Raw genomic sequence first — 72,089 nt, 5'->3', positions numbered from 1 at the left:
TTCTTCAAAGTTCCCTGCTTCAAACACAGAAACACATAATGCTTAAGGAAGATACTTCATAAAGTCCTGAAGGTTTTTTGAACTCAGGCTAGCATACTTTTTATTGCCATTAATTTAGAAAATTATTGTTTAACTTTTTTAACAATCATTCTCGACTCAATGCGGAAGATTAAATTTAAATGAGAAAACTAATATCTGTCACCAAACATGATAAAAAATAAACATCAAATTGGGGATTACAAGTTATAGCTGTTTGTGCTATTTACTATTTTTCCAGTCTAAAGTGCTCCTACCTTGCCTTACTCTACTGCTTGCAGCAATGCTTCTGAATATTGTTGGCTCCTGGAATTCACTAACACAGAGAGAGGGGAAGGGGAACTGTCCCATCATTGACAAAAGTCCCTACACAACTTGTTCGACAAGTTTCTCTTACATCTGTGCCTATGTTCTTAATTTTGTTTAAAACTGCCAGATCATGACGAGATCCTAATTTTTATAAGGAGTCATGGCCGTGACTCCATGAAGGATGCAATGAAAAGACACTATTTTCAAGAAACAGTGCAGTCTGGATTCTGAATTGATGGGCACCAGATCAAGTATGCTCTAGAAAATCAAGCCTGACTGTGGAATTTTCATCTGCTTCATTTTGCTCAACCCTTTTAAGGACATTATTGTGTTTCTGAGCTGTTGGAACACTCTTTTCTAGAAATTCAGAATATAGATGCATCAGGTGGCAGCTATTGAAAATTCTTTATATCCTTTTTGTAGAAGTGTCAATTTTACTATATACCTCTTGAGATTTCATCTGAATGTTTTTCTTTGCTCATTCATAGTTGCTTACTGTGGTAGTCTTTATTATATCTGTATGAGAAACATCTAGAACCCTATTCAAGACTATACAGACACAGCACAACTCTAAAGCTACCTCTCGGTGTTGATATGTAGCTTAAACACTGCCTATATTTAGGAACAATATCTGGAAGTCATGCTCTTAGCCAGATCTTTACATAAATAAAACATCAGTGAAGTTATACTGAGGTAGTGATGGTGTGTTGATTTTAAGTGAAATATAAGCTCAGGTGCTAATATAAATAAGAATAAACTTTATTCTTTATCTGCTAAGAGTAAAACTGTATTGTTGTTTTATTTAAGCAAAGTATGAGATTTCCTTAATCTTCTAAAGCAATTTCATGTTCACAGACTGTTAATGATTTACTCACCTTGCCAGACTGTCAAAGCAAGGAAAATCTGCTTTTTGTTATATCACTAAGAGCTATAAGGTTTTACATTATTTCAACTCCCAGGGTGGTACATTTCCAGACTTAAACTCAGCATAAGGCTTGTCTGTGTGTTTTTAGTTTATATGTGTTAAATGAATTGGTAATGATATTATTCAAACCTTTTAAAATTAAAAATTCATTAAAATTTTATAACATCACTGTGTTACTCCATTTTGCTAAGCATAGCGATGGATTCAGTATAAAAATAGTGTAATGTTGTGGTGAATCAGAGGCCTTAGAGGACATTTGTGGCAGAGCAAAATAAATAAGAAACTGAGATAATGAGATACATAGAAGTCAATAGAAACTAGGACTCCTGCAGCACAGCCTTTTTGAAGACATTGCCAAAATAATCTATGCTTAAATGTTGAAGTTAAATATCTACTACTGCTTAACTTGCAGCTATGCAACCTTGGTCTCTAGTCCATGAACACAGCAAAAACTGAGTGACTTTAGCATGGATGATTTCAAAGGCAAAAACTGGCTGCTGCAATATTTCATCTCTGAGGATATGGGACTTCTCCAGGAATGATGCAAAGTAGGATATAAGGACTCTTTTATACTTTGTCTCTTACATAGTGGCTAGGTGTGAGCAGTATATAAGGACAAGGAGTACTTTATTTCAGTAATCTGTATTGCACTGAGATGAGGAATGATTACAGCATGACTGGACAAAGCTGGGTGGCACAATGTACTGTGACTCTTTTACACACGTGACTGCAGAACTAGGTAGAAATAATTTACTTACATTTCCAGTACAGTACAGTAATATTTAGAGATGCAGAATAAGGAGTTAAGGAGTCACAGTTGACAAGGGGTTGTCTGAATACACAGGAAGAAGTATGCCATGCCTTTGGAAGCATTAACGTTGCATTTCTAGTTTAGGGGGTGAAACTTACCCAGAGGCAAAATTCCTGCTGGGGAGTGCTCCCCACAGCACTGCACTGGCCTAATAAAGAATTTTTTTTGGTAAAAAAGAAGAATATCAATCAAAATACTCTTTTACCAAGGCAAAAGAAAGAAGAAAATCCTGCCTGGACTCCTGACTTCTGGCTTGCTGGAGTGTTCAGACTTCCATGGTCAGCATCCCCAAAACTCCTGTAAAAGCTGAGGCAATATAGGAAGCTATTTAAAAATCTGCAGACTGTGGTCCTTGGAAATTCAGTCCAAGGCTTCAGTAAGGAGGCTCAGTATTTCTATTTAACTAACATGGTGTGTAAAGATTTTAGAGGATTCCCACTCCTTTGTCTACTTTTCCCATCATCTACCATTTGTATTCCACAGTTTATTCTGACTGAAGACAGAATGGAGTAACCCACTCTATATTTCTGAATGACACAATCTGCAAGAAACTGTACCTCCTTTTCCTAACTGCCATGCTATGTCATGAAACCCTAAGTAATCTATTCCAGAGATACCTTGGCTCCTGGGATTGAATGATACTGAGTGGGTTTTGACTGCTCTGATTGAGACTAGCCTTTGAAGTGCAGAGGGCCTTGAGCCACACTGTGGATGGCTCCCCCATGCCTGAAGGGTGCCATTTTCTATGTATGCAGTTTCAGTCCAAACTTCCTGAAATAATGTGAAGCTGTTTTCCTCTTCTCCAAGTGTATCTTTAACACATATATTTGCCATGAAGGAATGAAACCTGCTAGGATAGTGCTGAAAGTGCAGTTTCTTCACAATTTCACAAGGTTTTTCCCTGAAGGACGTATTTCAGACACCACTTGGATTTTGTGACAGAAGCAGCTCAGTAGTTTGCTTTGGAAGAGAAACTGTAAACAAACTAAGTGCAGTGGCCAGGGATTTCCCAGTAAATGAGAGAGCTCTTTGGCTCTGTAGTTGTACCCAAAGAGATTGCTTCTGGACCACTGATATTCCCAAACTGAATTTACTTTAATATGACCTTCATATGTTTCCTACTTCACCACACATTTTTCAATGCAATTTTCATATGATACAGAACTACTTATTTCCAAATATTAAACTCTTACCTCAGAATTTTTTAACCATGAGGACTGGACTTTTACTGAAACGGTTAATCTGACTGGTTTCTCATCATCCATAATCTTTTAAAGACCTGATTGCCATTCACTCATTTAACTTTCAATGAGAAGCAAATATTAGCATCTATTTGAACAGGCTGAAAAATGATCACATTGCAACTGCAATGACTATTCAATAGCCAAAACTACCACTTACTTCCCCAATCCTTTTCAGAGAGTATGTTTGCATAAGCAATGGTGGGAGCCACAAGCAACAGAAGGGGTACCTCCCCCAGCAACTGCAGCTCCTAGCTCTATGCAGGAAGGGGTATCACTGAAGTAGCATCCAGTGTGCTGGATATGCTACTCAAGTCTTAATCAAGGCAACGTTTTTTGCGTTAATTTTTGAGTTTGCACTAATTTTTAAGACAGATTAACCAGGTCAACTTGTGGTACAAGTGCAGTAATAAGGATGGATCCAGCATTGCTACTTACGTATGGAATAAATAAATGGTATCCATAATAGAAGTCTTTGGAGTGACACTTATCATAGAAGGACAGGGAACAGAATGTTACATCAACAAAGGGTTGGAATTTCAGTTCTCACCCTATCTTTCCCAGACAAATGATGATTTTCCTGATGTCCAGGATCATTACAAATAAAATTCACATTTCTTCTAAATACATTTTTGCCTTTTGAGGATAAGAAAATTAAAAATGCAACAAGCCTTTTAAACTATTTTTTTAAAAATCAGCAAGTTAAAATTTAAAAACAACAGAATTCTATAAGTTTGTTCCTATCACAGGAAGATGACTTAATACAGTCTATTAACCTCAGGAAGACTAGTAATAAGCAAATTATGATAGATGGAAGGAACAAAAAGGAATATAGCTTTATTGTGTAGAAAGGCTGAGTGAAAAGTCACAGGGTAATGTAATCATGCCTTTTTCACCCAGAGTAAATAGACAAAACAATAACGCTCGGTTGTGAGAGGAGATAGCTGAAACAATGAAAGCCAGCACACTCCAAACATGTGGATAGGTGTAAGCGGAAAATGACTAATGTGGCCTAAACACTAATACAAAAATGTGATAGCTAAGGCACTGTTTAAGGGAGTTTTGGGGCAAAGATATTACCATTCAGTCAGATTAATCTTGTTAGTGTGTCTTTCAAAGGAAGAACTAAGAAAGAGATTCAGGATAAAGTGCTGACCAGAAGCAGCAAGAGATTGTGAGCAGAAGACCAATTCTTTAAATTCTAAGGGAATGGCACATCCATGCAACTTTTGTAGATATGGTCAAGTAATGGCTTTGTAGCAGTCCTGCTTCTGTCTTCAGATTTTTCACACCCTGGAAAACATGACTGAAATAAAAAATAACTCCTGAATCATGAGGATCAGTTAACTGTTCTGTTCAGATTGAAATGAAACAACACTTTTCCAGAGAAAAGAAATAGGAATTGGGTTTAACAATCAAGATTCTCTGCAGTCAGCACTCGGAAGCTGAAGAAATTACAACTGTGAATCAATATGAAAGTTGTCTGTGAGTAACAGTGCAGAGTGCGCTGACATGACCTCAGAGTTTGTAAAGTGTTTTGTGTACTTTATCAGTGTTGCTATCAGCAGCAAATATTTTGGGACATTATGTTTTGGCCTTGTGTTTTCCACACCCATAAAATCATGAATGTGAGGCAAAATTCAGGAAAGGAAAAAGTTTATTTTATTCCTACTACAAAAGATGTATTATAGAAATACAGTTAAATACAAATATGACTGATTTTGCCTGGTGGGTTACAATAATATTTTTACATATAGATACTGTTTAAACTTGCTAAATCAGAGTAGTAGTTGATTGTACTTGCATAATGTAGACGATAAACACTACCAAGGTCTAATGGAAAGTACTTTTAACCTACTATATCAAAGAGCAAGATGGATAACAACTGATCCAAAATATGTAATACATATTTTTATTAATAACTTCAACAGAACGGACAGCCAGAAATGCTCTTCACACTGAACTGGTACTCGGTCCTTACAGTGCAGAATTACCTCAAGAACTCAAGAACTTAATTTTTATTATTACTAATCCAATATAATGGGACTTCCACACTTTCTACAAACAAAAAAATCTCAGTATCATAACAGTGGTTTGGGGATTTTCTCATGATCTGTTTTTCTTCCTGCATCAACACAAGCAGCACATGGGATGTGAGGTTAGCAAAGAAACCGAAACACTGATCAGAAAATAATGCAGCTGTGCTATTGAAAGAACAGGTCACAGTTACCTTAGTTAAGAGCAAAACCCAAGGAATTTTGGCTACGTACTGTTTTCATTTAAGCCCAAAAAGCAAATGTCGAAGAAAAATATCAAATTTAACAGAAGATTAAATGGAATTAAAAGTGTGGTAGGCCAAATGAAAAAAAAAAAGAAAAAAACAAAAAGGCAAAAAAAAAGATCAATTGCACCTCCTTGTGGTGTATAAAAAAAGCGATCAGTCTTTGACACAAGGTTGTTTTTTCCTAAATTAAAACAATGAAGGTAATTCTATTTGAATATACTCTAGAAATTACACAAGGGAAAAAACATCTCTGTAGAGATTTATTTCTTGTTCTGTGTCTGTGTACAGGATCTCGAAGCAGATTACTGCAAAAATGACATTAAATAAAGGTCTATAATTCATTGGGTATTTGCATATGAATTGGGCTACAGGAGGTATGTTTTTTGAGAAGTACGAATGCATCAAAATCAACAATCAAATACTGTCACTGTTACATAAGATTATGATCCACATGCTGGCCACAGCTCTACTCTGCCTACTATTGACCCATTTCAAGGACACCATGTCCGGTTCTTCTTTTTTTCCCTTTCTTTTTCCTGCTTTCAAATGTCTTCTTGTAGTAAATCTTCTGCTAGAGGGTGCTTTCACTATGCTGACAGCCACAGGGGACTGTAGAGCATTTAAGGTTATATTTGGGCTTCATACACATCCACAGGATCTTCAGGGATCAAGTACTTTGGTGTCAGACTCTTCTTTAAGAATATAACTCCATTTGAGATCATCTGTATACACAAACATAGAGAGATTTTAGGATCTAATATATCCCTGGTTTGAGTAATCTCCTTATTGTCTGGGTTTTTTGGCAGTACAGCTGTAAGCCAGTGAAATCTATAGCTCTAACATAATTCATTAAGATTTTCTGAAATTAATTTCTGCATTTATAGAAACTTTATTGCATTAAAGTTAATTCCATGGGCTAAGAAACAAATACAAATTCAGACAGTGGTTCAGGCAGATTACTGCTCTTTCTTTATTTTTAAATATTGTTACTTGGAAAGTAGCTAGAAATGCTGAAATACATTGTGAAATACATACTGTAAAATATATTCAGAGGGATTTTTCCAGTAGAAGTGAATATTATAGCTCCATTTTCAGAAAATGCTTACATAGCTTCTGTGTTGTCTTTAGTCTGGAATGTTTCCTTTGAAAGTGGTCTTTTGTGTCATTTCTCATTCCCTAACCAGAAAATCTGAGGGAAATTTAATTTCCACAAACGGTGTCTTTTGAGAACATGGCACAGCACTGCCTGCTTAACATAGAAGGTGGACAAGGGCTTGAGCTTCCCTGAATTGTCAATTAGCTTATGTGTCTAAACTGGAAGTGAAATGGACTGCTATTAAGAAACATGCAAATAATATTTCATGCTTGTAGTCACACCTTTGCTGTCAAATGACAGCCAGAGGACGCCAGTTTTTGCCACTGGGGACAACGAGATACAGAGAATTACTTGTTCTATGGAGGTAAGAACATAAGTTTGAGAAGTCGTGAAGAATGGGGGATGTCCCAGAGGATGGGAGGAAGTCAAATGTTACCCCTATCTACAAGAACGGCTCGAGAGAGGATCCAGGTAACTATAGGCCCATCAACCTTACTTCAATCCCTGGGAAAGTTATGGAACGAATCCTCCTGGGGGCCATCACAATTCAAATGAAGCACGTGATTGGGAAAAGCCAACATGGCTTCACTAAAGGCAGAGCATTCTTGACAAACCTGGTGGCCTTCTACGACAAAGTGACTTGCCTGGTTGACATGGGGCGGGTGGTGGACATTGTCTACCTGGACTTCTCCAAGGCCCTTGATACGGTCCTCCCCCAGTCTCCTCCTAGAGAAAGTAATGCATTGTGGCCTAGACAGGTGGTCTGTGCAGTGGGTGGGGAATTGGCTGACAGGCCGCACCCAAAGGGTGGTGGTAAATAGCTCCTTTTCAAAGTGGCAACCTGTCACAAGTGGGGTCCCCCAGGGATCAATATTGGGCCCAATGTTATTCAATATCTTCATAAGTGATCTGGATAATGGGATCAAGTGTCACCTGATGAACTTTGCAGATGCCACCAAGTTGAGTGGGGAAGTAGACACTCCAGAAGGGAGAGCTGCTCTGCAGGAAGATCTGGATAGGCTGGAAGAATGGGCTAACAAGAACCTTATGAAGTTCAACAAGGAGAAGTGTAAGATCATGCACCTTGGAAAACATAATCCAGGAGTGCAGCACAGACTGGGATCCACCTGGCTGGAGAGCAGCTCTGTGGAAAGGGACCCGGGAGTCCTGGTGGACAGGAAGCTCAACATGAGCAAACAGTGTGCTGCGGCAGCCAAGAAGGCCAACAGGATGCTGGGTTGCATCAAAAAAGGCATCACCAGCAGAGATAAAGAAGTCATTATCCCACTCTACTCAGTGCTGGTCAGGCCACACCTGGAGTACTGTGTGCAGTTCTGGTCCCCGCTATACAAAAAGGACGTGGACAGGCTTCCCAGTCCAGAGAAGGGCCATGAAGATGATCAAAGGACTGGGAAGCCTGCCATACGAGGATAGGCTGGGAGAGCTGGGTTTGTTCAGCCTTGAGAAAAGGAGGCTTAGAGGGGCTCTCATTACAGTGTACCACTACTTAAGGGGTAGCTACAAAGAAGATGGACACTCCCTTTTTACAAGGAGTCACACGGAGAGGACAAGGGGGAATGGACACAAGTTGCTTTTGGGGGGATCCCAATTGGACACGACAGTGAAATTTTTCACGGTGAGGACAGTCAACCGTTGGAATAATCTCCCCAGGGAAGTGGTTGACTCGGCCACGTTGGACACCTTCAGGAGTCGTCTGGACATGGTGCTGGGCCATCTTGTCGGGACTGCGCTCTTCCTAGAAAGGTTGGACTAGATGATCCCTGAGGTCCCTTCCAACCTAGGATTCTTTGATTCTGTGATTCTGTGAAGTCTTTGCAGGTGGGGAGGCACACACACCCTAGGTGGTTGTTATTATCCCATAGCTTGCCTTAACACTGGTCACAGCCTGTGACAATGATTATTTACAGATACCGATTTGACTTTGTTCATCCTTCCTGCAGCTGTCCAGAACTGCCATACAACTCTTGTCAGGCTTCTCAGGAGCTGGGATGAAGGCAAAGCTCCTCATATCTTGCCTGGGCATGAGATTCAACTTGTGATGACCTGACCTTATTCCCAGAAGCATCATACTCCAGTAGGCCTGGAAATGTAGCTTTCACCCTAGCAATAAAGAAGGGGCCTTTCAGTAGAAACACTGTGACATTTAGGAATGCCTTTATTGAGAGTGGGCCCTTTACTTTGAAAAGTTACTGCGTTTCTTTGTAATGATAGAGTCAGCAATGCATTCTCTGTAGCATTTATTTCCATATTTATGCATGTGCAGCACCTTGAGTGATCTGGGTTGTTTGAGGAAAACCTGGGTTTACTACCTCCTCTGCTTACACTAGGAAAATATTTATACATTAAAGAGTCAAACACTTAAATATGTAAAAAATTCTGCAATCAGAGTTCATCACACAACATTTTTGGAAGAAACTGGAAGACATTTCACATTTTGAATATATAATCTTAAATCCACTGGTAACAAGCCCATAAGATAAAAAAAGAGAACTCTGTGCATTTTATGAAAATCTTCAAAAAATATTTCCAGAAAGTCACATTTTTCATACTTTTCACAGAATACCCACTTTAAAAATAATTCATTTTAGTATTTCTATTCTACGAAAGATGTGTTCTGGTACAACAAATATAGAATAAAACCCAGAAATGAACTAAATAAAAGTATATTAAAATAAAAGTAAACTATACTGAATAAAAATTACTGGAACTGGCAGTAGATCTTATGTGCAAGAACCCTATAGTAAAAAGTCTTAATGGAGGATAAGACAATGGTTTAACCTTTTAGATTAAAGAAATTTACCATCGGGAAGGCTACTTGTGCACTTTAGAAAGCAAAGGAAGCAAAGATACCTGGGAGACACACTTAGATACATGTATCTAGGATTAAGAACCTAAGAAAGTTATCTGGGTTATGTCTAGGGAGCCTGTATAACAAGGATTCCTATTTAAATCTCTTTCTGAATTAAATAAATGACTGTTTCTTTGCCACTAATAATTGTTCCACTGTTCCACTGTTAAAAAGTTATGTACCATACTAACTAGGGCTTGGGATTTGCTCAGTCTGCATTCCACAGGGCAATTCAGAGACCTCATCAATGCACATTCTTAGAAGTCTCATCTCGTATTCTTACTCAGTGCTGTCAATTTCATTGATTTTGTTGTGACCATAATTTGCAATGAACATTCCTGACTGAATCGTCTTTCCTGACAGCGTGTTATCTATAAAATCATGTTGTTATCAGAGAATATTGAAGTATTTTAACTGTATCAGTAAAGCAGAGAAAGCTTACAAAATTGAACTTTCAAGTTTATGAAAATAGAAGATGAAAAGTTGCAGTAAATATGGTTTGCAGTATTTTTTTTTTTCTGTTTAAATACCTCAGATTTTGGGGAGGTCTGTCTCAGGGGTTTTCAATAGTTGCACATGATGATACTGGATTCAGGTTTGTCTGGTGGAATTTCAATTAAATCAGAGAATTGCAGAATAACTTCAGTTTGAAAGCACAGCTGGAGGCTGGGCCCAACCCTTTACCAACATGAGGACCTGCTCAGGTAGACGCTGTCTGGCAGAGTTCAGAATATCTCCAAGGATGGAGAAGCCTGGTCACTGACCACCTCACTGTGAAATTTTGTTCTGAAATCTAGCTGGAATTTTCTATGTTCTGTTGCCTCTCATCCTCTTGCTGTGCACCTCTAAGAAGGATGCTGAAGGCAGATAACTGAAGGCAGCAGGAGGATCTCTCCCTCACATTCCTTTAGTCTCTCCTCATGGGTCAGGTACTCCAACCTTTAGCTACCTTGGTGGCCCTGCTCTAGGGTAAGTTGTAACCTGCTTCATGAAAAGCACAGATAAATTGGTGCACAAGAGGCCAGAAGTCAGAAGTTCTAACCAGCTGTGTCTACTGCTGTAATAGGGAACTTCCACAGGCATGAAAGACTGTGTCAGCTGAACTCACCAGTCAAGAATTTAATTGCTTCATTGCTTTTTAATTATTTATTAGCATTTATGATTAGCCAAGATTTGGCTGGATGAGGTTGCTGGCCTTTTGCTAATCTTTCTGTTCCCCAAATGACACCTGGTGCACTATGAAGTGGGAAAACGATGGTACTGGATTATGACAAGTAAATTTTATCTGAAATATCTCTCATTCTAAAAATGAATTTATTCAGTGTGTAAACCTTGTTGGTGGTAAACCAGACGATAAATGGTGTGTGCAAATTAACTACAGAATCTCAAAGAAAATGACTGAATCTTCATTTACTTTGGAAAGAGAATCTCTGTGTTAGCCCTATATTGAATGGGCATAAGGACATGGGGACATTACTTATCCAGTGCTATCTCATGAGAATGAACACTGTCCCAGCCATACTGTCCCACATGTCATTTGAACAAAATCATTCAGTGGACATAACTTGGTTTTTGACCATGATTTGAGCATAAAAGAAAAGAGTTGGAAGATTTCAACTGTAGTTGACAGATCTTTCTGCAGTCTGATGAAGTTTGCTCCTATTGATTCAGCAATGATTTTTCCTGGAAGACTCTTCTTTATTTACGAACATCTGCACAAACGAAAACTGATGAGGGCTTCAAACCAGAACAGCCTGGACTCCTCCTGTGTACATTTGCTATACAGGCAGAGTGGCTCCACTGAGGGGGCTCTCTTGATTGCTGCTAGCAATATAAATGGCTCTAAAGTGCTGATGGTGGTACTTCAGGCCTAAAGGAAACATTGAATTTGCAATGGCTTTCCTCAAAATGAACAGCCTGAACAGCACCTTTTGCCTCTGGTTTAACAGCACCTTTATCTCCTATCATCCAGAGAGGCCTAAAGAAGCTGGAAAGGTGGGCCTGTGACAACCTTACGAGGTTCAATAAGGCCAAGCGCAAGGTCCTGCACCTGGCTACGGGCAATCACTGGTATCAATACAGTGTGGGGGATGAGAGCAGCCCTGCAGAGAAGGACTTGAGGATGCTGGTGAACAAAAAGCTGGACATGAGCCAGTAATGTGTGCTTGCAGCACAGAAGGCCAACTGTATCCTGGGCTGCATCAAAAGCAGCATGGCCAGCAGGCTGAGGGAGGTGATCCTGGCCCTCTACTCCACCCTGGTGGGGCCACACCTGGAGGCTGTGTCCAGCTCTGGAGCCCTCAACACAAGAAGGACATTGGCCTGTTGGAGCAGGTCCAGAGGAGGGCCATAAAAATGATCTGAGGGCTGGAGCACCTCTCCTATGAAGACAGGCTGAGAGTTGGAATTGTTCACCCTGGAGAAGAGAGGGCTGTGGGGAGACTTATTGCAGCCTTCCAGTACTTAAAAGGGACCTATAGGAAAGATGGAGGCAACCTCGTTAGCAAGGCCTGTTAAGCCAGGACAGGGGGGAGTAGTTTTAAACTATAGGAGCGAAGATTTAGACTGGATATAAGGAAAAAATTTTTACAATGAGAGTGGTGAATCACTGGCACAGGTTTCCCAGAGAGGTGGTAGATGCCCCATCCCTGGAAACATTCAAGGTCAGGTTGGACGGGGCTCTGAGCAACCTGATGTAGTTGAAGATGTCCTTGCTCATTGCAGGGGGGGTGGGGTTGGACTACATGACCTCTAAAGGCTCCTTCCAACCTATACCATTCTATGATTCTATTAAAAAAAAACGCCATGAGAGGGAGCCATAGCCTTTCTGAATGTGGTTATTACTGCAGCAGGACACATGCAGGATGATCCCAGCAGGAACAGGCCGTGGTTTAATCAGGCATCAAGCACACATTGAGATCTTCCTCATGGTTTGAAAGGTAGGTATTTTTGATTTAGACTCTCATTTCTGCCCAATGTAAACTTGTAAACTGCAAGCATAAATTTAACTTGTGCCCAATTAAAAAATTATCCCTATTTCAATGTCAAGAGGTTAAAACATCTGATCTGGCAGAACTGCATTCAGACCAAAGGACTGTTTAGAGACAATAGTTTAGGCTGTTTTTCTGCCTTCAATGTCTTTTGGCACACTAACTTCAGCTCCCATATTCTGTGCATAACTCTGTTGCTGCAAAGAATCCTGTGTCTTTGTAGCTCTTTTGGCATGCCCTCTTTTTCAACAGGCTCTGTGCCTGTAAATAGACTTATTAAACACTAGGCTAATGATTCTTGAAAATCAATATTCTTTTCAATGTAGACTGGAAAAAATGAGCCAACTAAAAAAGGAAATATATTATTTTATATTTTCATTATTGCTGTAGAGGGAGGAAATTTTAATATGGTTCCCCTGCCTAGAATAATTTTTGTAAAGCAGTATGTTGGTTAGACATGCATTCAGTGGAGATGAAAGGCTGAACATGGCTCTCACAACAGAAGGGACACTTAAATTGAATATGTATAGTAAAGGGAGAAAAAATTCCCCATCTGTGGTGTTGTGTCCCAAAATTTTCGTAGCTCAGTTGCCATTTTCCCTCAGTAAAGAGGCAGTGACATATTCTTAAAAAAAAAACAGCAAGATTTTACATATTTATGCTGCGATGTTTCTGGCATATCCAGTAAGATTTTTGTTTTCATGTGATATCTATAATTTACCTTTGCTCTGATCTTTAACTAGGCAGTAATGATACTGCATTGGTCATGCTGTATGTCCCAGGGGGCTGAAAGTTCTCATTTAGGTGTCACAAAAATGATAACAAATCAGACAGAGATGAAAATGGATAGAAAAAGGCTAACTCTGATGCAAACAGAACTTAACTTATTGCTTCTCAGAAAAGAAAGTGTGTAGAAGAAATGCAGCTCAGAGGACAGATAGTAGTCATGCAGTCAATGTGACTCCTGTGAGAAGAACTTTTATTAACAGTTTAAACTGTTCTTTGGAACTGTTTGTAAAACATACTTCTATTTTGCAAATAGCTGTCTGAATTACAGTCTGAATGCTCTGTAATTTACTGCTCTCTTCTATGGTTTCTCTGGCATCACCAGCTCCTCCCTTTTCCTCCTCCCCTAAAATTTAGGAGCAGAACTGTCTTTGAAAGTTTTTCACTCTAGCCTCAAACAGCTGCAGAAACTCTGAAGGAACTGTCTGTAAATAGCAAAGCACAACCTACTTCCATCAATGCAACAAGTCAATATGCCTTGTCACTCAAATCCTGAAAAGGAATTATTTCCTAACAGAGTCTACCTCCATAAAAGAAGCAAAACAGAATCAGGAGTGACACATTTTCAGTCTTTAAAAATTAATAATCATAGTTTGCAAAGAGAACACATGCTGTACTTAAAATACTGAATTTCTTCAAAAATAAGACTGGGTAAGACTAAAGTCGTCGTGTAAAAAATTGTGTATATATACATAATCTATTAATATTTCTACAACTATTTTATTTTAATAACTTGTTTCTTTCTGGATAAACTATTGATCATAGTTCTTCAATGCTACATAATAACATAATTTTACTTGTTGCATGATAGTATATTAATTAATATTTATATTAAAATTATTCAGTTAGAAGAAAGGAGGTTTGAGAAACCAGTGTTTTATGTTTGTTTAAACTTTAGTCTCTAATGGCGTGTTGTTTAGAAAGTGTCATGGTTTTCTGGCATATAATAATAGCAAAAAGCTATACACCTAGAATATGCTGCATATGTTTTTCATAAGCAAGAAAATATAATGGCAATATATTTTAGAATTGTATAATAATAGAATAGCAATTTCAGAAGCACTGAAAGGAATAATAATTAATTTAACTTTAAAAGAAAAATCAAAGAATATGTAGTATATTTTGGGGGAAAATTGTCTATAGGAATAGACATGTGCTTCTGATCTGTGTTTGAGTTATACAGCAGAAAAAGATTAAAGCAAATTGTTCATTATTTAATGAATTTTGTGTCTCACCAGCAACATCTTTAGATGTGAGGGCAGCTGAAGAGTCTTACAAATGTGTTACTGACTGAGGATCTTTTATTCTCTTTGTGGATCCTGTAAAACCCTCTATTTTTTCACCTGATAAAAATGAAAGAAGCAGATAATACCTGCAAGTCCAGCTATTACTTGAAATCTGCAAAGCACTTGTATTTAATGGCAGCTTATGGGGGATGAGTTTTATTAAGTATAAGCCGAATCATAATCAATACTGGCAATAGCTAGGTTTTTCTTTTTTTTTTCTCATAGCGGCATGTGTGATTCTTAGCTGACATGTGTGTGCCATGGCACACACTGTAGTGAACACTTTTTCATTTCAGAATCTATCATATACAGACATATTCACAGCACTGTTGCACAGTTATGAGATGATAGGGCTGCTTGTTTTTGCACGTGTCTTTGTTGCTATAAAGTGGAAGAAGAATGGTAAGAAAAGGATGAGGAGGCCTCTGGTCCTTGACCCCTTGACTGGAATGAATCTTAATGCAGCTTGGAGAAGGTCCTCATACAAAGATCCTAACAAAATCAAGAGGGAAGTATGGAGACATGTTTCAAACAAAGCTGGGATCCATGCCGGTGGTAGTTCTGAATGACATTGACACATTTAAGCAGGCTTTAGAAATACAAGGAGAAAGCGCTGTTGGCAGATCAGATCTTTATAGTTTTTCTCTGACTGAAAATGAGGGATGTATGACTTTTAATAAAAAATATAGAGAGGGACAGAATGTCCACAAGGAGATTGCAAAAAATGCCCAGAAAAAGCTGGCATTGAGAGCAGACAAAAGCCTCACAAGAACAGATACACTTTGAAGCTTCAGAGACTGTGAGAACATTTAGGAAAATGTCAGACACAGCAAGTAGCTTTCATCTTGCTACCTTCCTCAGCAGATGTTCAGCAAGTGTCATCTGTAACCTGTGCTTTGGTAAAAGGTATAACCAAAATGATAAGGAGTTCCTCACAGTTCTTCAAGCTTACTATAAGGTCATGTAAATCTTCAGCTGTAACAGTGCTGCCGATCTTTTCCCTGCTTATTGTCATCTTTCTGAGCATAAACTAAGATGCATCTTCACTTGTATTCAGGTCAAGAAAGGTTTCATGAACAAAAATATTGCAGAATACTGTATCTCCTATGATCAGGTGAGAAGGTTTGTTCTTAATTCTTCGAGAACCCCTGACTTCAAATAACAAAAGTTAAAACTTGTCTTTGTTTTTTATTTTTGTCCTTCACTTTATCAAGGAGTTGTAGGGTTATGACACTGAAAAATTTATCATCTCTTATTTAAGGTGCACTTTTTATATCTCCTTCCTTTGTTACATTCTGAAAAATAAACAAATAATCCACATATTTTTTGTAGAACTGCATTCAAGATATTACTCATACTCTGACTGCACTATGTGAAAGCCAAAAAGTCAGAGTGGTGAAGTTATGTTGAGAAATGAGCAGACTGCTTCCACTGTCAGTGACCTATTTGGGGCAGGTATTCTTATATTTCAGAAATGCATGATTTTCTTTACTACTTTTTCATGTATTGGGGTCTTCAGTTTCTTCCCCTATTCTTCCTGCTCTCACTAGCATGAAAAACCATGAGAAAGCATAGGGGAGCACTTACTGTTTCAGCATGTTCCAGTATCCTTAAATAGAAGACAAATATCAAACAGAAAAAGGACAAGAAGCTGTGATAATATATCCTAACCAGAACTATTCTTTTACAGCTAGCACTGATGACAATTAATTCTTTTAAATACTTCCTTTAAAAATAAGTTAAAACTAATTTTAAACATTTAAGTGGAAAAGGTAGACACATGAACAAATGGGTTGAGGAATAGCAATCTTGGGACTATGGAGAGATCGTAAAACAGAAAAAAGGTTTCAAGTCAAGTAAAGCTGTCCTTCTAACATTGCTGTTTTTATTGTGAACATTTAAATGTCTGTATAATAATCAGCTTTCTTTTCTAAAACCCCAATACCTTCTAATTTTATGTTTTTGTTATGTCTGTGTACTTGCTGAACTATCTCCAAAGCTGCAAGTTAGTTTTTCAACATATGGAATGTGTATTTTCTCTTGTTAAGAAAGCAATATTCTCCTTAAGCAAATTCAGAGCAATATACAATATCAAATATGAAATTCTCCCTTCTTTGTCTACTAGTTTGTGCAACATGCAGTATAATAGCCACAATGGCAAAAATCAACATGTTTTAACTACAGACTGGAAGAAGCGTGTAATTCTGAATATTCGGGCGTGATAATACAGCTCAGAAAAGATGTTTAAATTTGGGCTAAACAGATCTTTCACTTATTAACCCTGCTGACACAAAACAAGGTGACAGTGACACAGGTTCTGTTCCTGGAGTCTGTTGACATTTTCTTGCAAAGTAATGCTTACTAATTTCAAAAAGCTCAACTTTTCAGTGTTACTGTGCAATAAAGAGAAAGCAGAAGGCACACTGGGAAATAGGGGATATCTGGAACCACAGAGAGCTGGATGGTCCTGAGCTAGAAGAAATAATACCACAGAAGAAAAAAAGAATATGTTTCATAAAATATTGATCCTGATGGTTTTTTTAACTCCCTCACATTAGTTTAGCTCTTGTTTTAGATCTCAGTAGGTACAAATTTTTGTGAGAGTATGCATTAGGATCCAAACAATTATTTCTTGAAGTTCAAAATCTATAGGATAAGTATTTAGTCTGGACCCATTTACACACAGAACGTGTATAGTACACAATGCATGAAATGCACTAACCTACTTACAGTTATGACATATGCTTGTAGATCCCACTCTCAGCAATGAGAATTTTAGCTGAATTTTATAACAGAACACATGCAATCTGAAAATCACATGTGATTGGAAAGCTTTTGAAAGGCTGACAGAGGGATTGTTTGGATCCCTGCATCCCTATTATCCTGTTAGGTCTCAAAACTCCTGGTTTACTATTCAGTAACTGTCATATTCAATCAAAATTAAATATATTCTAGGAGACATTAATCCACTACTTGCTTGACATGGGTAAAAGGAAAGATTCAAACACCACTTAGAAGGCCTGGATCCATCTTACATTGTTACCAAAGGCATAGTTCCCATCTATACTAATGAGAGTGCAATTGCTCATGCTAAGGGTTGTTTCTGTGAGATTTTATCTTAATTTACAGCTCAAGCAAGTTCAGGGAGGGCAGAGAGGAGTATGAATTTCCATTACCTTAACCATTAAAGATTTAACCCTGTGCTATTCTGCATCTGATTTTAATCTATCTCCATTTAAAAGAGAATTATCGTCAGTGGAAATTGTGATTATAAAGACTTATAATTTGTTGTGTTGTAGGGGAATAGACAGGGATCGGTGACCGGAAGATCACGGGATGTGACGGAAAGATAGACTCCTCCCCATAGGAGTGGCAGGAACAGGAACCGCAAGAGCTATATAAGCGTGTGACGCAGTTAAATAAACGGACATTTTGTATCCATCATATTGATGTCTGTGCATCACTGTCCCCAGGGTGGGTAGAGCCCTGTGTCCCGGAGATATGCGGCCCAAGATAAGTTCTCCCATAGAAGTGTACAGCAACATTGTGTGTTTCAGCTTTTGAAAGATATTGTAAAGTAGAAGGCAATTAAATTATGGCTATTCACACAAAATGCCTAGGAAAATTTGCCATGAAAATGGACTGCAATGTGACTGTGTTTTAATATTAGCAACTGCTCTTTTAAAGATTGTGTGCAGTTTGACTCTTTAGTAATTTAGTAATATTATGTGTCATGGTATTGATAGCTTAGGATGTAAAGAAATGGTGAAATAAAAATGTTGAGCCCATTTTAGGGCTAATTGATAGAAACTGCAGAAATCTATTGTAACAGCAGTATAATTCATTCCTGAACATCTGATATGAGCTTTGTTTTTATATTTTCTAGACTTTTCAATATATTTCTCATTACTAATTAATGAAATTACAATTACAAAATGTAAAGAAGACATTACAGTCCCTTTTACTACTATACAAAAAGATAAATTCAATAAATGTAGTTACTATATTCTGGCCATTATATTTTTTAATATGTAAGCTGCCAGTTTTTCATATAATATCAATTTCTATTTTTAAACAACAAAAAAAGAATTAATGAAATCTCAATTCTCTAAGATCAAGTATGATTTTACATCACAAGAAATATTACAGATAGCATCTTAATTCATTTATAATATCATAAATCGAACATAATTATTATTGATAACTCTGCACTATAAAATACATTTGAAAAGAAAACTTCCCTCTTAACATATACCCTATTGCATTGTTTCTATGTACTGCAGTACATTATTTATTATAACCATTAAGATGACATTTTAAAGCAAAGAAAAATATTGAAATTATTGTTTAAAAACTAATTCCCTAACATTTTTTCAATAGAGATGGTTCATGGTCTTTCACTGAAAGATGATGTTTAATGCCATTTTAATTAATCATCGAAATAATAAATATGCTTATATCTGGTGTGGAGTACAAACTACTTATAAAAGAGTTCTGTCTTTCTGCACCATGATGGATTTAGCCAAATTATTTGCATATAAAACATACAAAAAAGTTTTGCATGCAAGTAATTTCTTAATTTTTCTTTTGTCTTTTTTGAAATGCCACAAACCACTCAACTACATTGTTAATCAGTGGAATTGCAAGTGTAATTTTAATGCAGGTGCAAGATAGGAATCCATATCAAAACCCCACTGTACAAGAGAGTTTTCAGATACGTAGAACACTGTATCCCCTATCAAGACTCTTCTTTCAATCTAAAAATGTATCTACAGGTTAAATATTGAAGTTCTTATTTCAGTTGTACTATTTAGTTACATCGACAAACACAAATTTGGAGTAGTAAAGTTAATTTAAAAGGACAATTTTCTCCTCTTCCTCTTCCTTTTCTTCTATATTTGCATTGCACAGCTAACATAAATGCGTATAAAATTTTAAATATTTTTATTTTTTCTGGACATATGTTGGTCCTTCTTTTCACTCATGAAACTGATTTCTGTCTCATTAGGCCAAAGGCAGGCACTATGGCAAATAAATCTTTTTTACAGAATAATTGTAATGACACCTTAAGGTAAAATATAATGCTTAATTTTGTAGGTTTTGATACAGCTACAAAAGGATTGCACTGGTGTTTAGCCTGACTTTCTTTGTCAAAGCCCAGAATACTATACAGCAGTAAATTGGTAAATGGTCTGAAAATTTACCTATATAATAATGTTTCACACATAGATGAGATATGATCTGTTTAATTTGAGAAGTTCTCTTGGATCTAAGATTTAAATATGCAGCAAAACAGCTCTTCTGAAGCATGCACCTCATTTTTTTTAAATAGTAAATGGAGAAATGTTAGCAGTTTTAAAAGACTCCAGAGGGAGAGTTAGTCTACCTAAGTAAGCTTTTTTGCCTATGTGGATCCCACCTACAGTTAGAAACTCTGATTCCTTTCTTTTTTTTAATTTATTGTACAGGTAGATATAAAGAGAATAGTCATCATGGGTAAAGGTGCTAGACTATGGTAGCATTCCAGCTGGACCAGAATAAAGAATCCAATCCATTGCCACTGCCATGTGCACTTTCCTTCTCTTCTGGCCACAGAAAAACTGGAATTGTAAATTGGAACATATATAGTTTAAATGGAACCGTACATTTTAGAATAGGACTCTCAGTGGCAAAGGTAGAAACATCATAGTAGAGACTTTGTATGCAAAGAATCACTCAGATTATTTTTTTTTTTTTTTTGTGGAGCTTTATCATTTTTCATTTACTTTGAATTTTAGACAGGGGAAGATTACATTTCTTGGGGCAGCCTCTATGCTACAATTCTGCACTAGTTGTGCCAGATGTTTTCTAGCTGCAGTGCATATGTTGTATGAACATATTTATGTCTCTTTCAGCAGCTTTAATCTTTACTTCTGCACAAACAGACAGCTACCTGTATTTGAAGGACATGTATTAATGGTTTATCATTGGTAGAGGTGAACATGAATGCATGATTCTGTTATTTCCTTTTTTCCTCTGTACTGCTGAAGACACTATACTAGATGGATACCTGTGTTTTCATCAGTCAAACACGGATGTAAGTTGGATTTTACTGGATATTGTATTTAGTCATTATAGGCTTTTGGTGTTACCCGTATTGAATATTCAGAACTTTTGCTTTTCCATTGTAGTGGCACTGTTCATTTATTTAATCAAAAGTGAAAAAATAATAGCTCTATTACTGTAGGCATATATTCTATTAATATACTTTGCAATTAATTTAAAAAAAAATCATAGTGATGTCCCCTTAAAAATTACGACTTGCAAACCATGTCCATCTGGGACTCCTCTTCAAAATCAGATATCAGATATGCCACAGTGATTTTTGCCTATCTGCCTGTGTGTCGTCGTTCAGCCCCAGCTGGCAACTGAACACCACACAGCCTCTCCCCCCACCCCTGTGGGATGGGGAAGAGAATCAGACGAGCAAAAGAACTTGTGGGTTGAGATAAACACAGTTTAATGATTACAATAAAATGATAATGATAAATGATTATGATAATAATGACAATAATGTTAATATAATAAAAAGGGAAAAGGAAGGGAAAGGGAAAACAGGAAAAAACCCACGGAAACACAAATGATACAATCGCTCACCACCCGCCGACCAACGCTGCCCGTCCCCGAGCTGCGATGGCTGCCCCCTCCCCCGGCCAGCCCCTCCCAGGTAACATACTGGGCATGATGTTACATGATATGGAATATCCCTTTGGTCAGTTTGAATCCGCTCTCTTAGCTGTGCCCCCTCCCCTCCCGGCTTCTTGTGCACCCAGCAGAGCATGAGAAGCTAGACATGTCCTTGACTAGTATAAGCACTACCTAGCAACAGCCTAAACATCTGTGTGTTATCTCAACAGTTTTTTTTTCCATGCTAATTTCAAAGCACGACACTATACCAGCTAGAGTGAAGAAAACTAACTCTATCCCAGCTAAAACCATGACACTGTGCTGGGGTATGTGGAAGCTTTCCTATGTTAAAAGAATGAAATTAGCAAAATTTCACTGTCTGCTCTTGAGAAAAAAATTTCTATTAAGATAAAAGCAAGTGCCTCATCACCTATATTCACCCATCTTTCACAGCTCCTATTGTAGTTATTAAGCCTTGATTCCCTTAGAAGCCATGTTGAAGGAAAAAAATATCCAGAGGTTAATTTCACATTTTTTTTCTTGAACTAGAAGACTGACATTGATTTCTGTCATAAGATGAGGAAATTAGACCGGCAAACACCCAGCCTTATTATGTTTGATTTTAGAACACCATGGATGAACCCAGGCCTATTCAACCCCGCAAGATTTGTCTGTGACAACTGTCCAATAAACAAGGACCTAACTGAAAAAAGTAATGATCTTCAGACTTGGCAAAAGAAGGTGATTGGGATACAGCTTTGCTCATGTAGAAATCTTCATCTTAACTATGTTGCAACATGGACTAAGTATCAATAGTTCACAAGGCCAGAATTTCGTTCTCTCCCCAGATTTTGGGCTAGCAATGAAACCTCTGCAGTTTGAAATTTCAGCCTCACCGAGAACATAAATTTCAGTGGTTTTGGCCCAATTTTTACACAGGCACATGTATCTTGGGAAATCTCTGACTCTGTGAGAAAGAAGAGGCTTTTAATCTTTGTATCAAATGACATTTCTTTTTCTGAGCAAAACAGTTTTAGTTCCATTTCTAGTTTGGTTTTGTAATTTAAGGATAATTTGATAAATGTAGCATCACAGAGAATTTTCCAGTTTACTTTTACACAGTGCATATGAGCTCACTTTCTCCAGCATTAATTGTAGTCCTTAAACTGAGAAGTATAAATAATCTGAATTCTAAACTTAGTTTTGAAGCGATTCTACAAATGATTGTCAAGCCTTCTTTTTAGAACTTGTAGGTGGCCTGTCCATGGCTTTGGTAAAACAAGATAATGTAAAAAGAAGAAAAATGGGGAATGAAATACATATCCTGCATGTGATGTGGTCATACATTGTGGTTATACATTACTGTATTAGTATGTAAGTACCAAAGGATAGAGAAAAACAAAGAGCTTCACTTGATGAAGATGTGTATCTAGGAGAGGCAATCGAAGATACTTAAAAAGAGAGAGATAGTAAAAGTCAGAAACAAATGCAATTCTCAGGAAAAAAGCTACTTGTTGTTTTTCTGCAGAAACATTACATCATCATTCCTGTGGCTAAGTAAGTATGTTCATGGTCTGTCCTTTGTATAATGCTTCTTTTAGCTAGAGAAACAACCTACTGAAGTGTCACTCATTTCCTCTGTGTACTGAGAGATGGACCTAATATATGTTACTAGTTATACTGTCTAACAAATTATTTCAATAATAGATTTCAAATCTGTAAAACAAGTTCAGTTTAAATTAATCTTTAACATATATGTATGACACTTCAGAGTATCCCCTGTAAAAAACGGGTAAGAATAGTGCACTTTGCACTCACTGAATGGGTATGCTTAAAAATATGCTTTGCAAAGGTTAAATATGGCTATTTCACTTGTATAAAATTTCAGAATTTGAGTCTAAATGTTAGGTGAGTAGTTGATATTGCATCTTCTGGTTTACAAGAGAACAATGATATACCCAGTAACATGGTAATCTCACTAAAGATTTTAAAGATACCATTTAAATTTTTTCTCTTTCTTTGTTCCCAAACTATTTGTCAGCATAAAAATATTTGATTGTGCTGCCTCACCAATCATAATAATGCTTGTAAAGATTTCCCCCTGACCCCTTCTGCTGAGAATAGTTGCCCATGATCATATTTTTCACAAAGCAGCAGTATTTAGTGAAACACAACTGTTTTCCTATCTCAGCATTAGTTAAAAGAACTATATTCATCCCCCTAGACTCCTACAAATGCTGGGTGTAACCTGTGAACCAAATCTACCACAAACTCTGCAATAAAAGGGACTTGCCACAGCAAAAGGCCCCTAATTTCTCTGGCATTGCCAGCACATTATAGAACCAAGGTATGCTATCTCTAGAAGCACCCAAGCAAGCACTTTCACAAAGTGTTTGTCATGTGGAGGACTTGTTTGCCTTGCAGAGCATGCCATTAATGTCCTCACATGCTTATGGGACTAGAGAACAGGTTTAATTGCCAATTGCCTCTAGTCAACTTCAAATTATTGGGTTTTATGTGTTTCAGTGAGTTAAAGATGATTCATAGGGCCAAAGCTGTAGATGTGGCTTTTGCCAAAGGGATACTGAAATAGAGGAACAAAGGAATGAAATGGCTGGATGAAATGAAATGGAGTAAAAAGCAGGAACTTGGTAAGTAAGGAGAAACCAAAGACCTGAGGCACTGAAATAATGAGACTGAGGCAATGATAGGAGCAGAAGACTCTAATGAGCTCAGTTTGTGCTCGTTGCGCAGATGAATGCTGGGAGGACGCACCTCTGGTATTGCCCCTGACTATACCATAAAATCACCACAAGAGAAAGCATACAGTGATGTCTTGAGAAGCAGTAATCCTACCTGCACTGAAGCCAGAGAGATGTCTGAGACAGCCCCATTGCCTAGACGTTGTGTTCGCTTGGGGATGGATGCCATACTCCAGTCTCAGCCCATGGCCTCTACTTGTCTACACCTCTGTCACACTCTGATGCAACTGGCTGCTCTGTTAAGTCTGAGCCTGATGTTGCAGGTGCTATAGAAATAGCCAGAGTCTGCAGCGACAGGACAGTCACTGCTCGTGGGCACAAAGTGAGGCAAAAATTCCCACTTAGTTCAGGATTATATTTGTAATAAATGAAATATATTGCATGCAGCATTTGGACAAAATAATCTGTCTAAATAATTTTCAGTTATGCTCCTGCATCTACAGCTACCATTATGAGAGTAAATGGTATGCATATTGCATTATACAACACTACTGTGAAACATGGTTTAGGAAACAATTAATTTTACTGTGACTTGGATTTGATGGGAAGGAATAGATTTGGCTGTGCTGAATGAAACAAGGGGCTATTCTTTCTTATTTAATAACAATTTGATGTTTCAGTACTTATTTCATGGAACACAAATTTTCCATGTGAGCAGAAATAAAGACCAGGGCTAGGCTAAGTAGAGGATATAATAGTAAGAACAACTAGCACTGTTAATATGCTTTCTTATGATGTGAAATTTGCCTCATATGATTAAATGAAAGAAAATACATCTAAATAATTTTCTCTTACCCTGATCAGTTAATTTGGAAAAATAGTACCAAATTAACAAGTCCACTAAAAGAAAAGCAAAGTAAAGGTTGAAACATCAATTACCAGTATAGTACTGTTCATTACTGATAGAAGGACATAAATACATAAAATTTATTAAGGGATATATTTCAGAAAATCAACCAATGAAATAAAAATCATCATTACTAGACAGAGAGGAAAAAATTTTATTTATGACACTTAAGAAAAAGTGGATGAATTAAAAAAAGAGAAGAAACTCAATGTAAAATGAAGAGAAAGAGAAAAAAAGTAGATACTGCAAAGCTGAAAAGTATTTTCTGCCAGGATCTGAATGTAAAGTTCCTCCAGGGATGCCAGTTTCAGTAGCAGCTGAAACTGCTTTACTTTAACTCAGATTTACTTAAGTGCAAGAAAGACAAATCTTTACAGTTTTCCCTTAAGAGTTAAATTTTGGAATAAATACCTTGAGGGCTTTCTTTGTCATTGACATTTCTGTCCAGAGCTGATCTATGCCATTTCCAAGAATCTAACACACATCACACAGCACTTTACTGTGCAAACAGGGAAGCCAGTGTCACTTGTGTGTTCACAACTTCATTTCTTCTGACTATTCATAGGTGAAAAGAGCAATCCTGCCAATTCTCACTCTTTGGAGAGGTGTGTGGTGGGGAAGATTGCTCCTGTTCCACCACACAACCCTAGGTTCCCTGAGAGATTAAAACTAAAGCAGATTTCAAACCTATTTATTCCTGTTAACAGTAAAATAATTTGAAGTCTGCTGAAGAACAGAAATTTAAAACCTCACCTGTATTTTAACAAGATGAACAAAATCTTATTTATTAAAAATAAGTAACTCCATTAAGTTAAACTAACTTTTTGCAATGAATAAGAAATCAGCATATTCATTTCTCATCACCTGGAAAACAACTTGTGGGTGTGTGTCAAGCCTCAGCTGTGGAATTGCAAAGCAAGGACAGATTTCTCCTAAATTACTAGGGAAATTGAACAGAATAAATCTTGGGCCTAGGCAATTTGTAAAAACTTGCACTATCTAAATTTATGGTCGTTAAAGTATTTAAGCAGATAAATAAGAAAACCAGACCCATAACCAGACAGATTAGACTGCATGGTAATTTTCTATGCCTTAAATAAGTCCTTAAGAACTAACAACAAGAAGAAAAACCTCTCTCTCCAACTGGCTTTATCTGATTACTGCTCATTAAAGTGGGACCCAAACATATAAACAGACGGGGAGCAGCTACCTACAAAGCCCATGCTACCAGAAATTATCACTGTATAGCCAATTGTCTGCATTGGATAGAAAAATATCACTGTTACTAGCAGTCTTGAATTCCTTTGGAAATGTAAGTGAAAATGTGCCCCAGAGCCCATCTGCAGTTTCCTCAGACAGTGACCAACACTTCTGAAGGCACATTTGTTCAACAGGGAGCAGGGAGCAGAGAGCTCTTACTGTGCAGCCAGGCATGCCTCTGGCTTTACTCTAGACAGTCAACATCAATAGAATGATGGAATCACAGAACAGACAAGGTTGGAAGGTACCTCAAAAGGTCACCTGGTCCAATGTTTCAGGAGAAAGGGAGCCTAGATGAGATTATCTAGCACCCTGTCCCAATGCATCTTGAAAAACTCCAACAATGGGGACTCTGCAATGTTTGTGATTGATTGTTCTCAGTGTAAAAAAATTCTTTCTTATGTTGGGAAGAAACTTATCCTAGTCCAACTTGTACCTGTTGCCCCTTGTATTCTCCATTTGAAGACAGAGGCTTCTGTCCTCTTTGTAGCTGCCCTATAAGTACTGGAATACTCCCCTGAGCTTGCTCTTCTCCAGTGAGAAGAGACTTAATTCCTTCAGTCTTTCCTCACAGGGCAGGTTCTCCAGCCCTTTGATCATCTTTGTGGTCCTCTTTTGACCATGTCCAGTCTTTCTTGAATAGTGGGGCCCAGAACTGGACCTAGTAGTCCAGGTGTAGCCTGGCAAGCACTGTGTAGAGTGGGATGATCACATCTCTATGTCTGCTAGTAATACCCCTGAGAACGCATCTCAGGATCCAATTTTGCCTTGGTTGCTGCGGTAGTGCTCTGCTGACTCATGTTCAGCCTGTTGTTCATTAGGACCCCCAGGTCCCTTTCAGAAAGACTGCTCCATAACCACACAGACCTGAGCCTGTGCTGAGCTATTTGGTTTTGTCATCCCAGATGCAGGACTTACACTTTGTTAAATTGCACACAGTTCTGGCTAGCCCACTGTTCCAGCCTGTCAAGGCCTCTCTGAAAGATGGCTCTCCCTTCTGATGTGCCCAGATACATCAGGAAACTTGGTAAGGGTGCTTCCAGTCCCATCGTCCAGACCATTTATGAAGATATTGAACAGTGTGGGGCCCAGTGTAGACCCCTGTGGGACCCTGCTTGCGACAGGCTGCCAGCCTTAGAAAAAATGCTAGTTCTTTTAAACAGAAGTCTCTTCAGAATTATTATTCTCATTCAGTGATTGCCTCAAAAAATATGGACTCAAGGACATGAGTTAAAATTGCTCCAATTCTTTTCCTTTGTAACTTGTATTACTCTGTCATACTCTGTGTAGCAGAGGTATATGGAATATGGCTTGTGTGTGGAAGAGACAAACTTGTACAGAAAATACTGAGGACCATACCCTAAGGTTAACAATTTCATCTTTTCTGGTTTCATTTTCACATTAACAATATTAATTACACAATGCCTCATTTTTCCTCTGTTTTTAGAATGTATTATAGGGTTTACATTAGCTGACTGCTGCTGTTAGCTTGCTTTCCAATTCTCTGACATAGTTGTGGCCTTCAAGTAACAAAAAGAAAAAAAGAAAAGAAAAGTAAAATATTATATATTTTATTGCCAAATGAACTAGACATCAACAGTAAACTTGCATTTAGAGGCTGCCTTCTCTAGGAAGAAGGATGCTACTGTTATTTGTTTCAGGTGATGTCTATGGCATTAATTTTTGTTTCTATGTGATGAACAAGGTGGTGTTACCTGACTGCCTAATTGTTTAAAAGGTGCAAGATTTTCATGTGAACTGCAAGCCAAAACCTGGAGGAGGAGATGAGAGGAAGCCAGGACAGAAGAGGACGTCCCATTTCTTTTCTTGCGCCAGGGTCAGGCCAAGTAGGGCCAGACCTGAGGGAAACTTGTTTCAGTAAAAGCTATATAAGTGAAGGCACATGTTTCCACTAACGGTGGTGACCATTTCAGTTGAGGTGATTTTTAGTTTAGGTACAATGAGATACATTTCTCCGGGAGATGAACAATTCTGCCACCAGGCAAAGGCATGTTTTCTGTGGAACACGAGAAGGGATGAAAACTCTGCCAGAAATTTGCCTTTAATGCTTTAAAAATCATAAATTAAAGCCTTCACTGTCTAGAAAGCCTGTGTCTGAATTTTAGAGGCAAAAATCAAAGGCTTTTTCAGATAAATACAGTCTGACAACACTGATATTACTACTCATGTCATAATCTTTTTCTCCCCCTTCTCCATTTGAAGAAGGTGTGAGTACAGTGAAAAGGCTTTATCTAGCATAAAATTAAAAAAACCGCAACAATCCCTAAATTAAAACTCAGCTCCCCCATATATTCCATCAGTCCAGCTGACTTTGCATCATGCTGCCACTACCTTGCATTACTACTGTGAAGCCTCTCTTTTTTTTTTTTCCATCACTCTATATGTGGAATAACATTAAAACACATTAGAAAAGATGAAAGTCCAAAACTGTATACCTGAAACAAGCAATAGCCAGAGAGCTGTAAAACTAGGACTGGATTACAAGTAGAATCTTAATGATTCCTTTAAAGCAAAGTATTATTTAATGTTGATTTTCATGAATGCTTTTTACGTCTGCTCAGGTGAACATAGTAGAAATGAATTAATCTGATGGGATTAAGATTTCTGTGTCAGCTAAAAGTTAATACAGTGACAGATCTCACATGGGGGAGAAAGCACCTGAGACTATGAAGGGTTAATGTGAGAGCTGCAGATGCCTGAAGAACATGAAAGAATTGAGAACTGCACATAGAAGCATTGCTTTTATCTTATGTATAACGTGCCTTAAGCTAAAGAGAGTCATGTCTGCCAAGCATCTCTGTTGTAATGATAGAGTACAGCAAATTTCTGCTGGAATAGTGACATCAAAAAAGCTATATAAAGTAATACCAGAGTTTTATCACTGTATAAGATAATGAGAAAGCCATTACCAAGGTGGACAATCTAACTGTCCTAGGAATTGGTGTGTTTCAGGTTGGGTGTTATGGAGAGCTAAGGAGCAGCCCCTGAAGACACCCTAGATGAGAAACACTGTGCCTCTCATGTTAGAACAGGGCAGGAAGATGCTGGTAAGATACAAACTTGACATTTCATTTCTTTCAGACTTTTTCCTAGTAAGAGAGCTTTAGCCATGCTATGGTAATGAAGCTCATGGGTTCTTTGTACTAGTTAATAAATTATGTAACGAAAAAGTGTATTTGACTATTACCTCTATATGGTAATGACAGGCTTTAAATTTAATGAACAAATTGATGTAAAATGCAAATATGTATGGGAACCAATGTTTTTCTCGTTCTTTTTTCTCCATAAAACTATTGTCATAATCCAAAATATCAATAACAAAAATGTTTTGCAAAACAGAGATTTTTTTGGTCAAATTTTATGTAATGAAGGCTTTGGGCTTGTAACTGTCAGAGCTGTTTCTTCTTGCCTTTCATACTGGTTTTAGATGGCATCCAGATTTTGGAAAATTGGTAAAAACAGTACATGTAAAAATGGAAGATGACTGATGGTATTTGCTTCAGGAAACCAAACATCCCTTATCCACTATTTTGAGAACACAGTGAACACCTTGAACATTTACTCATTTTGGGCTATTGTCTGTGGAAATACTGTTCCAGGGTAATACAACACTGTTTCAATACTGAAACATTATTCTGATTACTCCTTGCAGAATCAGTAATAATTAGTACAGCTTTGCTTCCAGATCACCTACCTATATCATGTCTTTTAGCTACACTTCTTCCTGCTTCAACACTGGCAAACAAGAGATGCACAGATTGGAAATGCACAAGTTTTGCCTTCATGACTTTCACACTAGAAATTTTCAAAGCCATGAAAAATACAGTCTGGTCCATTTTATTCTATGAAAATTCAAAAGGTAATAAACTCCTAAGAACTCTTTGTACATCTGCAAATCTTCCCTGAATTAGAAAGGTCAGGTTCCTTGCTTAGGAAATCTGCTAAAGTAAAGCTGACGAAATTGTGTGTGGCTGTTTCTAATTTTAACAAGTAACTTTTAGCTTTGTATCACAAAGTCTGCATGAAACAGTGTATTAGACAAATGTTCAGGCAGGTTAAATTGCCAATGCCTTTACATTTCAGCTGTGTTGAAGTGGCAGAACTATTTTATTTCTGTTAGTGAAAACCATTGCAGAAGAAGATTGACAGAGACGTGCTTGATTCTCATTAGTAATATAACACTATACATCTGTTGTCACTCAGGAGTCAGTGGCTTTACTGTCAAGTTATGAAACATGAATGAGATCAATCCCTAGACCATCTATCTCAGAGTCTTTCTGAAGGGTATTGTCATTGCTTTTGCAGAATTGCACCAGACTGATTCTCTCCTTATACAATTTACCATAAGCCAGGATATATCTTTAAGAAAATATTACTTGCACTTGGAAGAATAATTTTAGCAGGAATGCCTAAGGTACTTGCAGCTGTAGATCCCATATCTCAGATTACAGTAAAATCTATTATTTATGATATGATGTTATGCAAAAGATTTCTGGACAAACATGCATCCAATTTTTTTTTTGTTTTAGTTTGAAATAATTTCAGATATTTCTTATGCTCTATGTATAAGCAAAACAAAAAAAAATAACTGATAGAAAAGATTCAGACTTATCAAATGATGATATATTAAGTGCCAATAATGATATCTTTTGAGCTGGTGGGTTTTAATAAAGTAATTCTAAATTTTTAATTGTTATTTGTGGGAAGTTTCAGAGTACTTTAGAACAGGTGTTGAAAATTATCACACATCTGCTTCTTTTTTCATATATACCAGTGTTTTGTAATTCAATCTCATTGCCTTCCCTGCTAGATATTAGGCAACTCACATATCTGCATTCTGGGAGTTGTATCTTCCATTTTGCTGCTATTTTAGTTTTCTTTTTTTCTTTTCGTTCGCCAGGATCAATTTTTTATTACAGTGGCTGTAGTGAATCTTCATCAGGCATTTTCAATGTCTGATAAATACAGTTTCAATAAGAAATTTGTGTTATCATATTTTATTCAAAAAGGATTTAATATTTTATGAAGTAGATTAAATATTTCCATTTGAATTCTGAAAGATTAGATGCATTAAATAAGAGTTAAGTTATATAAATTTTTTCCTAAAGAGTACTTGACTTCTATAGCAAAGATTCTTCCCTGGTGAGAGAAAAGCATTTTTATATGAAGCTTCTGAAGGGTGTAATTTTTCCGAAAAGTTATTATTTGCTCTCTCAGTATACTGGCCTTTAGTTTGATTACATTTTTTTATTTGTTATTGCTTGTTTGTTTCAGTGTACTAGAGGAATAGTAAAATAAAATAATCAAGGATTTATAATGTTTCTGTGATGTATCACAAGCATCTTTTAAAAGAGTAAAATGAGAGAAAATTTGCACATGATAGAAACAGAATTACTTGAAAATAAAGTGGCTTTTTAATTATGTTTTATCATCTGAGAATGATATAAGTATGCTTTTTTCAGCTTTCATATTTAAGTCCCAATTTTGGTCTTGCTTAGGTTAAAGTTCCCCTTTTTTGTGTAAAAATGCACTGAAGTGCATTAGTCCCTTCCAAACAAGGAAGTAGTTTGTGAGCTCATAAGGGAGAAAGCCTGGTTTTCTTCCCAGTTTAAAAGTAAAAATAAAATAGGAAAGTATAAGAATAATTGACTAAAACCCCAAACAACTAGTCATCAATTCTCTAAGACATTAGAAACAAAAACTTACTGTATTCAGTAGAATTTTTATTTTCAGTTCTTTCAGTAAGATCTAGATATCTCAGCTGTCTCAGTCAGAGACAGTTTTTGCATTTTTAGCTGCAGAAATACAATTAAATAGCTGCCCAAGGGGTTGAGAAACAAATAGTCAGTTCATTAACCTCAGTCAGTACATGCTGTACTTGAATGATTCTTATGAAAATCTAATCAAAATTGCTTTGTTTTCTTATTCTTATTTTTGTCTCTTATGGTATGTTGGTTGATTTAATTAATTTTAAAGGATGTAACAGCTACTATTTTAAACAACATTTTGTGAATCATTTTTATTAAATTTAATTCCCAGCCTTAACATTGACATTAACAGTAAATAAAAATCAATTGCCCAGTAAAGAAATTAATCCTTTTCTATGTGCTGCAGAAATAAAAAAAATATATAAAAGCTAGCAACCTTAACAATTGCATATGAAACCATGAAATTTTTTCAGTAAACTTGCATAGGCATGAGAGTAAGTGAAAGAAGAAGCTAAATTATAGGCTTTAGAGTCAAACATTCAGAAAGATTAGAAAAAGAATAAGAATTGTGTCAAACTTTCTTCACAGATAGTCTTTTCACATGAGGACTTTGTTTAAATAGTTAACAAAGCCAACCAAAAAAGTTAATAAAGAAGTTATTACTTTTTGGACAGTTTATTTTGTTTTACACTACTGTACAAAAAATATTCAATTGCTTTACACTAGACAGGTTGATAGCTGCAAAAGAGTTCAAAAATCTCCTTTGACTTATAACAGAGCTCTAGCTTGACTTCCATACTTTAAAGCTGATTTAAAATTGCCCTTAACTCTCTCACCACCAAATACATCAAATTTCTAACTGCAGCAGGGGATCAATCGGTGGTCTACATGCACATCTTGCAAGTAATTCGTATATACTTTTTACAAATATTTAGGTTTTTTTCTCTGCCTGTGGTGGACTGGACTGGCACTGATACAGTCTTGATGCTTGGACTGATCGTCAATGGTGCTGCATTGTGGAGTGGTATGTTCGTCACTAAACACTCACATTCATCCTCTTTACCCACTCTAGTTGTTTTTCTCTTGAGCATCATCACCATAATGCATCTGCATTTTAGTGACATAAATGTCCTCGTTTCTTTTCTCTTGCATTCCCTTCCAGTGGTCTTACTGAATAAAAGTGGACTAACAGCTCAATTCAAACAGGCCATAAATACATTAATTGCATTTGGGAACAGACATTGTGTTCCCAGCAGTATATATTTATAATACACTTATCAATTTGTTTGCATAAAAGCACTGTTATAGAAGCACACTTCATTTGTAGAGCGTGTTCTTTTTGGATAGGTAATTCAAACCTAGAGGAAGAACATAAAGAACAAACATGCAGTTAAAAAAATATTAAAGGTTGTGGATGTTACCTTCTGAATGCCAGGTCAGTGCTGAATAAAACTTGTTTTCAATTTAGCATATAGGCAGTAACATTGACTTGACTCAGGTGACTAGTGCAAATAAACCACTCATAGTCCCAGGTACCTAAGCCTGGCAGCTGAAAAAACTCCCAACCCTAAGACTGCACATTTGGTATCTAAATTTGCAGCTTGCATTTTCTTCCAGGAACTGAGTATTATAATCTTCAACAACCATTTGTTAAAGACTTCGACTGATTAGAACTATGATTTCGAAGTTCCTAATTTTTAAGCTTTTCTTCATATCTATGATTCCTTCAATTTCACTTTTACTGGAAAAAAAAAAGAGGATGAAGAGTTAAAACACTATGGTACAAGAGCTAGCACTTTAAAACAATCACTGAATAGGATTTTGAAGCAGGACAGAGTGAAATTAATTTTGGGCATTTGTGTTTCACAGAGGAAAGTTACCCTTTGGAACCACCTCTCTGCATGTATTGCTTTTAGAGACATATCAAATGCCCTATTTTAGACAGCAAAAGGTTAGTAAGATGCATCCCATCCACCTGCAAGCAGATTGATACCTGTTTGACTTAGAAACTTCTTTGTTCAGTCACAGACTCTTTCAGGTTATCACAATGCTGTTTGTTTGCTCGTTTTGTTCTGTTTTGTTTTTAAGAAGTCTTAAAAATATTTCTTAAAAGGGGTAAGATTTTCAGACACTTATATTCCTGCGTAAGTTTTCTGAACTTATGCAGTGAACCATGGGCTTTTAATTCTTCCAATTCATTTCCACTCCAGAGATACTGCAGAAAGTGCTTTTCTGCTTCAAGGTTTCTCTCCAATAACCCTGTCTAAAATGGGGGCCTTATTCCAGTGTTGGTATCTCTCTTACTGTTCCTTTGCTCTTTGGTAAACTTAAAAAACCAAACACAAACTGAAAAAAATATGCAACCAATAAAATAATTAATAATTAACAAGGTAAATATTTTACAGTTTGTGTTCATTACTTACCAATGAAGAATTTTGGTGCATTAACTTGGGATGATGGTTGTTGTGTTAATGTCTGTGTAGGGGAGGTAATGAGTTCAGGCAATTTTGGGGCTATTCACTTTGAGATCTAACAACAGCAATATGATAACACATTATTGCACTCTGGTTTTCATTGCATCACTAAAGTATGTGTTTGGGTCACTTTCAGAAGAGAAAACTAAATTCAAACATTTATTTCTTTCAGATATTACCTCTGATGGAAATGCAGATAAGACAATGTTTCATTTATAACCTACTACTAAACGGGAAATCTGTGCATTCTAAATTATTAGATATATGGACATATTAATGCACCTTTTCTTGTAACCTGCATCCAGAGCCATCAAGACACGTAAAAAGATTTGTAAGTAAACAGTAAAATGGATATACAGACGTAAAAATAGAACATGGAATTCTTCTCACACACAGAAAGATGAGACCATGTAATTCACTAGTTAGCAAAGCTGTGTTATTATTTAGTGTAATCTGCTTAGGGGCTACAGGTATATATCTGCAGATCTCTGTACATAATTCCCATTGAGATTTGCTTTTTGGAATAAGATGTATGTACAGACATCACAGGATATAATCCCAAGCAAATCTCAAATCCTTTAAGAAAAGTTAGGAAAAAGAGGGCATTTTTTCATACCTTTTTGAAAACCATGTGGGATAATACTTTGTAATAAATTACCTTGATTTCCATTTTAAACTTCTGCAAGAGTTCCTCTGGATGGTGGCTCTGACTCCTCAGAGCATGTTGCAGGGTCTTCTGGATAATTCCAGTAATTATACAGTTACAAATAATAAACATATAACCCAGTAAATCTTGTAAATGAAAAACAGTCATTCTCTCAAACCCACTTTCACAACCACCTTCCTTTCCAAAACCAGGTTTTGTGTTACAGAATCAGAAAAAGCATGCCAAATATTTGAAAAAGGGTTTCTACTAAGCTTTCAGAAGAGCACACTGTGTTAAATTCATTCAATGGATATTTTGAAGTTTTCTTCAAAAGGGGTTACTTCTGTCTGAATTCTGCATTTGCTGTTGCATTCAGTGCATGGCTGCCAAATGAGGATTCTGGGTGTGTCTACCTTGGACACCCACTGAGATATTTAGACACAATATACAAAAGACACCTGATTTTCAAAATGACAAAGATACCAAAGAAAGGATGAACACTGGGGTATAAATGTGGAAACCATGTGTTTGCAGGCCATGAGCCAGTATTAAAATTCATATATTAATTCATTAAAATGCACTTAACTGAAGATGTTTCATGGGATACCTTATGGCATGGCAGCAGCATGCATCTAAGCACCTTTTACTACAGTACTGTGTTTTCCTATATTCAAAAGTCAGCTGGCTGAGGATAATTAGGCTTCTCTGAATTGACGAGGATTTCTCACCTGTCAAGGCTACATAAAGACAATCCCTTTTGATCCACTCGGGGATTTCCCCTGTCTGGATACAATCAAACACAATTTTCTCTGTTTCAACATATTCTAATTCAGACTTTGCTTTCCCAAAATTACTGAAAAGCTTTGTTGAGAGTTGTGTCCTGTCATTAAAAAAAAAAAAATAAAAAATTTGTAAGGAACTGGTTACTTAAACCACAAGAAAGACTCAGTTACCCAGAATATCAGAATATGAGGAAGAAATCCTGTAAAAATGTAGGGAAAAAAAAGATGTTGATGTTGTAGCACAGTCTTGCCAGATAAGCTTATTTCAGCATATTTTATAATACACTGGATAAAACTTGAGTAAGCCACTTAAGCTGAAATGTTTTCCTGCTTTTTGTAGGTGGTGTTTCTAAGTTCCCTGATTTGTTTCTTAATATAAATGTAGACTCTACTTTGATTCCCGCCCCCCCCCCCATAACTATGCATGGACATTATAATAGTATTCTTTAAAATGCATTATCTTTCTGTGAAAACAGCTCATTATTTTTCTATATTATTTCTATCTTTGCTTTATTAACTAGCTAATATACCTTTTATCATCCATAGGTTCATTTCCATAAAGTACTTCATAGGACAGAATGTCAGCCTGAGTGTTATTAGAGGCTTCTTTCTTGGATTCAGCCCGTTCATCCTCGTTCTCCCTGATAAGCTGACAGATGTACTGTTGTGCCCCGGGGACATCACAATATATGGTGTGAACCTACCATGGATCAAAAATTAGATCATATTTCCTGTAAAGCTGGCACATCTCTTTGCAATTCATGTAGTTCACATAACAACTAGAAGGATAGAAAAACATGTTTTTTCCATGAAGCCATTCTCATGCTTCACAAATTTATCTTTTAAAATAATGCCTATTAAGGAATGTGCAAGTTGGTCCAATCAGTTTTCTGTAAGCTGACTTTTAGTGGGTATTTATGGTTCTTTAATTCCATGTGTTATTCTGAAAATCTCACCTGTAGCCTTTAAATCAATATATACAAAATAACTTTTAATTTTTTAAGAAGATAACAATAATAAAATTGCACTTTTTTCCTTATTGAAGTTTTTAGAAATGCCAGTAAATAATTTTTTTTTTTGCAGTAACTGAGTTCTTACCTTCTTGACAAGAGCTTCCAAGAATATTAGCACTGCCATTTGAGGTTTCATGGCCTTGTTATATCTTCCACTTTGTAGGAGTTCAGTGACTTCTCTCTCTCGTTTCTGTAAAGATTCTTGTATCTTTTGCAGGGTGGTGTGTGCTTGCCAGAGATATCCTTTTTCCATTGACCATTCAGGCTTCTCTTCTTCATTAGCTACCTGAGGGGCAACAAAGATAACTCTTACATGCTAAGCGAGGATCAAGATTTTCATTCCTTTCACATGAAATTGCCAAGATTTTAATGAGCAAGGTAAATCAAAAAAGGAGAAAAGCAAAAGAAATACTGAATAAGAAGGGCTGCTTGGTTCCAGCATTCAGAATACAGTTTTTATAATCCAAAGAAGTAGATCTGTAAAAGATTTTGTAGCAAAGTTTATACTATCTATTATTATTGTGAGAAAAATAGCACACTATCGGTGATTCCAGGAGAATAAGAATTTGTTTCATTACTGTGGTGTTTTAATCATTTGTCACCAATTTATCATTCTCAAGCCATGTATATATTTGCAGACAGTTTTTACTATCAGTTAGTCCGATGGTTTACTTCAGCCTTTGCTAGAGTTAGCTTGATTGCCTTTGAGATACCTGCAATAATCCTAAAAACAACCAGTTACATTTCCATTTTTGTGCTTACTTGTTCTGGTTTTAATTGTAAAGCCACTGACACATCTGCTTTTCCTCCTTCTGTCTTTCCAGACTTTTGCAGAAGAATTTTTATCTGGAAATTGATGAGGTCTTGCACTCTTTCTACATAGAGACTGATGTTGTGAAGCTCCTGCAAAGCTGAGTTGAAAACAAAAGGAAAAACAGGTAAGAACAACTTAAGCATTTCTAATATGCAGTTCTTAGAATGTTGTCTAGGCATGCCAAAGTATCTCCCTTTAGAAATAAAAAATTTATAATAATTTTTAATAATCAAGAATTCAGTTGAATTATTAGAACTCTAAGAGTTTTAAAGGAGTTGTGTTTTGTTTCGTTTTAGAGTTCTAAAGGGAAAACTACAAGTCCTGAAATAAACCTATTCCAAACCTATGCTGACTATAATAAGCCAGTTATGCTAAGGAGTTTGAGTCATGACAGATATTATTTGTAGCTTCAACATTCCTTTATTATTCCATCTGTGACACAGTATTGCAATGGGAAAGCTTGTATTGACTTCAGCTGGTATGCACCTCAGTATAAACAGAAAAACAAACAGGAGAGAAAGTAGAGAAATCAAGAAACTCTGTGTCTGAAATGCAAAACTCACTCAGTGTATGCTGGGTATAAATAAAATCTATGTTTTTACACAAATTTTCTAGAATCCAGACCTGCAAGACAAGAAAAGAAGATAGCAGGAACTCAGTATTAACCATTTTCATTATATTTCCTTGGGGAGAATAATCAATAACAGAGAATTAATGTTATTGCCACTTATAGGCACAGCCTACACAAATGGGCTGTTGTGCAGTAATTTGCTGTTATTAGAAAAGATAATCTAGAAATAAACCAGAGACTACTCAGACTCTAGTGTTTTCACAAAAGTGTATACCGAGACATCCTATGCTTATATTTTCTCTAGCATTTGTCCACATTATGGGAATGAAAGAAGAGACAGAAGTTACAGACACTCCTGAAACAGCTTTTGGAAGAACAGTCTTAAGGCAGCTGTAAAGAAACGGTTGTATGTATCAAATCTTACCAGCATTACTTGGTCTAATGGAAGGTATTCCTTATTCTTATGAGCCTTAGAACATTGTATTCTCATCACTTCTCACTCTTGATTATAATATTTTTGCTACATTTCCTTGATATGCAACAGTTAGGTCAAAGGATTTGTAAAACCCGTGATTTTTCACAGTTTACCGATCAGGAATAGGGTATTATTGTGGTAGACATTGTTGAAAGTGTTTGAAAAGAGAAAACCTTAATTTTAAATACTGGCGTTGTGCAAAGTTTAATCGAAAGGTGGTGCTACATCATTTGATAAAAAAAAAAAAAAAATCACTCTTCTCTGAGACGTTCACTCTGAAATCCTGCAGAAATCTACATTCAGTTTCATAAATAAAAAGGAGAATCTGGCTTTGAGACTCCCCTCACCCCACCACAACCTTTGCTAAGATCTCCTGAATACATGTCTTGGAATAATGCAATGAAACTTGGCTGTTATAAAGCAATGTTGAAGATTTGCAAAATTACAGAAGAACTTGCACATATTACATGGCGTAGAACACTACGCAGAAAATAACAATTATAAGACCGTGCTCACAGATGCTATCTATAAGAACCAACAAATTTATTTCTTTTTCCACCTTTTTCCACCTCCATCTCAAATCTTTAGTAAACTGAAGTTGCAATATTACAGAGAAATCTGAAAACCTGAGGAATTTTTCCTTTTTCCTGGGAGCTACCAATTAAGGTAGTTTTGCTGGTAGGTCACTACAGTATTGTAGCAGCTTAGATGAGGTAAAGTTTTTGTAGTCTTTTAATGCTAATTGCTAAATAAAAAATAACCAATGTGCTCTACTGTGACTTTTAAAATTCCTCAAAAGACATGAAATTTGAAATGAGAGAGAGAAATGACAATGTAATAATTTTTAGTGGAAAGAATAATATAGTATGACAAGAAAAAATGTACATCACCTTCATTGGTGTTTAAAGGCCAAAAAACTACTCTGGGTACTCTGAAAAAAGTAAGGCAGGTGCATAGCAGTTCAGTCTTAGCTGATTTAGATGTACATATCTAAAGGCAGGCAGTGTGGTTTCTATGTCCCTTAGGCTCCTGGAAACAGCACACAGTGGAAACAGAAATGTGAGCACAGTCTTAACTCCAAAAAAGAACACCCGAACTAGCTTTGTTTACCTTTTCTGCTTCCCATTTCTCTGTTTGTTGCTTCATTTGGTGAAGGAGATCTTCTTTCTCTTGGATCAGTTGTCCATTTCTTTCCCTCAGGCTCTGAAGGCAGTACAATAAGGCAAAAGGCATTACAATTTCTACACCAGTGCTTCATTTTTCAGAAATGTCTATATTTTGGGTTTTTTTGTTCCACACATGTGAAGAAGTCATAACATTTGGACTATGCTGCTAAGTCCTGGGGATCTTGCACAAAAATAATACAAATTTATTATTTTATTTTCTTTTAAATTTAATTTATATTATTATTATAATAAAAAAATGACAATGACACCATGTGACCAGAGGTGGTCTGATTCTAAAGACCTTCCCTAAAGGCATGAACGTGCTGAACATTTTTCTCAGTAGCAGAACAGAAGGAGGAATAAATCTTAATACGTGTTCATCACCAGAAAAGCATTACACATCTTATATGTTCTGTGAATATCTTTTCACCTTCTTTTCATAAAATGAAAGCTATTTCCAAGGCGTAAGCACAGACAGTAAAGGACAGCCCTATGCTGAGTTTTCATTAGGGGAGTGAAGATAGGCCAAGCTGTGAAAACTGTTTTGGAAATATACTGTGTAAGGCTTTATTCATCTCCTTAAGAGACAGACATAGTTTTGTATTAATTTGACAAACAGTGTGTCTTTATTTGACTGGCTGTTCCTAAGAAGAAAACATTACTTACACAGCCTGTTCCTTTAGCCTCTGGAAGCATGTGCCATTCTTACCCCCAGGTAAAAAAATGTAGTTCTTGGTTACCTTAACTGTATCTTGCCAGTGTATGTTGCTCTTGTTCATCAGCTCTCGGTAAGCTTCTAACTGGGATTTCAGACTCCTTGTTTTCTCACCATAATGTTTCTTTATAGCAGTTATAGCCTGCTCCTGTATTACAGAAGATTATTAGGAAAATGGTGAGTGAAAACATGAAAGCCAAGCATGATAAAGAGAATAGTTTCCACAAAAAATGCTTGGTTCTGTTTCTTCAATGCTTTTTATTGTCTGCAAGCACTTCTTACGGATCACTGGATGTTTGTATTTTCACCCACTGCGGATTTGGAGAAAAACTTACTGCTAAAGTAATTTATCTTTTCTGGCTTTCTGCAGTTGTAAAAACCAAAGCCTTTCTGAGAGCAGACCAGAATGAATTCACTTTAAGCATAACTAAGTCATTTTAAAGAAATTAAACTTTTCTCACAAAACAAAAGCTTGGAAGTATAAGCCATACTATAAATAGCACAAAAATTACTCTTAGCAACCGGAAACATCTAAATAAGGCAATGCAATTTCATAAGAAATAGAAACAAATCAGAAACTTTAGAAAGCACAGATATTTACAGTGCTTGTAGGAATAATTTTTATTTCAAAGATTTTAATTAATAACACATTACAGCATCCAAAATGAAAGAGGTTCTATGAAGAAAGATCATTACAGTCGCTGTATTTGCATCTGTGCCCAACAGGCAATTCTCTCTTACTATACATTTGTGTTCTTCCCGTTTCTCTCTTTAACTTCCCCTAGTGATCTACAGAGTCAATTGCAGGTGTAGGATCTGACTGCAAGGGTTACATTCCTACCAAAGCACGGAAATGGATTTACGCACAATGCTTGTGCACATGTGATAACCTGAGAATAATATGAAGTCTTGTGCCTTACCAAAGGATACCAATCCTACACTACATATAGGGAACTCTCTCAAGTTTGCTTGACAGTCTGAAAAGTTTGTTTACTTCCCCATGGAGGTTCCAGAGGAATTTCTGAGTCTTTTCTCTCTGTTCACGCAGAATAAACTTTTATTGTATAGAAAACATACATCTGCACAGGAAATAAGTGCCTGTCTTACTCTGGAACAGAAAAGGAGAATGATGTGACCAATAAGCAGAAAGATGAAGCAGTGACTGCAAGAAAAGGTTTCAGAACAATGTAGCCAAAGATGGTATGCGTAGTTTCATATTTTGGGAGAATTACTGACTGAATGCAGAAGTGCTTCCATGAAGGAAAGTGAGGTACTGTAGGGTTATGGTCACACGACTGGCACCCCTGGTTCCTCATTGTAACTTTGCAGAGGTTTACAGATGGAGGGATTCTGCTATTCTGTAAACCATATTGACAAAATATTGGAAGGCTAAAGCAAAGCTAAGTGGAAAATAGAGGAGAAGGTACCCACAGAAGAAGAGGCCATAAAACTTCCCACCTTGGCAATGAGGGAAGGCAATACAGCTTGGCACAGCCCTTTACAATAAGATAATTCTTGAGAGGCCCAACCTACATAAACACAAATGACTAACCATGGTGTCAGTCATTAGAAGACGGTGGCATTTAAGAGAAAAATTTAGTAACAAATAAAGTTTGGAAAAATCTCTGCAACTGTGCCAGAGAAAAAGTAAAACCAGATTTCACAAAGTTGTAACATCAAATACACTTAAAGATACATTGTCATTATTTCTGGAGACTTAGTATGGGTACCTGAATGCAGATGTAAATGTAAATGAAGTAGATTTTATCCCTCTGTGTCATTTTGACTAATAGTATGACACAACAACTATGCTAATGCTCCATATTAATTACCTGGTCTTCTTTCCATATATTGTCTAGTTGCCTGATTATCTTCATGTGTTTGTTTTTCATTTGCTGCATGTCTTTTACAACCTGTAGAGGATGAAGAAAATTATCAACTCAGAGCACTAGCAGCTTCAGTTATAAGGAAACATCAAACAATTTTGAGGTACATTTCTCAAAATTGACAGATACATTAAAGTGAAGAGTTCAGTCTTGGAAATAGATAAATAGCCAACAGGACTGCTGGCCAAAGCTTTCAGGCTTCATCAGCTAGAAAATATATAGTGTTACTGAATAAAAATCTGCATATGACTTGAAATGGATTTTCTTTTCTAGTCCTAGTATTTCATCTCTACCTCTCCCTTTTTACTGTAGCGATCCGAACTGAATATAGAAGACACTGTCATTACAATTATTCTAATGTTCTTGAAGAAGAAAAACAGCATTGTGAAGTTTATTACTGAGATAAAAGTGAAAAAAATATTGTAGGCAGTGGAGAAGACTACATTTTTGCATTCAAGATTTAGGTAACACAAATTGATTACAGAATACACTCAATTTTGTTTTGTAGTCCATTAAAATAATTTGAAAACCTGCAAAATTGATATAACTTTAAGGTCACTACAATAATTTTCGTGACTAATAAAAAGAGCTGTGTACATAAAGGACTGGCAAAGTGACCTTTTTCTTGCCTGAAAATGAGTCATTTAAGCTTAAAATTGCATCAGAATCCTTAGTGACTCTGTTTTATTAAATTTGTTTCTAATCCAAATTATAATAGTCACAGCTGGAAAATTCTACTACCTCCTATCCCAGTTTCTGTTGTCTGCTTTCCTTTTGACATACTTGTCTGGTAGGTGCAATGTCAAATTACACAACACACATACTTGTATGTCTTAAATGAGGCTAACAGATACTGCTGGATGAATTACAGTAATAATGAACATGATAATATGTAAATTATAAAAATCTAGAGTTTTTCCAGATATTTCCTTGGTTTCTGTTCTTCGTTTAAGCTTAGTATGATGCAGATTCCACTGACAGTAAGCAGCTCAGCTAAAATAAAACTGAAAAAGAAAAGAAATTAGATTTTTTTGTGGTGGCTAACGAATAATTTTTAAACAGTTGCGGTTGTTAGCAATGATCTATGATGATAGAGTAAATCTTTGTGAGTATTTACAAGCAGTTAATTTGGGAGGAAAAAATCTCTACCATTTGACACTGTCACAGTTCAAATGACATAAAAGTGGAAAGCAGCAATGTGGTATTGAAATACACTGTCCTACTTACCGCCCATCAAAAACACTACTGTAGAAGTGAGGAATTTTAAAATACACAATTAAAAGGTTAAGACACAAAAAAAGCCTCTTCTATGAAAAGACAGAAAAGATCCAGGTGGGTTTATCCCTTTTATCACCCACAGAGCTCTGAGTGGTCATAAGCAGATTGCTTCAGGTATTTGAACTTGTTTCTTACAGCTAGCTCAGGGGTCTGTAGCCTGTACCGCAGAAGTCACCATAGAACTTTTTTGGCACATAATGAAAGAACAAGAGTACAAAAGCATATTTAATGGAATAAATAAACCAATAAACCAGGAAATATAGATCTACATGGACACATATACACACAGATATTGCATAATATAAAATAAACGGGCTAAGCAGAAAATCCAAAGTTATACTACTTATTGGTACCAGAAATATTGCAATAGCAACAAAATCTCTTACTGCAAATCAAAATCCACTTCCAACAATTAAGAAACATGATGAATAATACATGGGAAGGCAAGGGTTTTCTCCCTCAGTTACAGTTACAGGGGAGTTTTTTACCTTTAGACACCTACCTGGAACAGGCAAATTTATGCAACTCAGTATCTGATCTTAACCTAAGATGGCATGTCCTATTTAATGTTTATATTTTTATGTCAACATTCAAAATTTAAGTACAGGCTTCCGAGTGTGAAGAAGAAACCTACCAAGCAATAACGGGGGAGTGTTCGTTGGCTTTTTTGTTGTTGTTACCTTAATGATATATAATGTAGCTAACTTGTACGGAATATATGGCACTTCATCTTTGGTTGTACATTCCTCCAGCTCAGTTGCTTTGTGGTCAGCATCAGAACAAACTCCAGATGCTTTCAGATGATCTACTGTATAACAAAAATTACTTTATCAACTTGAAGTATTGAACTAGAATGCATAGCAACTCCAGATGTACATATTGTATTTTAAAATTTATATTAGAGACATCAAGTATGTTTTAAAACATATCTTTTTTCTGATAACAAATAAAACAGACCTTTGGGAGAAGAATTTTAGCAACTCTGACTTGTCAGCTTTGATCTATAGAAACCATCATACTGTTATGTGGTCTGACAATTACTTGTCCATGACTACGCTGATGCTAATTACTTCCATGTATTTATGTCATTAAAATTAAAAATGAAAACATAGCTAAAAAAAATCATGCAGAAATATGGTGCCTCTTAAGAAAGCTGGCTTTTGTCACAGCTAAGAAGAGGGCACTTCAAAGCTTCCTTCAAAACTACATTTTACAAGTTGTTTGGTAGACCCAGTTTATATCAAAGTATGATATAAAATTCTAAGATTTCTTTTTCTCTTTAATTTTTGTTATTAAAAACATATTACTTCTTTTTTTATTTCAATCAGATCTCTCTGGCTTAACACACTACACAACTTCCTATTAGAAAGTTATTTTTTAGTATCATAACCCTTAATTAAGTATCATAATTATCTAACAGGTGTATAAGGTCAAAAGAGACTGATCTGATTACTTAGAATGGTGTCTTGTATAAATCCAAGTGATACAACTTCATTCAGAAATCCAAGCTACACAACTTGTTCAAGCAGTGCTCGCATAGAAAAATACAGATAGTGCATGCATGATGTGTTCCAGAAAACAAGAATAATATCTGCTATATAAATATACCTTTTTCTACTCTGTTTTCACTCCATCCAACCAGGGAATTCAGAAATGACCACTTGTTTATATTCATTCCAAGTTTGTGCTGCCATGGGTTTCCCTCTCCATCTGTTAATAAAATTCAGGTGCAGAAATCAGGTGCAAATCACTGCAATTCTCCAAAATCTCTTGATTCACTACTTATTTGGATTTAAATGTGGTATGCACTAATTCTGTTCAGACCAAAGGAGTTTTGAATAAGTAAAAGGGATACAAAACGAAGAGAGAATGGGGAGTCATTGAGAGAGTTACAAGCATAAGAAGGATGTAATACTTGTTTAATACTGGAATGGTTCCACCTGGACCTGAAAATAGGGATATATTGAATCCAAAAGCTGTACTCAGGACTTGTTTCTCATCTTTTGCTAAAATTTTTTCGTAACGTAATTTAAAAAAATTATAAAAACAAACTGGATTTTGCCAAATATCTTTGAAAATAAATGTTGGTGTGTAGGGGCAGGTGTGGATCGCATTGTTAGATGAGATATATGTGACCCAGGTATATTAATGAGCACTCTGGATGCATGCAACATTCCTGGTGAGAGAAAACCAAGCCACAACAACCAACATGAGCAACTTCTTCAAGTGTTCTGATGTGAAAGGGAGAACAGTGCCTTAAAGAAGTCTTCTGACTCTTTGAATTGGTTGAAACAATTATCAGAAATTAAGTATTTTTGTCCACTGAGGAAATCTAAATGTATATCTACCTTTCCTGAGATCCTGAAGCAATATTCATTTACTTCCATGGTGCAGTGATTTTCTACAATGAAATATCTGTCTCTTCACATTGCTTTTATTGGACTTACTGTAACAATATGTACTGTGTGAAAATATAGTCTATCCAGCTACTAAATGGAATCACCTATTGGATCCTATTCCCATACAGTGATAAAAGTCTTGGTTTTCAAAAGGCGGTTTTGAAGATATATAAAATACATAATTCAATTAATATGTATTGAAACAAGTACTCTTACCTTGTTATTATTTCTCAATTTATTATTTGCATCACTATACATTACATACATGTATATATATATAGCCTTTTGTTTTGTGAATTATGTCAGTGAAGGACAGATGTTGAATTATATATAATATCTATTTCTTAAAGGACTTTGACCTCTCACATCTACATCCTTTTGGTTCATATTTGGATTTTGTTCCACAACCTTGGAGACTATTTGAAGCCACAGTTATTCTTGCAAAAGCCATTCACTTTGCATAAAGCCTACTTTTGGTAAAATTGGCTACTAGAGCATCAGTGCTTGCAGGCCAGGAGTGTAGGGTCTATCTTTTCCTCTAGGATAAAGATTAGTCTTAAGCCCTTAGTGGAACACAGACATACAGATGTTTCCTACTGTCATGGTTTTAGCTGAGATAGAGTTAAATTTCTTCACTGCAGCTGGCACAGCGCTGTGCTTTGGACTTCGTATGAAAACAATGTTGAGATAACACACAGACGTTTTGGGCTGTTGCTGGGCAGTGCTTGTACTAGTCAAGGACTTTTCCAGCTTCCCATGCTCTTCCAGGTGCACAAGAAGCTGGGAGGAGAGGGGGCACAGCTAACAGAGTGGATTCAAACTGGCCAAAGGGATATTCCATATCATGTAATGTCACAGCCAGTATGTTAACTGGGAGGAGCTGGCCGGGGGAGGCAGGCAGCAATCAGCAGCATTGGTCGGCGGGTGGTGAGCGGTTGTATTTTTTGTGGTTTGGGTTTTTTTCCTTTTTCCCTTTTATTATTATTATTATTATTATTATTATTATTATTATTATTATTATTATTATTATTATTATTATTATTATATTCTAATTATTAAACTTCTTATCTCAACCCACAAGTTTTTTTTCTTTTGCTTTTGCATTTCCAATGCTCTCCCCCATCCCACAGGGGTGGGGAGGAGTGAGTGAGCAGCTGCATAGTGTTTAGTTGCCAACTGGGGCTGAACCACAACAAATGTATTACTATACCACCTGCTGAAATGACTGCAAAGTTCCCCTTCAGTCTAAAGCAGTCCATTGGGAAGAGAGATATTTGAAACTCCCACAAAGTAATTAATGAATGCTAGAAGTCAGTCTACACATCTTCTATTTAGCTTAACTTCTCACAGAGAATATGACTCCCAAAACTACTGAATACACTTTTCACACCACTCTTGCCAGTTAACTCATGCAAAACTCTGTGGTATGGCAGGGACAAGATATTTCTGACAGTTCTTTCCCTTTCTTTTCAATGCCATCAGTCAGCCTGGCTTTCAAAATACATTCAAACCACCATAGTTACTTGCATTTTAATCCCTTTAGAATGTAAGCTTCCTCAAACCAGAGGTCTCCCCTTCCTTACTTTACAATTAGAATCAAAGCATATGGCACATAGTAGGTAGCCACATTGCTGTTTCTGAATAATTGCAACTGTATTTTTTGACAGTTTAAAAGTCTGGTACGTTGCACACCTTGTTTTAGACATAACAGACACAGAATACATAATAAATTTAGTCCTGTTCTGCTCGCTTGGGTTTTAATTGCCAAAAGGCAGCTCTTATACATGAGGAGCTTGAGCACTCCTTCCATTACGTATATGCTGAATCATGACAGGAACTCACACGCTTAGTCCATACTCACATTCACCTATATTCAAGCTATAACAGCACTGATGATGCAATATGGACTATAATGATTATGAAGTTCTGCTTCTGTGGGACTACGACACAGTAATGGAGTACCAATCTGCCCTTTTGTGGAAAACAATGAAGTACACTCTCATTCTGAACATCTGAGGCACAAATTACTGCTTACCCTCCCCAGGTGTGTCTTCAATCATAACATTTTTAATCATACAAGAAGGATGTTCTTCTATCTCCTCTGAATAATCAGTAATGCTGCCTGGTAGAGGAACAGATGAGTGAATGGTGGTCTGTGGTTTAGTTTCAGGATTAATTCTTACTGAATCTTCAGGGGCTTCAGAGCCTGAAGGGGTAACTGTTCGCACCCATGCTTCTGGAAAAACAACCAAAGTAATTGTTGTTAATAAAATACTAGGAGGAGGTATTCAGTTGAGATGCTGGAGAACAGATATAATGAAATAAGACCAGATTTGTAAGATAATACCCTAAAATGAATTTAAGATAAAAATAGTACACACTGTCAGACAATTCAGAAGTAAACCTGGATGAGTTTCTTAGAAATTTATTAGAGCAAACCCATAGTTTTGGGTCTTTTCTTTCTGTCTCATTTGAAATCTGATATGATTTGGTGATTTAATCTTGGTTTGACTGTCAGATTTACCTGAACTGGTGAACACATCAAGGTCCACAAAATAAAGGCTCTAGAATTCACCATCTTCTACCCTGAACAAAACCTGCCAGGTCTCACGAAGCTCAAGTGTTAGCTGGTTGTTGTCCTTTGTGTACGTAAAACTGCTAAACATTAGATGGGAAACACAAAATGTTCTCACATTCATAATCCTCATAATGAAGTGTAAAAATGCACTGTGTGCATTCTGCACGGAAAACATGATCAGTTTTCCCCAATGCATATCATCAATGTGCAACCAGCTATCTCAGGAAGGAAAGTGAACAAAGTCTGTGGGTACATCTCCACTGGGATGGTTAGGGGACCTATATGGCAGGCTGTGCTGAGAAACATATCTGCTTGGTTGAGACAAAATCTTAATTTATACTTTAAAACTGATGCCTGGGAAGCACAGAGGTATTTTTAAATTTTGATTAAAAATCACAATTTGAAATAGAAGCAGTCAGTCTCCTGGCTTATAGAATGCTTGGTTACAGCTCTCATGCCACTCCCTACTGATATTTTATGCTTAAGAATTAATAATTCACTTCAGATGCAATTGTAGCTGAAAATGTCTGATCCCCTATCATGTTACTTCTGTGCTGTTTCATGCCAACTCCAATAAAATTTACTGCTCTAACATCTAGAGGTATCCAGCATAAATTTTAAGGTCTGTCTTGTAGGTTTTTCATGTCCCATGTTTCACCATTTATCTACGTTTTTTTTTTTCACTATAGAGAAATCTATTTTATGCCTTGTACCAGCATATACTGCTTTGCGACAAGCGATTATTTTCTTTTCATAGAACTTGCCAGCAGCAATTCTGAAAGATGGACAGAAAAAGAAGCATCTTCATAATACTGCTTAAAATAGGCAAACAAGATGGAAGAGGACCACTTGTTCAGGGGGATGTAACTCCAAAGTCTCATAGCTTTTGTTTTCTCAGTGCCAGAGAATTATTTCCATTAAAAAAAAAAAAAAAAAAGACATAAAAGCATGCCAGCATGGAAAAACATGTGTCTATTATATAATTATTAAAATATTATTATTATATTTCCCTCTAAGAACATATTCTCCCCATGCTGTAAAGGTATTTGCACATTAGAATCTTCATTTTAAGTGATCAAAACAAAGTAAAACACAAAAACATGTCATTGCACTGCACTCTCTATTTTCTCTTTCCTCATAACAAATCCCTCCTGAAAAGAGATGAGAGAAAAGACAAAGCAGATGTGCCATGTGGTGTGTTACATAAAAAGAATGTTTTGGAGGATCTCAGAGCAAAGGCAACTGGTCTGGAAGTTGTTTTCTTTGCAGACATGAAATTTTCCTTATGTTTTTTATCCTTAGTAGTAACTTAGTGTAAAGGTATAAATGATGTTATTGTAGTTACAGAAATATTATGCCAAAAGGAAAAAACAATTTATGATAAGCAAGTGCTTGATTTCTCTTGTTAAAGGAATAGTATTTTTAATACAGTATTACAGGCAAAAGTACAGTTTTACTACAGAATTTTAATTTCATATTAACTAATAATCAGATATTTTTTGCCAGGAGCAACCATCCAGCAATATTGGAGAATCGGAGTATTGGAGTTTTGGAGAAAATACACAGATTTAAACCCCCAAACTGAAGAACTTCTAAGATAATAACAATCAGTCCAAATGAAGCAACGAAGAAAAATTATAATCCTTTCATCGTACCGAAAGTACAACCTGAATAATGCATACACGCACATGAATCCTGTATATTGAAAAATCTAGTTTTTTCTTTATAAGATCAAAATATTCAAGATAACATTGACTTATATTCTGAAGAGGAGGCCTTCATGTGTTGTGTCTCTTCTAGCAACCACTTCCATTTCTGAGACAGAAGAAGGCAAAATATGGAAAAAAGATGGAAGACAGAAAACTTTTTTGACTGTATTGGGAAACATTTCAAGCCAATCACTGTCCTAAGGCAGTGTAACATAAATTTAGAGTTATTTGCTTTGACTGTATCTACTTGCTTGCAGCTATGATCTAAGGGAAAACAGAAAGGGCCTTGTGAAGGCCATAACTTCTGTCCAGAAAAGACTGATGTCTGTTAAGACTAATTATTTAATACATTTTTTTCCTATACAATAAATAAGAAAATAAAGATTTAGTATAAGTTGGTCACAAAGTCCAGATACAATAGTTAATATTATTTTATTTGTCCATATTAGCATTATCTCATGATACACTGTTATTTTTTGAGAAAATCACCATCAGCTTAAATATTCATAAGTGCATCTTTATATCATCTGGTTTACTCGTCAGGAAATTCTTTCCTTTTTAGTAAGGAAAAATTAACCTATGGCAAAAATTCTCATTCTCTGCAGGTAAGATATTTCCATCACCTATTGAACTCTGCAATATACTTACAGATTTCAAGAAAACCAGAGGTGGGTGGCAATCCAGTCTTTACATTTAACTCCAGGTTTTGCTGTGAGTTTACTGAATGGAAAAGGGATGAGATGGCCAGTTCTGATATAATTACGGGCACATCAGAGCAATCCCCTCAAAATGCTGCTACATGCAGAAGCTCAATAGCAATGGGCATTTCACCTTATGAAATGGGAGCTTCATGCCCAGAAATACTGCATGCCAACTTTAAACTGAAACAAACTTTGATTTAAAAGCATAGAGTCTTTGGAGTTAGATAGAGTATATAAAGCTAGGCAGATCTGCAGTTTCATTGAGGTAAGATTAGCAGCAATTTGAAGCAACATGCACATAGGTAGTCCTCATGTAGTTACAGTTTTTGTATTTTTAATGATCACAAGCAGTACACAAAGAGAACTGGCAAGTCAAACATTACGTTGTGTGGTTGCCCTACACTACAACCATCTGAGCAGCAGTCATGAGAACCTGCCTCAGGCCTATTTATTTCTTGTGCTATCGCAACTAGCCTCAGAAAATTTCAGACAGGCTATGCTGCATTGTATTAATGAAATTGGCTCATGGGTAAACAGCACAACATGGAAATTTTTAGCATGAGAAGCAATGCAGAAAGGGATGCCATGGACCTGAGCTTTCGTATGTGTGTGCAAATCCACTAAAGTGTAACCTGATTTTCAATTTCTTAATCTCCAGTGGAATGAGAACATAAGTGCTTGCCTTGACTTTTTCAGTAATGCAAGTTTTGGAGCCACATCTTTGGTGCCTATAACAATTTCTGTTCTAGGTTCAGTCTGAACTCTCACAGAATCACAGAACCCCAGGTTGGAAGGGACCTCAGGGATCATCTAGTCCAACCTTTCTAGGAAGAGCGCAGTCCCGACAAGATGGCCCAGCACCATGTCCAGACGACTCCTGAAGGTGTCCAACGTGGCCGAGTCAACCACTTCCCTGGGGATATTATTCCAATGGTTGACTGTCCTCACCATGAAAAATTTCACTGTCGTGTCCAATTGGGATCCCCCCAAAAGCAACTTGTGTCCATTCCCCCTTGTCCTCTCCGTGTGACTCCTTGTAAAAAGGGAGTGTCCATCTTCTTTGTAGCTACCCCTTAAGTAGTGGTACACTGTAATGAGAGCCCCTCTAAGCCTCCTTTTCTCAAGGCTGAACAAACCCAGCTCTCCCAGCCTATCCTCGTATGGCAGGCTTCCCAGTCCTTTGATCATCTTCATGGCCCTTCTCTGGACTGGGAAGCCTGTCCACGTCCTTTTTGTATAGCGGGGACCAGAACTGCACACAGTACTCCAGGTGTGGCCTGACCAGCACTGAGTAGAGTGGGATAATGACTTCTTTATCTCTGCTGGTGATGCCTTTTTTGATGCAACCCAGCATCCTGTTGGCCTTCTTGGCTGCCGCAGCACACTGTTTGCTCATGTTGATCTTCCTGTCCACCAGGACTCCCGGGTCCCTTTCCACAGAGCTGCTCTCCAGCCAGGTGGATCCCAGTCTGTGCTGCACTCCTGGATTATGTTTTCCAAGGTGCATGACCTTACACTTCTAATATGTGTTGAACTTCTCACATGTGTTTAATGTCCTACTATCCCCACACAAGATTCTGATTTTGATAAACTGATACTCTCCTTGTACATTTTCTGGTGGAATTTTTTTCAGAAAAGGCAGTTCTAATTCCACAGTTTTTTCACTGATTTCATTCTGGATCAGATACCAGAAGTAATCAGAATAACAGGAATCACTGTTCCAACAGCCTATCACATGATACAATCACATGATTGTATCTAAATGACAGAAAAAAAAACCCCACAAAGTAGAGCAGTATCAAAATATCTGTCTTTGTTCCCTGATTTTGGATCATTGGGAGGTTTTACTTAAATTTCCTAAAGACTTAAATGTTTATCATTTAATACCCTGAGTAACTTCAATTCTCATTAATTTCAGTAGTAGCTGAATTAACATAGTTATCTCCTGGAATCTCATCTCTGAGGTTCTTACGCAGCTGACATTGTTGAATCCTGCAAAATTTATGGACAATTATTTCTTTAGTTCTGGAATTTACTAACCACAAAACAAAGAGGATTTTATTCTTAATTGGTTACTTCTACTGAATGCAGTATCAGTTCAAGACCTAAAATACCCTCTTGTGTCTCTCTCTTCTCATCTTTGGAAGAGGAAAAGAGAAGTGATGCAATGATTGTTTCTTTACTACTATGTAATTAAGTTTAGTTTCATGGAGTTACAAAGTGACAAAGCCCCATGAAAATTTCTCTGTTCTAGTTTTTGAAACAGTGATATGCATTGTTAACAGAGGTATGGTATCTTCGTCTTCAAACTATTCAGAACCTTATAGATCAGTAAATCTTCTACAGCTGATTTACTGAATTGTTAGGTCTCAAACTAACTTCAGGGGGAAGGTGGAGCCATGTGTTTAACAGGTGTGTTATTTATGGTTTTAAGGCTGCTGAAGTGTTCACATAGGTGGCTGGCATATTCATATTCTGTCCCAAAACTACCTAGGCACTCACCTAGGCTGGCTAGTTTCAGCAAGTCAAGCAATTAGTCACAGAAACAAATACTATTTCATAGAGTGTCATAAATTTCCCCTCAAGTGGCACGGTGACTGTTAACACAAAATTGTCTGAGCATAATACACAAAGGTTTAGCTGGAACATGAAAACAATTGGGGCAGGGACTATTATAGTATATGATAAAGCCCTGGATGGAAAGACAAGTTACCTTGTTAGTCTTCCAACGTCAAAGATACTTGCTCTATCACAATGCCAATGTGCCAGTCAGTGTCATTCTAAGGTCATGTCTGAAACTAGCTCTTGGTATGACACAGCAAAGCCTGCTCTTCCAAATGCTCTTTTCTCTTTCCCTCTCACCCACACACTGACATATAAAAAGAATGGTTGAGAATTTGCTTGGCCCCCTGGACTTCAACTAGGACAGAACAGATCAGCTTTATAAAATGCTATTCTGGTATCAGTAATGTTCCAAAAGTCAGATATGTGCTGTTGTCTCGGCTGCACTACCTCCAGTCTATGGGATGGCAGAACTTAAATCTGCAGTCCTGTTTTTGGGGCCTATCAAAGGTTTCCAGTGTTGTCTAAGATGGTGCTCCCACCTCCACATGTATTATACCTACAATTAAAGCAAACAGGCACTACAGTTTGGCTGCTGAAAGGAGTGATTCAGACCATCAGCCAAGTGGGACAGCTTGACATCTTTTTCTCAGGCTGCACTTCAATGACTTATTGCTTAAAAAGTTTGGTGGATGATTAATAAAACCCCACACTTCCATAACAGTGATGTCATATGCCTTTTAACAGTTTTCTAACCATTTGGTGTGTGCAAATATTTGCAAATAAAAGAAGCTAACGTTACCTGTTTTGCTTTGGCTTTTCACAGCAGAACAAACAGAACTCTTCTTCTTCCAGAACCAGGATCGTAATGACAGGGGAATACTTTCTTCAGAACGGGAATATTGGTCTGAGTAAAAAGGGGGGGAACAAAAGCCCCCCAAACTGGAACAAAAAACCCCTACCAATCACATATTCTGAAAAAGGAATTTTTCTTCCAGTGGTTAGTGGAACTTTTTGTTAAAAAAAAATAAACCAAAACAAAAAAATGTATTCTGTTAATATACAGAGCAGAGACAGCAATGCACTGGAGACAATTTAGGAAAGATCATCAGGAACTCTTGTTTATCCTATGTTATAGTAAAAGGATAAAGTCACACTCTCCAACATTTAAAGTAGATTATTTAAAGAAAATCTCCATAGAGACAGATTAAGACCAGTCATTTTATTCTGACAGAGCATATTCATGTTCTGCCTATGGTCAAGAAAAAATTAGTGTTATAACCTCACATAAAGCTTTTATATCTATGGGCCAGTTTTAATATCATGGCTCAGTATTCAACCCACAGTGTGGGATGTTTTACATAAAGTATTGCCAGCTACAGCATTAATCAATTTATTGCCTTTCAGATGAAAAAAATCACTATAGAAATCCTTAGGATATTAGGGATTAAAAGTCATCTCACAGAGGTATAGGGTTGCTCCTCTGGAGATTCCCTGCACAGCAAATTCTGATGAACCTTAGTACTTCACTGCTAACTGTAATACCGATGTTGTGTGTTGTCATATAAGACACAGGGAAACACCTAAAACAGTCCTGTGTTTTCAAAATCAGAGCAAGCCTTCATTGGCTTCTGGTTGCATCCAGACCAGGTCTGATAATGGGGCTCTGAGAGTCTCTGTAAATCATCAGATATGTAATTCATTCAAATTGCATATTTTGCAAGTGTGTTACATGTTTAGGAACTGCTGCAGCACAAAGCACAGCTTATTCTACTGAAATAGAATATTCAGGGGTTGAAGAAAGGATGCTGTAAAAGGGTGGAGGAATCAGCCAGATTTGTATGATATCTTTCCTTGACTCTGCAAATGCAGTATTTAAATCAATAATGCACACAGTTCAATTATTCATACATCTCACTATATGAGTATGATAAATGTCACAGAAATTAATTTCTCTATGCAGTAAACAGACATTTCAATGCTATGGCAGAAAAAGAAGATGTAAAAGCAAGAATATCTTTGTGTCTGTTCTTGTTAATAGTATTTAACAGTCATTGTGTGTCTTATTGTATGATTCGTATGTCAAGATATAGAACACTGCAATTTTCATAAAAAAGGCAAAATAGTGGAGTGACTTTTAGCATTCACAATTTCTCAGACCTTGCCAGGACAGGAATTTGCTGAAATCTGTGATCTGTGAGGAGCAGCTGGGGCAAATTACCTTAGTGCTAGGTCCAGGCCCCATCCCTGTGTTGCAATACCTCTTATTTTACCCACTTATTTTTAGGAAGGTAGTAGTGTCTCACAAAAAAAGGTTGTCTGCAATGACAGAAGAATATATATAATATATGAAATAAATATTCTTTTAATAATCTTGTATAGAGGGGCTCTCTGAGAGTAAGTTTCTTTATTGCTCCTTGTTACAGGACCATACTACCAATGCATAGACTCTTTGCTTATTCAATATTATCTATAAAGCCAGTGCATACACTAGGCTTTCTTATAAAAGATCAACAAGCTGAATGGAGCCTGTCATACCCCCTGTGTTCTGATGCAAGACAAGGAAGGGCAGTGACAGGGAGGACTTTCAGGGTTGTTGGGGGTGTCTTTAAAGTATGGTTCAATAGAAAAGCCATACTGAAAGATGACTGCATCTTTGACTTGGGCAGAGGTACAGGGTGTTTCCCACTTTATTATGTGGAAAACAGGTTATAAAACTTGATGTGGATAAAGAATATCGGTTCTACCAATGCCCTGAAAAAATGACCACTGATAATCAAGACTACATTGTTTCTTTTTGTTGCTTACACAAATGTGGAAATCGTAATTTTTATTGTTGCTGCTGATCACTCATACATGCATCCAAATAATTGCATGTAGTTGCAATGTTCAGTGTAGCTGGGTGGTTGGAAAAGGGCTTTTTGGGGCTTCTTCTCTTGTTTGTAGATGGAATAGTAGCTGCCTCTACCTACAGGCTGGATTGTCCATCTTTCTCATTGAGCACTGCATCACATTGATAGCAGCTGATTCTACTATACTTAAGCTAGCATTTATACCAATGATTGCTGTTACAGGAATTCAGCCTTCATATTGTTTATATGAAGATTCATTCTCTGAGGAATCTATAACTCTATCTCATCCCCTGAAAGTAACTTAACAATGAACTCTGACAGTATTTTACAGGTAGAGCTTTGTTTACATTGTCACAAGCTACAACTCAGTTTTTTTTCCAGATGAAAATGCATTATGCAAACCTTTCTTCTTATTTGTTCTGGTAAAACCACATTTTTTTCTCTAACATTCTTAGGTTACACTGCCTTAAGCAATAGCCTTGCCCAATGGTATTGAACTAACAGAGTTGACTATCAATGGTGTTTAACTTGTTATTCTTATCTTCTGGTGTGAGAAAATGTTACACAGTCAGTCATTTGACTTCTCCTTTTAACAATAAAAATCCTTAATTATCCTAACATAGTACATTGGCATGAAGAATAACAGATACAGAAGTTATCTACTAATAAGTTACCCATTTTAGAACAAAATTTTGATGTTAACATTTAATATCACAGCTTATTATCACAGACAGCAAGGCTTTTTCTTGCTGTATTTTGTTGATGTTATCACTATTATCCTCCTGAAAATCGAAGTAAGGACACATATTTCATAGTATAAGCCACAGAGATACTGGAGCAAAGGTGAGAATCTAGATTTAACTTTCCGTGGAAAATTTTGTGTATTGTGTATTTATTTATAGGCATATCTATTCCATTTATATTGGTTAGTCTTGATATTCTGTTGTCTTCCCAGTCTTTGGTCACTCATAAATCCGCTGCCTGAGAAGACAAACAGATCACAATGCCCCACTAGTAGAGTGCTATTCCTCTCTGCATCAGCCATGGCAACCTTCCTTTAATTTTAATCTTTAGTAACACATTTAAATGTTAAGCATAATGCTTTGGAAGTATATTTGACATCTGAGAAAAAATTACTTTTACTAATATGTGTGGGAAGTGTCAGATATGTTCACTAATATAAGGTAAAACCAGACTGTTCCCTCATGATTTATGGACAAGGTCTGCAAGTTGCATATAAAAAGCCACAAATCTTCCTCATGTTTCCCTCACACGGCTTTTAGGCAGCCTGCTCCCTAAGGTGGGGCAAGGCAAACCGTCCTGCTTTTATCATAGCTTTTGCATAACTGTTCATTTATTCTTTAATTACACACCCTTGAAAAACACTCTCAGAATCTGGCCTTCTGCTTTCACTTACCTAAACCTCTAAGTGCATATGCAAGAAAAGCCTCAAACTAAAAATGACTGTACATGATGTATGTTTCAATTTTTGAGGCTCAACTTTGGTTACCTGCTAGCCCCCAAATACGGCCATATCAGATTACGTATCAAAAAAAAAAAAAAAAAAAAGTTTGAACACTCACAATAGTATCTTGTAAGAGATATTCTAGATAACAAAAATGGTTTTAAGAGTAATTTAATGTCAATTAAATTTGATGTCAGGTCTAAGAGGTCACAGAATACATGTTATATCTGTGGAAAATCTAGTAGGTAAACCACAAAATTTGGCAATATACACTTTCTTTCCTTTTGTAGTGGTATTATGTTCTCTGAGGCAGAATCCTCTGGTAAAATTCTTTGCCTTGCAAATTGCTTTTTTTTTTTTTTTGCAAACAGGAATTAAGATTTCAGGGAAGAAATAAGCAGCAGAGACTGGAAAATTTGAACAAAGGCCTAAGCTTTCAAAAAAAAATACTCCTGAATAGAATACATCATAGAAAAGAAAGTAGGACTAAGTACTTAACCTATTTTTATCACTTATCTAAAATCTTGTTGTCCTTTTAGTTAGCATGTTTTTTGCTTAAAGTCCAACTGAAACTCCTTCTCCTTAAATTTTGCGTTATTTCTTGTCCTACAAACAAATTGAAGACTTCTGAACCTGTTCTACTGAGAAAGACCTTAAAGGTTCTTACATTATTAGACCTCCAAATCCACTTTTCAGGGTTTCACCAGAAGTCAATTTCATTAGCCCTTTGACCATTCCCTTGTACAATCTTTCATGTTCGTTTTCTAACATTCTATTTCTTGAAATCACATGCCTAAAAGGAGACAGAGTACATAAACATGAGCACACATGTTGTGGCTGAAATAACATGTAATGACTCACTGAGCTATGGAAACAATCCTGTTTTTCTAAAAATTCACAAAATATATGTAAACCCGAGCGGTTTTACTTAGAAGACCTTCATTTATTACACTTTTCTAAATGTTTATGAAGACATGTACACAACTTTCTAACAATTCACTGGCATTTGAACATATGTTTGCCTAGGTTAGCAAGACACCTTTTGAAAAATAATTAACTGTATTCATCTTAATTCACTTTTGTATCTTTTTGCTACATAAACAACCTAGCTCTTTTAGTATGTCTTTTATATCAGTGGATTCTTTCTCCTTGACTTTCATTGACAGCTGAGAAACTTAAAAATAGACTGTTATCCTCTTCACACTTTTGACTCAGCTTGTTAATATAATAGTGGCCTGGGTCCACCCTTCCACTCTCAACAACTGTGTGCCATAATATAACATACATTAACAATTATATAGTTTTTGCTAAATAAATATTATATCCTAAAAAATTACCTTCATCCATTGTAATCTGTCTGTTTCTCAGGGCCAGAGTTTCCACAGAGATGAGAGTTAACTTCTGGTATTTTCTGACAGCCTCCCACACCATAAATATTTAATCTGTAAAAATGCAAGAGCTTCACTAGGCAACAAGATACCCGCAAAAAGTAAAATGGGACATGTGGATCAGGTTTCTCCTCAGTGTTTCCTGTGGCTAGCAATGTCTCTTTTGCCAGGAGACCAAAACTTACCAGATGAAACTCAAAGCTAAAGAACACTTAAATATAACTGAAAAAAAATACAGGCAGATGTTATATACCTGAAATCACAAATACTCACAAAAGTAGACGGGTTTAAACAGAATATTTTACAAATGTTCACACTTCCTTTTTTCAGCTGAGAGAATCTGAAATATGATACTCTTGCTACATTTCCAGTGGTGGTGAAACTGGTAAAGCTGTAAGGGGGGTTTTATGCAATTTCAGCCCTAATATCACATAAACAGAGTTATTAAATGCTTCCAGATGAAACTGTTATTACATTAGAGCAAAGTTTGCCCTGCTTTGGTGGATTGCTTCATGGAAGTGTATTACTGTCTCCCTTCTCTGTGAATTAAAGGCAAAAGACTGCATTTATCATTGCCAATACCCTTATGCTGAGACTGATTCTAGCTAATGAGACAGACAGGTAGTTTTGAACTGTAGGTCAAATATGCTCTTCTCTTCAAATAACTCCAGGCACAGAACTTGTGATATATTCCTATATTAATATGAATAATACAGCAGCAGGAACTAGGAGAACTACTCAGCAGTTGCGAAACCAAATACAGAATAAACTCTTTGCCAGCTGGTGTGATCCAGCTTAGGCAGGTGAGACCAGTGGCTCAGGATTTCTACTTCACTGCTATTGTTCTGCACCCCACCTTTATGTCAAAAAGGATTAAAAACAGGAGCTTGCCTTTTAATTGCAGTCCAGAAGGAAGGTTTTTGGTATCACTTAACAAGTAGTTTCACTGGGGTTTATAGGAGACAGCTTCATTGGTAATCTTCCAAATAATCCACAAATAGTTAATTTGTATGACTAGTTTCTCTAGTGTTCTATTTTGAACAAGTTATAATATCACTGGGATGTGAAGAATATAGCATTATATGAGACTTAGATAAAAGGCTTCTCTGAAAGTGTACTTTCCTTATATAAAACAAACTTTTGTGATTTTTCCTTTTATAAAAATATAAAGGTGCACATTTGTCTTTTTTTCCCGTTTTGCCTCATGCTACAGGGGGAAAAAGTGAAGAAAGAAAGACTGGAAAAGGAGAAGAGATAAGAGAAAAGCAACAATTTGAAAAACTGAGGGTGTTTGATTTTAAAAAATTGAAATCTTATAAAAATAAAAACATTTTTGGCACATTGTTTCCAAAATTTTTTACAGCAATAAGATGATGTATGACATAGAATTAGCACTACAGCTACTGCTAAAAAAACCAAGTTGGCAAACAGAAAAAGGCTTGACTCCAAGTTGTATTTAACTGTGGTACTTTAGGTTTCTACTTCCATTTTTTAATTTTCACTGTAATGTTTCCTGCCTTACTTAATATTTTAAGGGGTGTGTAGTAGCCCCAGTCCTGACCTAGAACCTGAGTGTGCTAGCTATTAAACAAACATAATAAAACAGATTGGCTGTGCCACGGATATCTTAAGGTCACTCATTTTAGTACTTTTGCTCTGGCTGGTGCTCTTGCTAATCTTAAGTTAGGAAGAATATGTAACAAACATTTATGTTTTTACTTTAAAACATCCTTCAAAGAATCCCTTTAGTAATGAATTACACTATATGTCTTTTTCTTAAATCATTGTCATCTTGGGAATCACTATTCCATTCTTGCCTCTGGTATTTTGTTAGCAATAATATTTCATGCATAAGCATGAGAAGGTAAATTTCAAGGGCTAGGAATCTCATGTTCCTCTTTGTATATTCCCAATCACTTTGATTCTTTTGAAAACCTTGAAACAGCTTCAGGGATAAATAATGTATTTTAGTTTAGAATTGGGCCACATTTGAAATGTCACATCTGCACCTTTCCCCTTTGGGGAAACTCAGATGCAAATCAAACTCTGAGTTATGTACCTTTAGGCAGCTCTATAATGGGGCAAATTACAACAAATACAAACATGCCTTGAAGTTTCTTCTCTTTGAAATAGGAACAAGCCCAAACCCTTTAAAATTTCCCATGACTAGTCATGACTTGCACCATGTCATCCATTGCACTCTATGTGATATTTCTTTCCAAGCCGCAGCAGCCTTGAAGCAACCCAGTCTAGGGTAAATCTGAAAAACAGAAACAGGAGTTTTCTGGGGTTTTAACTGGAAACACAGCAAGCAACTGCTGTTCAACGTCTGAATAGAGATTTCTATAACAAATCTCCTGGATGGAAATTATTTTTCTGAAAGTCACCAATGAGCTTATATTTAAATTGAGGAGAAAACATAAAACAGAGGAAGCCATAAAATGTACAACTTCAGTTGGCATACTGTAATTTAGATTGTTCTCTGTCTCTACCCTATTTTTGTGAAGGTTTGAGGGAAAAGCACATGAAGGGCTTAATTTTGCCTGAGAGGAAACTATTCTAATGTTCCATAGAAGCAAACGAGTTTTGCAGCCACTGACTAATTGTGAATTAGTTCTGTCTGTTCTGCACAGAAAACTGACTCCTAATTTTGGCAGGTAAGGTAATCAGTGAAATAGTAACACCCAAGCTGTCTTGGACAACTTTTCCTAACCACAACAATCCCCAATTAATAACAGGAAGAGTTAGGGTCAGGTATTACAAGAGAAAATGGAATGTCTAGTTTCCTCAATTTTTTCTGACTTTTCTTATCACACCCTGAATGTAGACAATGAGCAAAACATAATTTATTATTATTCATTTGCTACACCATTCCTGTTTCTATGTGATAGTGGGAGCCAAGTCAGGGCTATGCCACTCTAGACAGGTCTCAGCTTGACTGTAGTGATTCTGAAGCTTCAGAATATGATACTCCTCATTGTAGACGGGGAATAAGATATGCTTTATTGTTTTAACCTGGAGGTATATTAACAGTAGATCCACTCACTGGTATTCATTTCAAAATACAGAAACAACCAAAGCAGCACAGTTTGCTAAGGGGTTATTTGGAAATGTTTAATATGTTCATTTGCTTTAAAGGAAAAAGAGAACCCAGAAAAGGCAGCAGATATAAAGATACTTCAGAGAATCAAATCAATTTCAGAATGCCAAATAATCTTTAAAACCCCAGGCAGCTAACTTTAACCTACATACTGCAACACCATAGGTGGTTCTTCTGCTCATTAACTTTTTGCTAGTTAGTGTTGTCTCTTCTTTGAAGATAAAACAACAAAATTTTGCAGCAGGGTTCAGTCTTTTTTGAGAAACAGAGGACTGCTTATCCTGCTTCTTGGTCTCACTGGAAGACACTGCCTAGTTCCACTCCTCCCAGAATCAGTTGTGACATGTCACCAGCATTCCCATTTTGTCTTTTATTTTTGTTTCCACAAGACTTTTCTCTATTAAGGCACTGAGCTTTCTGCAGCAATCATATATTGTTCAGCTGTTTAAAGTAAAGCTCTCAGTTGTGTTCCCTTCTCTTGAATGTCACTTCTGTTACTATGTACACCCTCTGATTAATATTATAGGACAGTAAAAATCTTAAGCACTCCTTCTTCTTTGTCTTGTCCCCTTAGTACTGCCCACTACATATGCATTGAGTTATTCCTGCCCCAGTGATTTACTATTTTTGTCACAACTTCATCATTGTACACGTCTGTTTGCTCTACTTGATTTGGAGGAAGAGTTGTGTAGCCAGGGTTTCCAAAGCTTTTTTTCCTGGAGGCTTCCTAGAAGATCCAGATTTTCCTCATATCAATTACTTTGGCATACAACTACAGTGGAGTCAGGCCTTATGCCTGGAAGGCAGTCTGACAAGTTGAAAAAGCTTTGGGGAGTGTTTCTCAATCTGCATCCCTAAGATTAATTCCTAGTTTCATTAAAATGATTGACAAAACTTGAGCTCATTTAAACTGAATGGGACTTCTAGTTCCTAAAATAGTAGCTTCATGACATGACTTCACACACAGCTATTCTGTCTCTTTCTAATACAGTATGGGCTACATTTATTTGTTTGTGTAGGGGAGTTTAGGTAGTTAGTTCACTAACATTTTGTGTCTTCTGGATAGCCAAGCTTTGGTTTACCATGAGACTCAGAAAATCCCTTTACACTTCTAGAAATCTCTGGAGCTACAGAAATGCATTTACTGCAACTAAGTGAATAGTAAGTATTAGAGCTAATTGTTGAAGTAGGGGGACATCTGACTAAAACATGGAGCTCCTGTTGCCAGAAGATCAATGCCAATTCAGTATTTCATAGAATCACAGAATCACAGAATAATTAAGGTTGGAAAAGACCTCTAGGATCATCAAGTCCAACTGTCAACCCAACACTACCATGCCTCCTAAACCATGTCCCACAGTGCCACATGTACACTTTTTCTGAACCTCCAGGGATAGTGACTTCACCACATTTATGAGCATCCTCTTCCAATACCTGACAACTCTTTTAGTAAAGAGATTTTTCCTAATAACCAATCTACACCTCCCCTGATGCAATTTGAGGCCATTTCCTCTCATCCTATTGCAAGTGACTTGGGAGAAGAGACCAACACCCACATCACTACAACCTCCTTTCAGGCAGTTGTAGAGAGCAATAATGTCTCCCCTCAGCCTTCTCTTCCCTAAGCTAAACAACCCCAGTTCCCCCAGCCGCTTCTCATAAGACTTGTTCTCCAGACCCCTCAGCAACTGCATTGCCTTCTCTGGACATTCTCCAGCAACTCAATGTACAGTATTCAAGGTGTGGCCTCACCAGGGCTGAGTACAGGGGCACAATCACTTCCCTACTCCTGCTGGCTACACTATTCCTGATACAAGCCAGGATGTCTTCTTGGCCTTCTTGGCCACCTGGGCACACTGCTGGCTCCTGTTAAGCCAGCTGTCCACCAACAACCCCAGGTCCTTCTCTGCCAGGCAGCTTTCCAGTCACTCTGCCCCAAACCTGTAGCGCTGCATGGGGTTGTTGTGACCCAAGTGCAAGAACCGGCACTTGGCCTTGTTAGACTCCATACAATTTGCCTCAGCCCATGGATCCAGCCTGTGCAGACCCCTCTGCAGAGCCTTCCTATCCTCGAGGAGGCTGACACTCCCACCCAACTTTGTGTCACCTGCAAACTTACTGAGGGTGCACTCAATCCCCTCATCCAGATCATCATTGATAAAGACATGAAACTGACCTGGCCCCAACAATGAGCCCTGGGGAACACCGCTTGTGACTGGCCACCAACTGGATTTGACTCTGTTCACCACAACTCTCTGGGCGTGGCCATCCAGCCAGTTTTCCACCCAGTGAAGAGTACACCCGTCCAAGCCATGAGCCACCAGCTTCTCTAGGAGGATGCTGTGGGAGACAGTGTTAAAGGCTTTGCTGAATTCCAGATAGCTAACATCCACAGCCTTTCCCTCATCCACTGCGTGGGTCACCTGGTCATAGAAGGGATCAGGCTGGTGTGGCAGGACCTGCTTTTCATGAGCCCACGCTGGCTGGGCCTGATCCCCTGGTTGTCCTGCACTTTCCTGGTGAGCTCACTCAAGATGTATTGCTCCATAATCTTCCCTAGTACCAAGGTCAGGCTGACAGGCCTATAGCTCCCTGGATCCTCCTTCCAGCCCTTCTTGTAGACTGAGTAGATAAATTAATAACAAAATATTGGCTAACCCATGATGAAAGAAAGAGGTGAATAATAAATATTTTGTGTAGTGCAAAACCAAATACATTTAATCACAGTTAGAAAATTTCCCCCAAATATTAAGGAATTTTCTCGAATCACTTACAAGACAAAAATCCATGTTGTGCAATCTTTTCATGTTTGCAAGCTTGCAAAGAGGTCTGCACCTGGAATATGATCTGAATGACAAATAACACATTAATGAAAATAAATACTTTAACAGAGAACCATAAGAGATATTACACAGTTTTGATTGTGTCTTATATCTTTTTTTTTTTTTACCTTTAAGCATGAAACTAAAGAAGAAGTTGTGTGTCTAGATCTGAAGCTCTATGCCACCAGGCCCATGGAATAGCATGATGGGGATACTCATGATCACAATCTGACTCTAGATGCACCTAGCTAGAATCATGCAGATTAGGTGCGAATTAATAGATGGTACAGCTGTTTTCACTGAAACTGAGATCTAATCTGTTGTAATGTCAAAGAAAGAGGTGAGGAGGCACTACAATATGCAGGAAAGATATTTTTCTGACAATGTAACAGAGACATGCTTCCTAAAACAGGAGTTTGTAAATATGTGTTAGTGGAAGAAGTACTGGATTTGCTCTGGAATGTCTTCTTAGAAGTATTAGTGACTTCAGTAGGACTGCTGTAACTCACGCAGTGGTGACATTACATGCTCTTAGATCTATAACATCTATATCACTGTCTCTATTGAATATCTGAGTACAGCTCATTACCCTGCAGGTCCTTGCTGTCTAAGGAAGTGTAATAATGTGTTTGCTCTCAATTTTGTAGGATGTGGATAAAAGCTACTGAAGATAAATAAAGTCACAAGGTGCAAAAGATGAGAGAGGCAGATTCCAGGTGGCTCTGGCTTGCTATCATCTGGCTCAAAATGGATGACTTTCCTGGGGGGAAATAGCCAGAGCTCTGTCTTATGACTTATTGTCTGACATTACATTCAGGAGTTCCTGCAGGATAGTGCTATTTCATAACAATGCAGTTTGTTAGCATCAATTTCCACTTCATGTTTATCTCATAGGTAATCTGAAAGTCATTTGTAAAAGGGTGTTCTTTGGCTGAGTGTGGGTAGAACGGTCCTCTCCCAAATACCCCCAGGCTTGCCTTCTTTCAGGCATCCCAGGTAATACAAACACAGAGTTACAGCAGGGGAACCATCAGCCTCTGAAATAGGTGTAAGGGCTGCTGATGTTTCTCCCAGCCTCCAACAAAATTCCTGACTCACTTTGCTATAATGTCATGTAGCATGAATCACTTGTGGAAACTCCATCTGCCCACTTGAGCTGTTATCACCAGCCTCAAAAGAAATATTTGGCAGGCCAAATCTGGCAGTTTACCAAAAATGACTATTTTTCTTTTCCATTTTTTACTGAACATTTTGGTTTCTTTCAGTAGCAACTGTATTCTGTACTATATTGACTATTGTATTAAAATAGTGATACAAGCAGTATCTGAGATGTTACATTGAGTTAAAAAGTAAAGAAAAATGTTTATTTTTGTCTCATTTATACTATGACAGCAGCTGCATGCTTTGCCACTTCTGAATAAACAATAACCGATCAAAAATAAACGATACACAAACTGTTACAACTTTGTGAAACAATGATAGAGTTACAGTTAAAAACTTAACAATAAACACTAAAGCTCCCTGCAATTAAATTGCATTTTTTAAGTCTATGCATTTTCTAAAATAAAGCTCTCTAGCTCAGATGATGATTCACTACAACTTCAGGAACACGATGAGTCAACTTCTCCCCACCCATTAGGGAGGAAAAGCAAATGCAAACCGCACCTGCAATGGGTTGTAGCACAATGCCTTCATGTCAGATCACACTGAAAGTAGAAACACAGGCTTGAAAGACAATAAAACAAACAAAAAAGAGAGGTGAAAAAATACTGTGATGAAAATGGGATAATAGTCCAATTATTGAGAAAGCATATTAGAGAAAAGAGATTATGTGGAAGAGTTTCTTACTAAATACTTGTAACACACTAATTCCTACCCTTATAGGCCTGCAGTAAATGCTGCTATGCTATTTTCTTTACTGAGAAAATGCCAAAAACTTACCAAGATTCTCTGAGCCTGTGTAACCCAACTTTATAGGTTATTTCAGTACGACAAAAGGCTCAGCTAGGTGCACCAGGGATAAGCACAGATTTCCAGCTTTTCAGTATAAATGGATTGTAATTAGCCATGCTTATTAATAGACAAGGAAAACAGTCCCAGAAAAAGAGTGTAAACGGAGGTTTTAGTCAACATTCAACACCAGTGAAATAAGACTGGAAGTGTGGTACTGACATGGAGACAGTCAGGAGGGCAGGAGTAATCTGAACTTCATGATTCATAATTAAATAAACAAAATCAAATACTACCTGACAGCTTGCTCACAGTACCACTGTTAGCTGGTAAGCCTGTTCAATTACTCAGTTTAGTGAAAAATATCTGAAATACCTTTGTCAGTCCACATGTAAAATGTGCAGGAAAAAAGGAAAGAACAACATGCAGGGGAAAATTGCTGCCAGAGAGTTGGGGGAGCTGGGGCCCTTCTGTGGGCCAGGACTGGGGAGGGCAGTCCCAAAGGGGTTGGCAAGGCAGGGCCTGGTAGCCCCTTCTGCCTCATTACCCCAGTCAGAAGCAGGAGAGCCGGGGGCACTGGGGGCAGTCCCAGACCCAAGCATTGGGCATCTCCCTGGGGATAGGGATGGGGATGGGATGGGACAGGACATCAGTCCACAGGCTGGGCTGAGCCTAGGTTCCACAGCCAGTCCCAGACTGGCTGCAAGGCAGTGGGGCAGTGGCTCAGGTAGGGACCAAGTGCTGGGGTCACAGCTGAAGGCAGGTCCCAGGGCTGGGGTGGCCTGGTCACTGCCTCCTGCAGCACTACTGGGGGTTCTTCCCTTGGCCCAGTGGGATAGGGACCCTCTTGGCTGTGCTGATCCTGAGCTGGCCCCCAGCACCCACAGCCAAACCCTGTTGGGGGTACATCTTTATGGCCCCAGCAGTTTCTACAGAGGTATTTTAAACAGAAGAAGGTGTAAGTAATGCTGAATAGTGTATGAAATTATGTGCTACATTTGAGGAATTTGTGTGTCCCTCTAATGCTATCCAGCAGTCAGTTCCCTTTCCTCCTCATTTTACCAGGATTACAAGGGCAGACTGCATTTCATGTATGTTTGTGAGAGGCAGATCAGCCATACTTCCTCATTCTGGAGGTGCCAGTGTGTTGCAGCAAGTCCAAGTCAGCTGAAAGCAGGACAACAGTCAGCTGGGAGGCCAATCTGCTAGTTGCAAATGCTTCTGTTTCAGGAAGTGGTATTTCTTCACTAGGCATCAAGTTCTGGGCCAGTCTGAGATGTTAGTGATATACTGCGTGGAGCTGTGCTGGATGTATCCCTGAAAAATGTGTTTGGTCAGCTTGGTGAGGAAGTGCTTGCAGAAAACTTCTAGCTAGCTGGTAGAATCCCTCATCTTGTGCAAACCACTCTCACTTTGAACTTCAGAGTTTAATCAGAAAGTTTTAACCTCTTTCTAACTATGTCGGTGCCAGTTATTTCTCGTTTATTAAGCCTGTCTGTTTCCATGTTTCATTTCAAAAAAAACCCAAACAAACCAACCCCAAAACAACAAAAAAACCCAACCAAACAAAAAACCCCAAACCAAAAAAACCCATATGGTATTAATATTAAATTTTAGACATATCTTATTCCTGGACTGGCTTCCATGAGCTGATGTGCAGAAGAAGCAGAGATGATAGCCACCAGACCTTAGTGAAGCCTGAAAGTCACACTGACTCTTCTCCACTATTTTCTCTCAAAGATTCACTGAGCAAAGATATATCAATGTATTCACTTCAAAGTAGTAACAGACATGTTAAAATGACAAGGGAGTAACTCAAGTTTAGCTTTTCAATGTTTTAGTCTTACAATCCTGAAAGATTTATGGCATTTTACTACAGTGATGCATGAGGCCATGGCAGGGGAGGAGAGCTAGGCATGCTCATTCGTTATATTTCCACTTCTGAAAACTGATCCTGCTTCCTCCAGCACATAGTTTTGCAATGGGGTTTTTTGTGTGTGGTTCTGTGTTTTGGACAGTACCCAGATTTAGCTGCTGCAAAGAGCAGCTGGTTGCTGGGCTGTGCAAACACTGGTTGCTAGGTGGGGTCTCCTGTGCAGTGCTATAAAAGTATTGCAAGCCCTCTGCTCTCTTACTCAGGACTGTGCCACCCTGAAAAGTTGTATTTGTGAGGAAGGAGGTAGGTTTTTGTGTTTCTTTACTGCTCTCTGTAGATCAAAAAACTTTAAGAATTGTGCACTAAATTTCTCAACTAACCTAGTGCAATATTCTGCGTGTTGGATTTGCTGGCACAGGAAAAGGTGGGTGTGGGCAGGAGAAATTTGTTCAGTTTTGCAATAGTTTGCGTACACAGAAGGGCTGGGACAATTATTGCCTTTATTTAATGCTTGTAAGGAATTAAAAAAAAAATGCCTAAAAGATTAAAACCAAACTTATTTAGAGTTGACTGTTTCCTGTGCTTTCTCTTTGCCTTTGTAGTAGGCTGTTGTAGAAATCTGCAGTAAAACTGGAGTTGCTGGAAAACTAATGTGCTTTGTATGTAAAAAAAAAAAAGAAACAGCTGTTGTTATTTCAACAATAATTTGCTGCTTTGGGTCTGTAGAAGAGTCTTTGCTCATGAAAGCAGTGAAAACGAGGCAAAGCAATCTTTTAGAAACATAAGAGCAAAACTCTGGTTTTGTGACTAAGAACTTAGGCAAAGCCACATAAGGAAGTGCTGTATCATATGGGGTTTGTTCTCCTAAAACTTTCCACTGAATTTTCCAAGGATGAGATTGTTTTCCTCTCTGATGTTTTCATTCATATTCAGTAGACTTTCCCACTGTAAAATAAATTATTGTGTTAGATCTACTGCCTGTTTTTCTGATAGGGTATAATGACCTTAATTTACATCAGGATCCTGGTAACTAGCATTGGACATTAACCAGAGATGATATATCTTATACAGTTCATGATAGGTTTAAATAAGCATGGAGAAACAGTGTCATTTGATACAGACTGTAGTGTAAAAGCTTAGTTTCTGTCTTTAAATATTTTCAATAGATATTGAGTATTTTCTCAAAACTTTTGAATATTTGCATATGTCCAGTTCAAGGGTGCTTCTTCTGGATACTGGGAGCCAGACAGAAAGTATCACTGCAGTAACTCTTGTGAAGCAACAGTTAGGACTTCCAGTCTGGATCTCTGACTTTTCATGCCAGTTGCAATGTTGATCATTCCAACTGGGAATGATAAAACACATAAAAACCACAATCTTTCAAACAGAGAAATTTTAAGTTCTTGATTCTCCTTCCTTTAAGTGGGACTTCTACACATTCCAGTTTGGGAAGTGGGACACATGGCCTGGACAATATTTTATTTAACAGAAAAACTCTCAAATATGTATTTGGTATGGAGTAACCAGAAAGAAGTGTCACACTTTTCCATGGTACCTTCTGTTTGTACCACTCTGTAGGTACATATAGTTTTTTCATGTCCCCGTTCATAGATTTTGTCCTGAGCTGAAAAGTAAAGGAAAATATATGGCAGAAAGCCATCAGTTCTTCCAGTCCTTTTCATACTAAATTAAAATAATATTTTGACTGAATTTATCCCTCCTGGATGTAGGTATTTTATACACGAGCTGTTTGCATTTTAGAGCGGAGTGAGTCAAAGTGTTGTGAAAGACCTTTACTCTGTCAGGGCTGTCTTCCTAGATTCCATTCTTTTTTCTTATTAGCCATAGTTTCTTATAAAGCAGGCAAACAGTTCTATATGTAAAGTGGTTTCTTCACTTTGTGAGCCAATTCAAGCAGAGTAAGGTCTTTAGTCCCCCTCAAGAGCCACTACCTAGTTTGACTTTGCAGAGTTGGACTAGATGACCTCTAACCCTTCCAACTGAAAGTGTTCTAGGAGTCTATGATTCTATGACTTTTATTAAAATTACATTATTTGTTTACTAGATGAAAATACATGGATATGCATGCCAAAGTGTCTTTATTTAAAAAGAAGGGAAAAAAGACTTAGTTTTTAAGGCACAGAATTATTTTACTGTATCTCTAATTTAAATTAGGATAAACATAAAAGTTTAGAGGCTTAATAAACCCAATTTAGTATAGGCTAGCAGCCTTCTGCTCTAGTCATTCCCAAGAGCAACAAAGCCTCTAGAGCTGGGTGTGAGGTGTGTGAGTGGGGACAGGTAGAAGAAATGTTTTCGTTCTACTGCATATGGCCTTTATGTGTGCTGTGATAAAATGCAGCAGAACTTCAGACACTCTAGCACTTCCTTTGGCCTCATATAATTCTTCTGTCAATACAAGAAAGGTACAGGAGTCATTATGAGAACTTGATAAAATATTGTTTTTAATAGCAACATAAGTATGCTTTTCTGATCCTCAGTAAATGACACAAGCATGAAAGTTGATCCTTACAACTTACACAATATTCTGACCATTGTTTACCGAGATGAGACCTACTCTAAGTAACAGTGAAATAAAGATTCAGTTAGTTTCAGTTTTTCTAGCAGCACAGTCAGAGCTGAATTTTGTGCCCTCAGGGCTTTGGGAAGGGCACAAAAGCAAGAGTTTTCTGAGGAAGCAGAAGTGTGGGTGGCTCCTGCCTAGAAGAGGGGAGGGAAGGGTGGAGCTGGGCAGGAGGGCTGGAGGAGGGCCATGAGAGGTAGCTGCCGCTTTGTTTGCATCTGAACATGGAAGTAAGCTTTACAGTTTTGCTGTGAGGGAAAGAAACAGCCAGGCTGAAGCTACACTTCTTCATCCTAGGTGTGTGTCACTTTAAATGACTGCTTTTTGCCCTTCCTAGTGGACACAGGTCATAAATATGGCAAGTGTGTTTGCAGCATAAGCAACAT

The 72,089-nt window shown here is 37.2% G+C and overlaps 1 protein-coding gene and 1 long non-coding RNA gene across 11 annotated transcripts in view; both read left to right on the top strand.

The window, feature by feature from the left end:
• Positions 1-14,874: 14,874 nt before the first annotated feature.
• Positions 14,875-50,755, top strand: LOC135310430 (uncharacterized). 10 transcript variants are annotated; one of them, XR_010370479.1, is made up of 9 exons: positions 14,875-16,088; positions 21,926-22,040; positions 29,142-29,236; positions 29,617-29,789; positions 32,833-32,921; positions 34,544-34,702; positions 36,346-37,190; positions 37,637-37,750; positions 38,502-39,441. It is a non-coding gene; the product is annotated as an uncharacterized LOC135310430 (long non-coding RNA). The 10 variants fall into 10 exon arrangements; XR_010370487.1 differs by lacking the exon at positions 14,875-16,088 and adding an exon at positions 50,201-50,755 and having other exon boundaries at positions 21,907-22,040; positions 38,502-38,603; XR_010370486.1 differs by lacking the exon at positions 14,875-16,088 and adding an exon at positions 42,473-47,060 and having other exon boundaries at positions 21,907-22,040; positions 38,502-38,603.
• An 18,526-nt stretch (positions 50,756-69,281) lies between these two features.
• The window catches only part of ANXA1 (annexin A1), a 17,754-nt gene continuing 14,946 nt past the window's right edge, over positions 69,282-72,089 (top strand). The window contains exon 1 of the mRNA XM_064438509.1: positions 69,282-69,422. The gene's annotated coding sequence lies outside the window, so the exon portion shown is untranslated. The remainder of the gene's footprint in view (positions 69,423-72,089) is intronic.

Source organism: Phalacrocorax carbo, chromosome Z, assembly GCF_963921805.1.
Source record: "Phalacrocorax carbo chromosome Z, bPhaCar2.1, whole genome shotgun sequence".
In the NCBI taxonomy this organism is placed as follows: domain Eukaryota; kingdom Metazoa; phylum Chordata; class Aves; order Suliformes; family Phalacrocoracidae; genus Phalacrocorax; species Phalacrocorax carbo.
This window is presented reverse-complemented; position numbering and strand designations above follow the sequence as displayed.